Here is a 72089-nt window from a genome sequence, read left to right as displayed (position 1 = left end):
TTAAAACGTCATCATGCCTTTCATCTAAATAATGACCCTTTCCTGAAAACCTTGCGACCCTGTCTCCATTTGCGAAAGCATATAACACACGAAGCAGTCAGACATGGAAGATTCCTCACACCCGTACTAACTATGGCCGCCAAATGCTGATGTATACACTACCACACGCTCTTAACTCTTCTGATAACACGTCCAAGTGATCTATCAATCAGTGTATGTGTAATTACTCAAGACATTAACACTTGCAATTACGAACCAGCAATGTTAGCCCGATCACTTAATGTGTTTTATAATTATGTAAAGCCGTCGCCATATATATATTGCTTTTCTTTATATAGCTATCTTTTTTTGTCCACTGCTGTATTTCTCCGTGAACGGGGTGCTGGCCTTTGTTAAGCCGTTACAGGTTTTTTTCTAGCACCCCGTAGCATCACGAGTTTTGTAACATCATTGTTGATGCTAAAAAAATTTGAATTTCATGCATGTCACACATCACATATGATGATGCGAATGTACAGTGCTGCATTGTTGCCTACACTCATTACATATATTAAATACACTCATTGCTATCTTTATTCTAGCAACATTAACACTACTAACAACCTGTTGGTTACAATTTTCCATGATGTATTGTCACTAAGTTCTAAAATACCAAAACCAGATTACTGGCCACAATGATGGGTTAAGAATATAAACAGTGGAAAGGACTTGGACACAGTGAGGAGCACAGAAAGACGCTTGTTTTACACTAGCTTTGCCCATTATGATGGCGATAGCACATATGCATGTGGTGCCTTCATTTGTGGAAGGTTGCATATGAAGAAGGTTGCCCATGGAACAAGCATGATTCAGAACAATGGAGAGCATGCCCAGTTGGTACTATCTGGGATAAAAGCAGCTGAACTCCCTCCAAGTTCCGAACTGTCTAGCACTGCATGCGGGCATCACTTGACGCACCCCTAGTATCATGACCAGTGAGCTTGCGGTGCGGAATTTGAAGTGGAGATCAGTTACTTTTGTCCCAGATAGGACACGATATCAAGAATAAAACCGGCAGAAAGGACATAGACGCATTAAGCAAAGGCGTTTCTTATTGTGTGTCTTTTCTGTTAGTTTTATTCTTCCCAATATGTATCAACTGGCCCAATTCTCCACTTTGATATGAATGTTTTTAATGAGACTTTGACACCATCATCACGAATTGCTGAGTATTTAAGTGTGCTCTTCGAATTTTCAACGAGCCAAGTCGCTAAACTTCATTTTCTTTTCTTCCTGTCATCAGGCGGTACTGCAGGATTAGCCGGCCAAACATCAAGCACTGGTTCGACGAATGGCATGTTGCTAAAGGCAAGGAACCATATTTTCTCCCCACCTTTTTTCCTCATTCAATGTAGGTCTCAAGAAGAAGCTGCTTGCTACCAGCCGTAAGCATGCAGTTCTGACAGCATGGGTCCAGTTAATTATCAACCATCTTTACAGGGTAGCTGGAGCAGCAAAAGGTGATGATGAGCTTGTTGTTAGTATGTGGAGAAGCCTACTGAACCACATCTGCAACAACCACGACGGACACGATGGCCCTTACAAGCGTTGTCTACATGAACCGCTTGAGAACAGGAAATGGCTGATACCAAGTATGTAGCACCTGAAATGCTATATACAATGCTTATGTTGGGCCCCGTCAATATGATCCCCATTAATATGGACTACAAAAATTAGACAATATTTCTGGAGACCACACATGACAGTGTTGGTATTCAGGCCTTGTTAATGCGGAAACCCGCTGTCCAGACAATGAACATGGGAAAGTGCACAGTATCCATTATGGCCAATGTGTTCTTGAATTTAGGACGGAAGAGAGCAAAATTTCTACTGCCAACGCCCAACTGTTTCAATTTCAGCATTTTTCGTGCAGGATAACAGAGGAATGCCGTGAAAAGTGCAAATGGCCGAGAACTTGCCCTTTTCTTTTGTGGTTTAATGCTTTCCAGTGCAGAGCTATTTTTGTGTAATCGTCGCGGCTAGAGCGATATCGGCGGCGCGACTATCGCGAGAGCTGGCTATAAGATAAGCCGCGCTGCTCGGCCACCGGGATTCCACTACAAGCTGTGATGGAATAAACCACGTTCGGTTTTACACCCACCTGGCCTTCGTCTGCTGCCCCCGACAAAACACGACAGCTATTCTATCGAAGGGCCTCAATTTTCCAGCTTGAAGGAGGGACTGTTGAAAACTCCGACAGTAGCTTGTGCTATGTAAAAAGCCACGCTCAGTAGCTGCCAGCCTAATCACTGCTGACATGCAGCAGTGGTTCGAGAGATGTGAACAGTCACAATAGCAGTTAGGTCACTCAGCCATAAGATGCCATCAAACACATAGACCTTCAGGTGCATCAAGCAGCGCCACATTATTTTCAACCACAACGGCGACCACAATAATGGGCCACAATAATGATCCTGGGTCCATCCACAACGCAGCTTCATTAGATGGCAAAAACTGCATATCAACAATAATGTGCAACCAGCAGCACAAGCACCAACGTGGATACTACTTGTCGATGAAACAAAGTGGAAGCAGAAATTGAACACTTGCTCCTACATGATGCCATAAAACAAATTCAAGGATCAACACCTTGGGTGCCTCAACTATTGTAGACAAATTCAAGAGTAACAACATTTGGCCTCATGCGGACTTGAGACAAGCCAAGAAAGCCATCTAAAGACAGATACACAACGTCAATAGTTGAAGTAACCAAAGAGGCTACTCACAATGCAAATTGAGATACCAAACTAGACCTAACACTGCAGTAACATCAGCTGGAACTTGAATTGGCCTCCTAGTACACAACCTTCTGCAGACACAGTGAGCTATACAGGTTGAAAATCCAGTCAAACGCTCCTACACTGCGCAGAAACAAGCAAGGTCTAAGCAGACGCCACTGCATATGGCAAGGACATGGAACATAGAACAGTCAACAAACTCAAAGCTGTGGCAGAGTGCATCGTCATCGGCACGCGTCGCACAAGACGAGCACTGCGCATGTCTGAGCTGAGCAGCTGCTGGTATAAATACCGGAGCACTTCTTAATAAACAGGCATTCCTTGTTCCCACATGCTTGCGTGTTACATGGTGTCAGAAGTGGGCGGTGGTTTTTCGCCGTCGTTCGTGTCGTCAGAATAGCCCGGCTGTTTAAAGACACCCCAGCAGGAACCGCCGCGAAAGCTCGGCAAGCATGGCGTCGTCAGTAATTCCACCGCGAAACCGATGGACACAACGGGAGACGCCTTTCACAGCTGGACCATTTGGAAAAAGAAGTTAGACCTGTATGCAACGGCAATGAAGCTGAAAGAGCAAGCAAAGGAGGTTCAAGCTGCAACGTTCCTGATGGAAATCAGTGAAGAAGCAAGGCGAGCATTCTACACTTTCACGTTGGATAAGGAAGACGACAAACACGACATCGAGATACTGACCCAAAAGTTTGAAGCGCACTTCAAGCCAACAACCAACTTGACGTTCAATGAATTCCGCTTTGGCTCCAGGAACCAGCAAGAAGGTGAGTCGTTCAACGATTGGCTCACGGAGCTTCGGGCGCTAGCACAGCAGTGCGAGTTTGGCACATTGGAAGAACGAATGCTGCGCAGCAGAATTATTCTTGGAACCAGTGACAAAGTTCTGCAGCAGAGACTAGTTTTGGAAAATCCGTCATACACCAAAACTGTCGAAATCTGCCGTGCAAGCGAACAAGGCAAAGTACGGTTCAGTGAAATACAAGACGCATGTCTGCTAGGATTGATGCCGTGAAATCAAAAGCCAACACGTGCTTTAGATGTGGTTTCGACAGCCACAAGAATGGAAACTGTCCCGCCTTGGGTAAACAATGCAGGAAATGCGGAGGCCGCGAACATTTCGCACGTAGATGTCAACGGCCGCATCCACAACCGCGGAGCCAAGTAAGAAACGTACAAGCAGCTCAGATAACAAGAGACGAAGAAATTTTTCTTCAAACACTTGAAATCAATACTGTCGATCAGGTGGATCGTTGATCTTCGGGAGTCGTTATGGCAAGCATGTATGGAAGATGCAAGATTGACACAGGTGCAAACTGGTGTGTAATGCCCGAGGCGCTCTTACGTCGCATAACATCCCAGCCTGCGCAGCCATGCTCCGCTACACTGCGCACATTTTTCGGGCACAAAGAAATGGCATCGAAGAAGATTAAGCTCCCCCTTATCCACAAGGGACTGTGCACGGAAGCGGAATTTTTCATCGTTAAGCCGGAAGTACCAGTGACACTGAGTGGCTGCGTGGCTGAGCGTCCGGCTGCAAAGAATATCGTGGATTTGAAGATGTCTTTCAAGACCTAGGAGAACTAAAGGGCGTTGCCTACCACATACAACTAAAGCCCGATGCTCAAGCTACTGTCAAACCAGCAAGAAGAAGTTGCTGTTGCCCTTTCAAGACCGTGTGAAAGGAGAGCTCCAAAGAATGGAAAGTGACGGAGTTATCGCAGAGGTAACTGAACCAACTTCCTGGTCAAGCCATATGGTAGTGGTAGTTCAAAATGAAAAAGTGCGAATATGCATAGATCCGTAAGATTTGAACAAGGCTCTGCTGAGAGAGCACTACCACATGCCAACCTTAGAAGACGTAGTACCGAGACTGTCTGGAGCACAGTACTTTTCCACCTTTGACGCGTCATCGGGGTTCTGGCAGGTAAAGTTAGACGACCATAGCTCACGAATATGTACTATGAGCACCCCGTACGGCAGATATAGGTTTTTAGGTTTGCCGTTCGGCATAGCGTCGGCTCCAGAAGTTTTTCAACGAGCTATGCATGGAGTACTAGAAGGCCTTAGGGGTGTAGCCGTTGTTATGGACGACATTTTAGTCTGGGGAAACACTCGCGAGGAGCCCGACAGCAGCCTGTGTAATTTGCTGATGCGGTGCGGAGAACACAACTTGCAGCTGAACAGAAAAAAGTGCCATTTCTTGCAGTCCGAAGTGCGTTACATGGGCCATGTACTCACCAGAGATGGACTCTGCCTGGACCCTGGGAGGGTGGAAGACATCCTACAAGTGCCAGCGCCAAAAAATCGTAAGGAGCTTCAAGTTTTCCTGGGCATGGTCAACTTTGTGGCGCGCTTCGTGCCCAACATGTCCACTTTGTCTGCCCCACTTAGAGAGCTGTTAAATAAAGACATAGCGTGGATTTGGTCAGACGAACAGGAAAATTGTTTTAAACAGCTCCGGGCAAGTCTTATAAAGGCACCAGTCCTGGCATACTTTCAGCAGGACCAACCCGTGGTACTGTCGGTTGATGCCAGCCAGTACGGTGTTGGGGCCGTGCTCTTGAAAAACGGACGGCCGGTCGCGTACTCGTCCCGTTCGCTAACCGCAGCCCAACAGCGGTACGCGTAAATTGAAAGGGAGACTTTGGCAACAGTCCATGGCTGTACAAAGTTTCAGGATTACGTATTTGGTTAACCAGAAGTAACGGTTGAATCAGATCACAGGCCACTGGAAATGATATTCAAGAAGGCATTGTGCGAATGCCCGATACGCCTCCAGCGCATGAGGATAGTGCTCCAAAAGTACCCAATCACAGTCAAGTACAAGCCAGGAAAAGAACTGCTGTTTGCTGATGCCTTGTCGCGTTTTCCAAGTAAGGTGGAACTACAAGAAGAAACTGAGCAGTTTCAGTTCAATATTGTTTCTTCTCTGCCCATTGCAGACGACCGACTACGAAGCATCCGGGATGAAACAAAGAACGATCCACTGATGTCGCAGTTGCTTTGTTATTCGAGTACACAATGGCCAGAGGACAGGTTGCAAGTTCCGGATACCTTGCGCCCCTTTTGGGCCTACCGCGACGAACTGCATGTCTAGGACGGTCTGCTGCTTCGGGGCAACAAGTTGGTCATCCAGGCAGCCAAGCGCCCGGAGGTCCTCCGCTTACTACACGCAGCACACGGGAGAGAGGAGAAAATGAAGGCAAGGGCACGGCAGGTAATGGTCTGGCCTAATATGAATGCGGACATTCGGGCACTTGCGAAAGCTTGCCCAGTGTGTCAAAAACACAAACAGAAATGCAAAGCTTCCCATGATCAGTCATCCGGTGCCCAGTTTGCCTTGGCAGTCTGTTGGTACCGACTTGTTCTACTACGGCGGCGCCCAGTACCAGCTGATAGTGGATTTTTACTCCTTTTTTTCGAAATCCGAAAGCTCTCCCACACAACAGCGCAAGCGGTCATCCAAGCATGCATGGAAATTTTCGCAACACACGGGATCCCTGTAAACATCTGCAGTGATAACGGGCCCCCGTTCACCAGTGCAATGTTCCGGTCGTTCACGTCTTACTTTCACATCAACCATGTCACATCCAGCCCCTACTATCCACGTGAGAACGGCATGGCGGAGCGTGCCGTTCAAGAGGCAAAAAAAGCTTCTTAAAAAATGCTGTTTTGGCACCTTTGAATTTTGCAGCGACATGCTGGAATGGAGGAACTCGCCGAGGGACGACCTCCTGCAGTCCCTAGCCGAAAGATTGATGGGCCGCAGCACCAGAACGAGGCTGCCGGTACTGGACTCTCATCTCGAGCCAAAGATATATTCCTACTGCAGATGTCCGAGCTCGTCTGGAGGACATCAGGACAAGGCAGCAGAAGTACTAAAACAGGTCTGCTAGACATCTGCCAGAGCTTCACAGAGGGTCTACAGTGTCTGTCTATGACACCTTGCAGAGAACATGGGCTCCAGCAGTAGTTGTAGGCACGGCAGGCACGCCGCGATCCTACATAATGGATACCAGCGCAGGACATCTGCGTCGCACAAGAGAGCATGTAAGAACTACAAAAGAAGAAATGCAGGACCCTCCTTCCGATACGGTGCCACCACGCGACGCTTCGACTAGTCAGGCAACACCTGCAGACGGGCTTCGCAGAAGCAGTCAGCAGCGTAGGGAGCCTCAACGTCAGAACGGCGAACTTAATCGCCTGTTTAATTTTTTTCCTCTCTCCTTCCGTACTTTTTTTTTCGATGAAGAGAAGATGTGGCAGAGTGCATCGTCATCGGCACGCGTCGCACAAGACGAGCACTGCGCATGTCTGAGCTGAACAGCTGCCGGTATAAATACCGGAGCACTTCTTAATGAAGATTCATTCCTTGTTCCCACATGCTTGCGTGTTACAAAAGCTTTCGGGTTACATGCTTTATGAACAAGGCATGAAACCAGAAGACAGCCATTCTAAAAAGAACAGGCCCAGTAATGGTCAGCGAGCTGCAAAAATTCACGGGACTTGCCACTTTAATGCAGAACTCCTGGCACAGCTTGAAAGTCTAGCTAGCTTGTTGCAACAGCTCCTGCAAAAGACAAATGACTGTTACTGGGAGCCTGAGTACCAGGCTGTTTCCAAAAAGAATAGAAGAAAAGGTTGTGATTTCAAGGAGGCAAAAACAACACTGTGGATGCAAGTCCTGCATGGGTTGAAGCAGTTGGTCTCCTCGATTTGGCTACACTTCCTAGACTAGTGCAGGCAGTGCTGCACTCGCGCACTCCATTTGTTGGAGTAACCAAGGCCACCTCCACTCCGGCACTCGATCTGGCCAAGCGCTGCACGAGTTTTTCTACACTTCTGCACTACCATTTCGCCGAGTTCACTTCGGGCAAGCTCGTGTGTCAGCTCGTAACACCGGTATCTGCCGTTGTTGACGAGTAAGGCTCGCACATGCAGAGCGATGATCGGTTCCTTTACGAGACTGAAGGTGAGTACCGTTGTTGGTTAACTATATCGCCGTTTGTGATGTGCTGCAAGTTATTTCATTTGTCTAGGCGGCCTTCGCATCAGTGTGCTGTATGCGGCAGAGCCCAGCGCACCTCCACCCACAGTACCGGCTGTCGCTGAGGGTGCCAGTCAGCTCACTCCACCGCCTCTTCAGCAGCCCACGCCGTCACCTGTGCCTCCATGTCGTGGTTCGCCGCCACCACCTGGCGACGGTGAACGCGAATCATGGAGCGAGAGCAAGTCTGGATTCCTGATCACGAAGTACAAGGAAGCCAAAGGTAGCATTGGCAACAAGGGTGGCTTTAGGTAAGTGACAGTGGGTGAAATGCCGTAATGACGCGTAGCAGATTGGTGCACTTTGTGTCGTTAACCCCTCTGAATATTTTGCTGAAATTTAGATGCACGTTTTCTCAGTCGTAAGCTATGGCTTGGCGAATTGGCAACGGATAGTTTACTATCTACCTCTAGAAGCACATCATTCATTGTTTCTCAGTTTGATCTCTTCTTTGATGTTAAAAGTTACACAAAAGCACACAGGTCCATGTTATAAGCTTGGAACATGCTGTAACTTATGCTATCCATATGCAAGAACTTATGTAATAGTAAAGTACTAACGCTTGGCAAAATTTTTTTTTCTCAGGACAGAAAAGGTCATGCGGGAAAAACTGGCTCATCAAATAAACTGAACTTGGCAGCCACATCACACCACTGCGGTGGAAAATAAATGGACAACAATGGAAACAGCCCATAAAAAATCTAAAGCAAAGAACGATTCACCGCGCCATTCGCAAGCAACCTGCTTGTACGAACGGTATGGACAGCAGACATTTCACTTGTTTGTTCAAGTAGATATCCTCTGAAGATAATCTGACATTGTATTTTCTTGACAGAGAACTCTCCGAGGTGCTGGAGAAAGAGCACCATATTACCCCTATGGTATTGCTCGCATTAGTTGCGTAGGTTGACAATTTAACGTTTTTTTTCTTGGACGCAATTTTTTAAACTGTGCCATCTTATTATGTTCACATAATGTGAACTGGCATGTTTTAGATGTGGTTTTACTTTCCTTTCGCATGCTGACATGCATGTGTTTGTCGTGCGGGCCTGTACAGAGAAATCTTGACTAATTAACGAATTCTGATTATTGTAAAATTTAGATAAATATGACTTTCTTGAATCTGCAATTAATTTTTTACCTCGCTTTATAGTGACCTCTCCAGCTCTTAAATACGCTACGTACGCTGCTCTCCTTACAGGAATGGCAAGAAACCAAGCTACCTAAAGCATATTTCCCTGCCAATCCTCTTGTATAGCTATAGCATGGAACGAACAATTTTGTTATCTTGAAATTAATGAAACTTTAGTAATGAAAGCAATAGGGAAGGAGAGAACATGTTGCGCTACAATGGGCCTGCAGATGTTGAAGAGGAACCAGCTATGCCCTCCCGCAGCACCGAAGCAACACCAGCTAGAAGACGTCGGAAGGCCAGGATTGCAATCGGTAGCCTCGTAAAGGTGTTGCAAGAAGCCACGGCACAAAAGAAGCAGCAGCACGAGGGGAAGATGAGTCACTAGAACGCCTAGTGCAAGCTGCTGAGGCAAATAAATGAGCATCGAGTTCAAGTTCACATTGCTCCTGTGTGCATTCTTTTTCGGTCATCACTGGTGCTGGGCTACTAGCTTCCCTCGGCTTTCAGTGTCCTGCATTTGTGTCAGTCTCACTCGGCTCTTCATCATTACCAGCATCATCATAAGCAGGCAGATCTACAAGCTCTGCAGTGAAGTCCCTCTCAAAATTGCTCATTTTATGGAGTACACATGCTCCCATGACTATACGGCAGCACTTCATAATTGTGTTTGCATCGACAAGGTACAGTCATCTGAAGCGCTGCTTCAGAAAACCGAAGGTGTTCTCAATGGCAACTCTCTTTTGGTTATGAAACTTGTTAAATCGATTCTTCCATGCAGGAAAACTTGAGCCTTGTATGGTGTTAAAAGCCAAGGCAATCAGAGACCTGCGGAGTCTCCGAGTATATATGAGTCCCCGCATTTGGCTGCAGCTTCCTCAAAGAATGTGCTTTTTCTCAATAACCGGGGATCATGTGCAGGACTAAGAAAATCAATAAAGACATCGAAAAACCTGTTCTGATCATTGCAGACTGCTTGAAGGATTATTGAAGGCCACTTATTCCTGTTGATATATGAAGCAGTGGAGTCGTCTGGCTTCAGAATCTCAATGTGGCTGCCATCAATGCACCCCACGGCGTGGCGGGGCCCTTTCCCACCGCTTTTTCTCAGGTAGTCAATTTCGCTGCGGGCCATGTCGCAGCGCATATCATCTCAGCGCTAACTGCTGGCAGAAAGTTCAGTGCCCGCTGCATGCACAGTGCAACAGTCGATTCAGAAATATCCAATCTGTCAGCTGCTGAGTACCTGCTTGTTTGTGCTCCAAGGTAGCTCAAAGTTACAAGGCAACCCTTTTCAGCAGTGATTTGCAGAAGTGCAAGATGCCGGGCTAGTTGGTAATCCATGATGAAATAACAGCGCAAGGAACGGGACGAAAACACGAAGGAAGAAGACACAGACACGGGCGCTGACTAACTGAAATTTTATTTCGAAGCAGGACACATATATAAAGTACAAAGAGGGGGGTGTGTCCAAGGCGATCCTGCACAATCACCGAAACAGTGTAGTCACGTCCAAGGGTAAAAACGATAAAAAGGTGAAAAAGCCGAAAGAAAGACAAAAAGCGATAAAACCATGGTGTAAGAGGCCGGGACGGAAGTAAAAGCGATGAAAACGATGAAAACGGATATGCACATAGCCAAAAGGCAAAAAAACAGCGTTAAACTAACGGTGAAAAACGGGACTAAAATCGCGGCACAAGGTGATTAACAAAAAAGACAGAGAGGGGCATTTAAGAACAGGATTAAACATTTACCCTGCCCCTAAGAAAGTCCAATTCTTTTTGCGACAGGCACAGGGAGGGTGCACTCACACATTGTTCTTTTGCGTTGTAGATTTCGAATGCTTCTACGATTTCCGGATTTCCGGATCCGGATCCGGACGAAACCTGTTACCCAGATTTCAATCGCTGCACATTTCTTGCCAGAGGACGGGATAGGATATCCAGGGAAATCGTAGAAGCATTCGAAATCCACAATGAAAAAGAACAATGTGTGAGTGCACCCTCCCTGTGCCTGTCGCAAAAAGAATTGGACTTTCTTAGGGGCAGGGTAAATGTTTAATCCTGTTCTTAAATGCCCCTCTCTGTCTTTTTTGTTAATCACCTTGTGCCGCGATTTTAGTCCCGTTTTTCACCGTTAGTTTAACGCTGTTTTTTTGCCTTTTGGCTATGTGCATATCCGTTTTCATCGTTTTCATCGCTTTTACTTCCGTCCCGGCCTCTTACACCGTGGTTTTATCGCTTTTTGTCTTTCTTTCGGCTTTTTCACCTTTTTATCGTTTTTACCCTTGGACGTGACTACACTGTTTCGGTGATTGTGCAGGATCGCCTTGGACACACCCCCCTCTTTGTACTTTATATATGTGTCCTGCTTCGAAATAAAATTTCAGTTGTTAGTCAGCGCCCGTGTCTGTGTCTTCTTCCTTCGTGTTTTCGTCCCGTTCCTTGCGCTGTTATTTCATCAGTGATTTGCAGACGACCAGAGATACTTTTCGGGTAGAAGGGTGACTTCAGGAACCACTTGCACAAACTGTCAAATGCCTCGCGCGACAGCCTGAGCAGCCTCTTGAATTCAAGTTCGAAGTATTAAGGCGAAAGCCTTTAATGTCTCATTCCCGTGACCATGACTCTGTCCGTCCATCCATTACATCTGAAGTCAAAGTCCAGAAAAAAAATCCTAAAATATTGTGCACGGTGAGAATCGAACCACCATCCTTCCCTTCCATAGTCGAGCGTGGTAACCGCTATGCTACGCCGACTTCCTGCCAACGCATATGCAGTTCTTCTCTAGAGTAAGGAAGCTGGAAAGCGTTGCGGGAAAAGCTTTCGCCTCATCGCACTTTAGATCGCCAAAGTGCCCCCTCGAAACTTTTCAGTTCTCACCTGTTCAGAGTACCCATTGACTCAGCGACGGATGATCCGCGCCCCTTTGCACAACGCAACATAAAGCGCAAACTCAAATTCTTCATCGCTGTCCGAGTCAACAAGTTCAATAGCCGCTGCCAAATAATGCGTCATTTCGAACAACTGCACAGTGCTGAGCACTGAACAAGCACAATACCACGCGCATGCAAACTCACACGACAAATGCCTACATCGAAACATTTACCGCAGCAGACGAAGGTCGGCACGTTTGTGCACTTTTGCCCTTAATTTGGCCGCCGCATCAAAGGCTTTAGGGTCAAGTTACACTCTCACTGGAAGAACTGCCGCTGCACTGGCAGGGCACATTTGGGAACTAGGGCAGGAAGTGCAGCCAAATCGAGCAGACCTAGTATAAATCGAAGAGCAAAGCAATTGCGCCTACTATCCCAAACCCATACGCAAGCAGATCTGTCACATCTGTGGAGAGAAAATACTCCAAAAGAAAACAAGCGGCACTGGTTGTCGTCTGAAGCTACATTCAAATTAGCAGCAAGAACTGGTGACGGACAAGCTACTGGAAGCTTTGTATAAAAAGCAGCAAAACCATCTGCCAGAATGAAAAGATGAACCCTTTGCCTCAACATTGTGATGACTTTGAAATGATACATAAGCCTAGGAAAGGACACTTTGCAGACCCACAGTCATATGTACTGAGCAGGCACAAAGCATAAATGGATGCACTGAAGCCCCAGAATAATATGTTAGCATAGGCAGGCACCTCGAACAAACTGACAAGGGCCGACGAAAACAACGAGTCCAGACACTCGTTGCAGGCAATCAAAGGCTTTCTAGGACAACCAGTGGCAAAGGTGTACAACTGCACCACAAGCTGTGAAAGATGACCTGCTGTGACAAGTGGAGCAGTATTCAGAAGTCGCTGCAAAAAAAGAATGCTGACTGGTACATGCGGGCCACACTGGCTTTGGGTGAAGGAATGTGTTGAAGACAAAACGTGCTGGCCTCCAATCACTAGCGCCATAGAAAAATATAACTAAATCCCACGTCATCTTGTAAGCAGAGCTTCTAATGCCGAATAAGCTGCCATGACAGCCTTGAATGAAAGTGGCAGTAGAAATATGGTGCCCCTTTCCTGGGCAGACTTCCTGGCAGCCCTGGCTGAGTACTGCACCTGGTAGATGGGGTTAGATGGGGGCAGAAGTCAAGAGTGTGACGAAGAGTACCAGTTCAAAATGAGCTCTAAAGTGGATAAATGGCATATACAAAGGGGTTAGAAACCCAGAAGTTATGTCAGGCAACAAGCCCCTTTCACATCCAAGGAGCCCTTCCCAAAGCCTCACGAAACTCTAGTGAAACATGCAAAGCCATAGCCAGAGGCAGATGGATCAGTGGAGTGAATAAACCGAATGTTGCTGAAAATGATAACTCAGGCTGAGAAAGCAAGATGGAAAAATAAGCTTCCACTGATTTTGCAAAGAGCGACTATGATAAGGAGCCAGAAAGGGAGGCATATGAGGATTAGAAAGGGAATGTAAAAGCTACCAATGCACACATAGAAGAACCAAGAAAACAAACCTAGCTGTCAACAACATTCAGGCCCCAGGCTCTAAAAACTGCAGACCACAGTCAACAATGCAAACAATGAAAGGAACCCTTCTTTCTTCAAAAAGCTAGAGGGACAAATGCCAAAACATGCAATGACAAGCCCCCCCCCCCCCCCCCAACGCCAGCCGTAGCCAAGTGATCCCTTTGGGATAGGCCCCAAAAGAAGTAGTGGCTATCATAACTGAAAGACTTGCGTATATTCAGTGTCGAAAAGGACAGTGGCGGAGTACCCAGCAGGCGCAGCAAAACAGCTGATAATCAAGGAAGAGGGGGATGCTGGGGAGCAACAGCCAGTAAGGGTCAGTACATGAGTGGTGGCCGAGAAGTCTGCAGTAGTGCGCCTGCAGTAGCGTACCTACACTTTCAAAACGCAGCTGAAAGGGGCCAGCTGTTTCTGCCTCCAAGAAGAGTGACACACTGCAAGTATAATTGGATCAGGCTGCAAATAAAATTTAAATTAATTTTCCAGGTCAGCACGTACAGGAACAAGAGTTCCAATATGATTTGTGCTAGGCCTGCATTACCCCACTCCTGGAGTGCACTCGTGCTGTGTTATATTCTTTGAAAACAGAATATAACACAGCAGTGAATGCTGTCAACAAACAAACCTTTATGCACTAATTTAGTAGTGCCGATACTAAACAATCACATGGCAGCAATGGTGTCATAACGTCTACATCATTCCCACTAGAGTCCCCTTCTGGTCTCGCTGCCTTGTCAGTGGTGCTAAATGTTCCACGCCAGGCCCATCAAATGGGTACAAGAAATAGTGGAGGAGATGGCATAAGCACAATGGCATAAGCACAGGGATTCAAGGCACACACCAAAACAACAAAGCACGCAAACAAAGCTATTCTGCACGGAGAGAACAAATATGGTCACTACAAGCAGCAGATGCGAACGTAGAAAAGAGCACGTACTAGGGAGGCCACAAACTAGCAATAAAATGCATGGTGAGTTGCGTGTCCGTGCAATACCAGCATATTCATCAGGTGTAGGCCTCTACATACCGAACCATAAACTAGAACTCTTGGTACGATCGATCTCAGCAACTGAAACTGAGTCAAACTTCTCTGTTCAATTAACAAAAGAAGGGGACAGTGAAGCGTATTCCTTGTTACCGGACTGCACACCCTATGGAAAGCTTGCTTGGTGGACCAGCACTGTGACTATTGTTTTGACAAAATGGCATTTCAACCGAATAATTGTTCACCTCAGGGATGCATATGCCCATACAGCCCTTATGCCAAAGTGGCATTGTGATTTGCTCAGCATTGCCTCCATTCCAGTGCTTTGTTGCCTGGGTGTGCCTTTTTGAGATGGATTTAAATACCTTTTTTCTTGAATAGCGACACAGAAAAGAAGCCCGACGAAGTTAACTATTTCGCATTCGTCAAATTCCATTCCATGTTTGGCCACCAAAAATATAAAAGGGCACTGGCAAGCATCATTCTGTGCACGATGCCAGGAACGCGTGAGAATTGTCTGTTGAGACGCTATTGATGTTTTACACAAACACTAAATTGCCCGGACACTTGATCACACACCTGTACATGCACAGAACGTGACTTCAGTTTTTATCCAAATAAGCCATCATGCAGTGAAATACTGCACTACACGCCTCTTCAATGACCGCACTCTTTCTAGCACCCTTGTACCATCTTTACTCCCTCTTATGCCAGCAATTATTCAGGCAGGCTAAAATCTGTTTTTCATTAAAGAGCTCTCTCCTTTTGGAGGCAAGCATATAGCGCAGCGACAATCATCTGGGATTAAAGGGTAGGGTGCGTGAACCCCACGTAGCTTGCAGAGGGGAACTGGCGCCGAATCCGGGCTACGACGAAGGCGGGCAGCACCACCCTGTTCCCCCTTCCCAGCCTGCCCCAGATGCAATGGGTGAACAGGCGGTACGCTATGAAGCGGTCCTCCCTGAAAATGAGCGCTACAGAGGGTCACAAATCAGCGCATGTCACTCGACGCTTTCGCGCTACCTACTTGTTCGCATCGTCATCCCCTTCGACGTCGACCCCGTTCACATCGAGCACTATATGTATACAGCCCGTAATACTTGCGGGGTGCGACAGACACTCCGTAAAGCAGGGTGAGCAGTGATGCAGCCGTCACCCTGTTCATTCACAACCTCTGGCACGTTGCGGCAGCAAAGCTGCTCTTCAAGCGTCGCCATGCGCTCACAGTGGCTGCAACTGCACCTGTAAGAGAAGACGCCGAGGCAGACATGAAACGGGCTTTCGTGAAAGAAGAAAGTTGCGATAAAATTTGCGCCTAAGCGCGCGAAGTACGGAACGCACCAGGGAACGCCGTCGCCTCCGCTGCCGCCGGGTGAATCCGGTGAACACGCCGACGAGTCGCTGCTGTCTTCACTGTCGTCGTCCTGCGGATCTCTGTATAGGGTGTACAGATAAGGCTCGAAGCCCATCTCAGCGGTGGCTGCACGCAGCCGCACTTCGAGCTCCGGATCCATGCCGTTCGAGCAGCTAGGCTAAGGACAGGAGGCTATGCGATATCAGCTGATTGGCGAAACTCACGCTTGGGGAAAAGGCTGCGACCACTGGAAGTAAACAAGCCGAGCGCCATTGCGTGACGCATTCATTGGCGGTGCATCGCCCCGTCTTTTCTTTTTTTTTTCGGAACGAGCCTCCCGCGTATGAGTTGAAGGTAGTAGGTGGGGGAGGGGAGGAGCATCATTTTTAATCGGCGATATCTTCGGTGTTGATGAAGTTCGCTTAACAATTTTTGCGGTGTTGTGACAAGTGATGGAATGCCAATATCGCGTGCGCTTTTGCGAACCTTTGCAAAGAGCTTTTGGTTGGTTGGTTTATGGGGTTTAACGTCCCAAAGCGACTAAGGCTATGAGAGACGCCGTAGTGGAGGGCTCCGGAAATTTCGACCACCTGGGGTTCTTTAACGTGCACTGACATCGCACAGTACACGGGCCTCTAGAATTTCTCCTCCAAAGAAATTCCAGCCGCCGCGGCCGGGATCGAACCCACGTCTTTCGGGTCAGTAGCCGAGCACCATAGCCGCTGAGCCACCGCGGCGGCTGCAAAGAGCTTTTCAGGGTCCCTTTAAATGCAGTGCGACCAGTTAGTGGCATGGGTTGGAAAGGCAGTACCAGCAAAATTAAGTAACGGAAAAGTGACGCGCAGTAAAGTGTGGTAAGAATGAAATGTGTAGCAAAAAGTAAATAAAGATCATTACATTCATCTCGTTTGTGCGCAAGCTGGGGCACAGTCAAAGTTTGCGAGCACCCTTGCATCAGTGGCGGAAGCGAAGACCAAAATAATTTGTTATTGGCGTGCTAATCCTGTTAAGGTTAATCCTTCCTCACGCCTTACAGTGCAGCGAGGAGAAGTTTAATCTTTCGCTTGATGTCGCAATGTGGTAGAGTGAGGAACATGTCACCCGACAATTGAATCATGGTTATTTTACAGTAGGTACTCTGTACACATAGTTGTTGCACTTTTAGTTAGCATAAATTAAGGCAATGGGACTGCTAAAGCGCACCGTAAAACATATGCGTGCTTGAGTGCGCTATCGGGAGAAAGTAGAACAAAACACATCCAAATGAGGGGACAAATCAAGAGCAAGCAAACGAATGAATGGTATAATAAGCAAGCACATTGAAGTACGAACGAGCGGCGCGCGCGAAAGCTATAGCAAATTCTACAATGATTTAAGGAACGAACTAACTAGCAAAGGGACGAGCAGGCCGCGCAAGAGCATAAAAAAGACGAGCGATGGTTACATGCTCAGTTATCAGGGCGCCGGCACTTATTCGTGTAGCAGGTTAAAAAAAAACGCCAGAACTCATCGCCTTCTTCGCCTTCAACTAAACCAGCGCTAAGCCGCTCCTTCATAAAACTGCAGTTGGCAACGAAGCGGTAAAGAAACAAAGCGGCAGATGTGTTTTCTTCTTTTCATTAGCGACAGGTTTCGGGAAAATAGCGTTCACAAAGCGCGCATTCTCCATAGAAAAGCATTGCCTCTCACTACGGCCCCGGCCGCCAAGCGAACATCCATCTCGTGGCACTTCTGGAAACTAAGGGCCTTTATCTGAGAGCGGCGCGGGCCGCTCTTTACTCAGCTCTATATCTTCCACCAAGCCTGTGTTGCACACGCCGGTCGCAGAAGCCCGCTCCCCGGAAAATTTTTCTTCTCGATGGCTCGTCAGTCGACATCCAGCCTCCAGTGCAGCAGGACGCGTCAGCGGCCGGGCGCTCGCCCGCTGCTCTCAGTGTGCCCCCGCTGCTCGTGCAGCCATGGCGGCCACCCGCCTCACCTCCCACCGCAGCTCCAGCTTGGGCTGCGACCCGCAAATGTACCTGAGGCACCTGGAGGATTGTGTCCAGTACCTCCTTGCAGAACACCAGCGGAAACAGCGGCTGCTGGACGCGACCTCTTCCTTGAAGGTGTCCAGGCCCCGCAGCCCCTCCCCGCCCCAAGGATACCGAATTCTCTCCTGCCGTCACCCGGCTGCGTTTGACAGCAGCAGAATTCGTCAAGGCTCCCAAGCCGGCTGCCCATCCCCAACGCAAGAAGAAGGCCAAGGGGAAAAATGATCCCACCCCTCCCCCGGTGGGATCCCTGGCACTCAGCCAGCCTGCACTCAGTGAGCGGCCTCGAAGCCCTTGGATGAGCCACCCACCACCTCACCCCCCCCCCCATCTTCGGTGTCCCCCAAGGGCCTCTCGCCTCATCCTCGTCCCTCCCTCAGGGGACAAACTTGCTGGGAACCATGAAGCGTAGCCCTGGAGCCCTGAACCAGACTCCGAGCAGCCACCCAGCTGGGGAGAACCCCTCTCCTTCGGCACAGGAGGAGGGATGGATACTTAAGGAGGCCCGCAGGCTCCGACATCGGCCGCGCCGCCCCCCCCCCTCTCACCAGATACAGTGAACAACCTGGTGAGGACTGTCCTGTTTCGTCTAGGCAATAAGGGCAAGTCCTTCCTAAACTGCTGCAAGTACAGCATCGCTGTGCAGCTGGCCACCTCAGCAGGTGTTGCCTCCGTGAGAGTCAACCCCTCGCAGAACATCGTGGCAGTGGATGCTGTCACCCCTGAGGCCATGGCAGCTCTCCTAACCCTCCGCACCCTGGCTGGCATGGCTATATGACAAGGGCACCTCAACAGGCTTCATCCACGGCGTCCCTGCTGACCTAGAGGAGACCAAACTGCTAGCAGCCCTGGAGGCATCAGTAACCATCGTGGGGATTAGGCGTGGCCAGGGCAACACCCTGCAGTTACATTTGAGAGCACCACAGCCACCATCTCACGTGGCGCTCTACAAGCTCAGGCTTTCAGTGTGGCCAGCCCTCCCACGCCCCATCCAATGTGGTCGTTGCGGTCGCCTAGATCATGTGACAGCCAGCTGCACCCAGCCAACGCGCTGTCGCCGTTGTGGCCGCCACCACGGGACCGGTGCCTGTGACGCCCCAGCACCATGGTGCACGAACTGCGGCGGAGGCCATCACGCAGACACCCCTATATGCTCTCGCTGGCAGGAAAAAAGGCGTGTGACAGCAACGGTGGCAGCTGCCACTGAGCCTGTCGCCCGGAGAGCTGTCAGTACCAACCTCCCTACCCAGGAGCGGAACTATGCAGAGGTCGCCAAGCCATCCCCACAGGCACTTCAGCCTGTGGTAACGCCTACCGGTCCCGGTTCTCATCTCCAGAAGACTGCCCTACCTACCCCCTGGGCGGATAGCTGGAGCAGCTCACGGTGACCCTGGCTGCAACCCTCCAAGCCCTGACGCTGCTCCTCCCAGCAGCTACCCAGCCATCACCAAGTGGGGGGGGGGGGGGCAGGGACTGCAGCAGCACAACCAACATGGCTAGACCCCACCACCACCCCCCCCCAGGTGACCCCCCCCCGTCCACGGGTCCTGCAGTGGAACTGCCATGCCCTGCGGCCTCGTAGAGCAGAACTTATCAACCGCCTGGAGACTCACCCCCTTCCCCCAGACATCTTAGCTCTGCAGGAGGCCTACCTCTGCCCAGAAGATACTCGTCTTCCGGGCTACGTGGGCTACTACAGCAGGACCTAATGCCTTCTTACCACCTGCAATGCGGACCCTGCTTCCACCACCTCCATACACCTGGTAGATCTAGAGCCGTCTTCTTCGTCCGCTCGGCCCTCCCCCAGGCAGAAATTCCGGTGAATGATGCTGTGGTGGCCCCCATGGAGTGTGCCTGCGTTGGAGTCAGGCTAGGGCGGTTGACACGGCAGTCACAAGTGCTTATGTGCGTCCCGTAATCCCATGGGATACTCACTCCTTGCCACAGCTAGTCAGCCTTATAGGCGGCGACTGTCTGCTCGGCGGGGATTTCAACGCGGTACATCCCGGTGGGGTTCCCGCAGGGCGGATCGCCGAAGCCGAGATCTGATTGCTGCTCTGTGCGGTACATCTCTTCATGTGCTGAACACTGGGATTCACACGTTTGTCCAGAAGGGTGGTGTCCGCTCATGTATAGACCTTAGTGTTGTAACACAACATTTTGTCTATGAGTGGCGCCCCTCTCAGGACACGTGGAGTTCAGACCACTACCACATCACTCTCAACCCCAAGCCAGGCAGGAGGGTCGATCGGCGATTCTGCAAGGTCGTCCACTGGGACCGCTTCAGAGACCTCCTGGGCAGCCTCCCCCTCCAGGGTGATGTCCTGGCCCATGTCGAGAGATGCGCAGAGGCCGCCACTATCACCTGCGAGGTTCCTTTTTGCCAGCCCATCGCCGACCTCAGGCTGCTCCAGCTCAGGGCTCAGCGACTCCAGGCAGAGAGGAGAGCCCTGCGGACAGAGCGGCCAGTGAACTGGACCGCCTACAACCGGCTCGATGTCAACTGTAGACGCCACCACAACCGCTGCCGCAGCGAGTCCTGGGAGGGCATCTGTGCCTCACGGGTGGCCGCCCGCCGTCCGACCAGGGCATGGAGACTGTTCCGCTCCCTCCTAGCTCCACGGACACAGCTCAATCTACACCTGGCTATTGCCATCTCCGTGGACAGCACCTTCCAGGAGCTGGCGGACCGGCTGGCAGACGTCTTCTTTCATAGTGGGGACTGCAAGCCACCATGCCAGGGTCCTCCTCTAGGTCTGAGCCGAGGGGCAACCCCCCCTCCCAGATAGCGGCCATCGCTGCCACGTGCACAGCCCCCCTCATTCTGTGGGAGCTATCATCAGTCCTTGACCGCTCTAGGCCCGCACATCCCCAGGCATCGATGGTATCATGTACCAAATGCTCCGAAAGCTGGACGGGGACCTGCGGGCAAGCCTCCTGGCCGCATTCAATCTGGTGTGGCAGTCTGGGAACCTCCCAGAGTATGGAGGACCGCCCTGGTTGTCCAATCCGCCCAGTCGTGAAGCCAGGCCGACCCCTAGCGGCCATCAGCTCCTGCCGACCAGTCTTCCTCACGTCCGTCCCAGGAAAGGTCATGGAGGTCATGGCCCTGGAGCGGCTGTCCTGGGTTGGCCAAGTCACAGGCCACTTCCCAGAACAGCAGTCGGAATTCCGTCGCCACCGCTTCACAGCAGACGCCATTGCAGACCTTGTCTCGACCCTGGAGGATGACAATCACATCCGCCACATTGCCTGCCTGGCTCTCTTGGACATACGTGGCGCGTTTGACAACATCCTCCATGAGGCAATCGTGGAGGCCCTACCCATTATAGGCATCTCAGGCAACCTGCTGCAGTACATTCAAGAATTTCTGGCTGACCGCTGGATGCGCGTCCGCCTCGGCAAGACAACCTGCTCACCATGGTACATCTGGAAAGGCGTCCCCTAGGGCTTCGTCCTCAGACCGTCCGGTTCAATGCGGTCCTGGCCCTGCTGTCTGGACTCCTGCCTGACGACCCCCAGCTTCCCATCTACATGGCCATCTACGCGGATGATATCGCCATCTGGTGCAGGGGACCCCGCAGACAGAGGGTCCGGGCCATTAGGATGGTGCAACGGGCCATTGACGGTGCCGGCTCCTTCCTGGCACGGGCTGGACTTGGCCTATCGCCGACCAAGACAGAGGTCAGGCTCCTAAACACCACGGTGGGGGCACGCCCGGGCTCCACCTTCCTCACCGTATGGGGCCGCAGCCTACCCTGGAGCCGGGAGGTCAAGTACCTCTGGCTCCGCATGGACGCCCGGCTCACCTGGCGCCCATCAGCGACGCACTTCCTGGGCCAGGCCTCCAGAGTGCATGGAGCAGTTCGATCCCTCCTGGCCAAAGGGAAATCAATCATTCCAGAACTGGGCCTGCGGCTATACCGCACCGTGGCTGTCCTGCAGTTCAGCTACGTCCTCCCGTTGGTCCACCTCACGGTGGCCCTGCATCTTGCCATCGAGCGCAGACTGCGGGTGGCCACACGCCTATGCCTGGGCCTTCACCGCTCCTTCCCTGTGGCTGCCACTCTGCAGAGGCGGGCAGTTGGCCCATGGAGCTCCTGGCACGGCGCACCACCCTCCGTCACGTGGAGCGCATTCACAATGCCCCTGATGGTCGCCCCCACCTGGACCGCCTCCTCGACAGGCCGTACTCACGCATGGGCCAGGTGGCCCAGGACTTCGAGCAACTGGTTGGAGGGCAGCCTCAGGCCTTTCCCCTGCCTCCTTGCCCAGACCAGGGTCAGCAGTATGGGATACAGATATCCCTCCCTGGATGCCACACGGGGCGCAACACACCTGCTGTGAGCCCTCCGCAGGAGGTGGCCGCCGTGCTGATGGACGACCCCCCTGCAGTGGTCAAGTTCTACACGGATGGCTCCGTCATACCAGGGAGCTGTTCCTCCGTTGCTGATTCCTGCACCGTCTCATCCCTTCAGTTAGACAGGCAGGCAAGGCTACTATTTGTGGCCTCGTCCACAACGGCAGAATTTGATGCCATCCACCCCGCAGCTGAGATCCTGAAGGAGCGCCTAGATGTCTCCGATGCAGCTGCATACACAGACTCCAGAGCAGCCCTCCAGCTACTGTAGAGGCCCTTCAGAGGTGCACCCATGGTCCGCAGGCTCTCCACCAGATTGGACCGCATTTGCTCCAGGAGCACCCGCATCCGGCAGTCCTGGGTTCCTGGCCACATCGGTGTCCGTGGCAACGAAGCAGCCGACACACTTGCCAAGGCAGCTGTGCCCCTTGGCACTGTCACTACGGCGGCGCGCTCTCTCTCTTTTCCTATTTCTTTCTACCCTCCCCTTACCCCTTCTGTGACACGCAGGTAGTGGGCGTGGTGCCAACACACCGGTAAACAGGCCCATGTCACGCTCCTTTTTCATATTTCCCTTCACTCACAGAAGAAGAAATAACTTCCCGGTTGCAAGCTTGTAGCCGTACAATACGCCTTAGTAACAATCCTGGCATGCAGTAGATATCCTCACAGTATTCTGAGAAAACATGGTATCATTTCTACTAACAGGAATTTTATTGTGGACATACCTCGTAAGCTTTTCTTTGTCTATCGACATCCGAAATTCAAGGCATGCCTTTGGGAATGCATATAAGTCTCGATATGCCTATTTCTTACGTGGGTTCGTTTTATGTAATCAATGATAAGAAGAAGCTCATTTCTGCATGAAGTGCTAAAGATAATTGCTTCAGGTCCATAGACGTTAAGACACACATGAAAATATTCAGAGACACATCTCTCCGAAATCACATCGAGCATTCCGTCATCATAGTTATATTCTGCGAGGGCTGTATGGGAAGGTTTGTGCTATCTTCTTTTTTGTGATCTTTTTTCTCTAAGTGGAATTTCTGAAGTGAAGTTCACGACATGCAATGCGAGTTACTCAAACGCAACAGTGAACGTAAGTACGATATGCAAACAAAACGACAGCGGTCACAATTTTCTTGCTCTTAGGTGAGAACTGTTTACTGCATCCATTTGGGTACTCTATGAATATGCTCGCGTTCTTAAACAGCAACAACTCTTATTTTGTATACATTCACGCTGCAACTACATTTAGTGTAGCTAGGCATCACAATAAGCATGCAAACATGGCAGATGAGCTCCTGCCATTGCAACTCACTAATTACAAAAGGTAAAATATAAACGGACTGATAACAGCATAGCCTTCTTACGCAGAGTGATTCACGTTATCCAAGGCAGTTGCATTTTTGTGCACAATTTTAAAAATGTGGGCACACACAAAAGGAAAATATATGCTAGAAACATGCTTGCTTGGGATATAGAGATCACATGACAAAACTGAACCACCGAGCTTTGCCCAACGTGAGTATTGCTGAGAAATGTAAAAGCTGTGTCCCGTATACCTTGAGCGTGTGTAGAAGATGGCGGCAAAGCGTTACGGGACCGCATGAGATTAGGAAGTTCATGGGGAGGAGGTAAACCGTAACCACTGGAGTTCCATGACAGCGGCCATAGTCCTTCAGTGTACTTGGTTAGGCTGATGATGAATCGTGTTACCCCACGGAATTTGCGATGGTGTTGTATGGATATTATGTATATTTCAAAAGCAAGCCATACATTATCATATTCGCATTATGAAAAGCCCCAAAGACTAATTGTGTAAGGAAATACATGCAATCTCTATCAGCATTCTCAGTCTGCAGGAGTACAAGCAAGTATTTTCGTGCGCCTTACGAAACCGTTTAGTGCTGTATGAAGACTAATGAAATGAAAAAATGCGATCACATGACAAACAGCGCTAGAATATACCGAACCGTCGATGGAAACAACACTCCGACAGCGCAGTAATGATTTAAACTTAGTATTAAAATACTGTTAAAAAACACCTTTTAAAAAACTGAGAACAGAAATGCCCCCCGGAATCTGTACTCCACATACGTAGGGCAAGTCTTTTCGCACTACGGCAACTACTGCCTTCTGAAAATTCTGAATAACATACAATACGGCCACATTTTTTTGCGAACCATGTAAGAAAATAGAATTCGTGCAAGGAAACTGATAAACAAGATCATTGTATTAGACAGGCAGAGAAAGACTGTGGGTGTAAAAATTTTAATGCAGAAAACTAAAGTACTCTTGAACTGTCTCGGAAGAGAACAACAGCTTACATTTGGTAGCCAGCCATTGGAAGTGGTTCGAAAATACGTCTGCTTAGGGCAGGTAGTGACCGCTGATGCAGACCACGAGAGTGAAATAACTAAAAGAATAAGAATAGGGTGGAGCGAATTTGGTAGTTTCTCTCAGATTATGAATGGCAGTTTACCAATACCCATCAAAACAAAAGTATACAACAGCTGTATCTTACCGGTCCTCACCTGTGGGGCAGAAACGGTGAGGCTAAAGAAGGGGGTTAAGCTTAATGACAACGCAGTGAGCTATGCAAAGAAAAATTATAGGTGTAACGTCGTAATATCGAAAGCCGCGCATAAATGTTATCAACTAAGAACGAGCTGGGATTATTTGTGAGTTTGCAACCCACACAAACTTCCAGTTCTTATCTTTGTGGTGTTTTTCCATGACGAGCGCTATTTTCTATCCAGGGCAGGGGTGTTCGTTCAGGTACAGAAGGGTAGTGTGGAAATCGGTTGTCATTCCAAGATAGGCTTTTTTTTTCTTTGCAGCTTGCAGGAATTTGTTCCGAACTGCACATGACGCAATTTTGATTAGTTCTCTTTAGAGGGCACGCGTTGTCCTGTTTCAGGCCAGTCAACTACGGATAACCGTGTAATATCCAATTAAGGTCCGAATCTCCACTGCCAGGAGGGGACGTTCGTGAGGCATCCCTGTGAGATCCATACCTAGCTATCCGCGTCAAAGATTCGGTGTATGCCTGAGGGACATCTATTTGCTGATGGACGAGGAATAGCGGTGCATATCCGTTCGGCGATGCTTTGATGTTAACAGCAAATGTATTTGATTCGCATTGCAAACTTCAGCATGCAGGTATTAATTTATACAGTGCCACGTTCACGTGAAAATGCATAAAACAACTGACGCAAACCTTAACTGTTATAGAATGGACAATTTTGCTGCTGCATGCAGTGTCGGCAGAGCAGTCTAAGCCGCTAATATATTTCCTTTAAATTCCCCGCAGGGAGGCGTCTGCAGCATGCAGACGTTGGTGAGTGGCGACACCACGGGGTTAACCCGAGCATCCGCAGGGACATCCCCGCAGGGGGATGATGGTGAACAATGCGTCACCACGGACCCGAGCATCCGCGCTTAGCCGTGCGTGGCATCGCCGTGTCAAGGGGATCCTGGTGGTTGAGCCGATGCCGAGCGTTTGGACCCTTAAGGCCCCTCGGCGGAGGCAACACACCACTTTGGCCCCAGCTTCCTGTAGACTGCACCTCCGGCCTGACCCGACCGGGGGAAATCGGCAGTCGCCTTTTCCTATCCTCCCCTCTATCTTTCACTTTCCTACTTCTTTCTTACAACTCTCCTGTCTCCTCCTCTCTTCTTCGTTTTTTCCTCTTTTTTCTGGCGGCGAGGGTTAACTGTGTGTGACCAACTACCCTGAGTTTAGTCATATTAGGTTATAGTTAAGGTGTACAGCTGGCGTGGGCAGGACTTGCTCGCAAGTTCCTGTCCCGTCCCCTTGTTGGGCTCCATGGTGGGTGGCTAGCACCATGACCGAAAAACAAGAATTTTTATGGCTCCCCCTTTATCCAAACCAGATCGCTCTCTCAAGAGAGGGCGGAACGAAGCAGATGTTTTTTTCCAAAAAAGAAAAGTCAGTTTTCCTAAATACCATGTCATCCATTGTGAAGTACAAGATAAGCAAGCTAGAATCCTGTCCCGCTTCCTAGTGTCAAAGTGTTTGGCATTGGCTACAAGGTATCTAAAATGGCCAGCGGTGACTTACTGCTCGAACTGCGTGCCAACGTCCAACACTCAAAACTTGTAAACATTGTATCTGTTGAGGATATTCCTGTCTCCGTGACGTCACACCGATCTCTGAACACCGTCCGAGGCGTTATATCCGAAAATGACTTTGTCCACATCACTGAAAAAGAGATGCTCGAAGGTCTGAGTGACCAAGACGTGACAGATGTTCACAGAATCAAAATCCGGAAGGATAATAAGGAAATAGACACAAAACACATAATCCTGACGTTCAACACCAGCATTCTGCCCGAAGCAGTCGAAGTAGGATTTCTGAAAGTTAACGTAAGACCATACATTCCCAACCCTCGCCGATGTTTCAACTGCCAAAGGTTCGGTCACGGCTCACAAAGTTGCCGCGGCCGGAAAACGTGCGCGAAATGCGCCTCGAAGGATCATTCTGATCAATGTGACGCAGCCCCGCACTGCGCAAACTGTGATGGAGACCATGCAGCGTACTCCAGGGTGTGTCCGTCCTGGAAAAAAGAAAAGGAAATAATCATCATAAAGACAAGGAAAAACATTTCATTTAAAGAAGCGAGAAGGCGTTTTGCACTCACAAACTCATTCTCCTTCACAACAAAACAAAACTTCGCCGATGTGGTGCGTGGGCGCGGCGCACCACACCAGGCTTCGGCACCCGTCCAGGTCACACGCAGTGAGCCTGTGGCGGTGCCATCCGCGCCCCAAGGCAGAACAGCTAACGCTGCTCCGCCAACTGCAAGTCAGGCTGCGCAGACCCCCGGGTCGGCGGGCCTCAAGACCTCTTCCCACAGGTCGAGGTCAAACTCGAACGCGAACGTGCCTTCTGCACGGTCGTCCAGCGCCTCCGCAGAGGCGATGGACACGGCCCCGGGCAGCCCCGCGCCGTCCACGTCGGACGGTCGGCGGAGCTCTCTGGATCGATCAAAAAAAGACAGGCCCCGAGTCACGGGGCCATCAACAACTTGATCTACCTTTCCACCCTATAGAAACACAAAATTAGGATGGCTTTCACAATACAATGGAATTGTAGAGGACTTTTAAACAATTACAGGGACATAAAAGACATACTAGGAGCACACGCTCCTGTCGCCTTATGTCTACAAGCAACAAATTTAGGTCCCCAAAACAATAACTTTCTTAAGTTTTCCGCCGCGATCGGGAACAGGCGAGTCGACTATCGGGAGGCGTAGCCATCATAGTGAAAAACGGTGTCCCAGCTCGAGAAATCACACTCAAAACAAAGCTTGAAGCTGTTGTGGTCAGTGTCGTCAGCCATAAAACAATTTCTCTCTGTTCTGTATATATTCCTCCACACTTTACATTAACAGTCCATGATTTACAAGAACTTGTCAATGAATTTCCAGAACCGTATCTACTAGTTGGGGACTTTAACGCTCACTCCCCTTTTTGGGGAAGCGAGCACTGTGATTCTAGGGGTCAAATAATCGAAGATTTTATCCTCACAAACAATGTATGTCTTTTAAATACAGGAAAAGCCACCTACTGCTCCCCTGCCTCGGGGAAAATGACCTTTTTAGATTTGTCATTTAGCTCACCTTCTGTTTTTAATGATTTTAAATGGGATGTCATTGACAACCCATATGGCAGTGACCATCTTCCTATACTAATCACTTCAACTTCCTCACCAGAAATAATCCCAACAAAACCGCGGCGCTGGAAACTTCACCTCGCCGACTGGTCACTTTTTAAAGCAAAGGCAACTTTCGACGATATAGTTTTAGAAAATCTCACCAGCGACCAGATAAACGAAGAGTTCACTAATTGTATCATAACTGCCGCACTCACAGCTATTCCTAAGTCGTCGGGAGTGGCGCGACAAAACCATGAAGTATGGTGGACAAAGGACTGTAAGGAAGCCAAAAAACAACAAAACAGAGCTTGGGGTAAATTCCGCAGGTATCCGACACATGAAAATCTCGTTCATTTTAAGAAGGCAAGAGCCAAAGCTCGGTACGTCCGTCGGTGTGCCGAGAAAGCATCATGGCAGAGTTATGTTTCATCCATTAAAAGTCAGATAACATCTAAAAAAATGTGGGAGCAGGTTCGCAAATTAAATGGAAACTTTTCACCCTTCACAATTCCTTTTTTAGCAACACCTAGCACACAAACAAGCATAGGGGAACAGGCAGACATACTGGGAGAATATTTCGCTGCAGTTTCAAGTTCATCACACTATACACAGTCTTTTTTAAAACACAAAAACACAGCGGAAAGACAAAGACTTCCAACTAGTGGAGGTGCAAACCAACAGTGTGATTACCCTCCAAGAAATAAATACAGTACTGTCTGCTGGTAAAAAAACTGCTCCAGGACCCGACCAAATCCACTACGAAATGCTGGCACATCTATCTCAACCTGCCATAGAGGCACTTTTAAGGTTCTTCAACATAGTTTGGATGTCAGGCAAAATACCTGAGGCCTGGAAAAAAGCTCTTATTGTACCGTTTCTTAAACCTAGTAAACCCCCAACCTCTCCTAGCAGTTATAGACCCATAGCCCTGACCAGTTGCCTCGCCAAAACCTTCGAAAGTGTCCTAAATATAAGACTAACATTTGTTCTTCAATCCTGTGAACTTCTTGATATCCACCAGTGTGGTTTTAAAAAGGGATGCTCCACTACAGATCACCTAGTCCGTCTCGAAAATACAGTCAGACAAGCTTTTATACACAAACAACACTGTCTTGCAGTCTTTTTTGATTTAGAAAAAGCATATGATACTACCTGGAGGTTCGGAATTCTTCAGGACTTAGCTGAACTTGCCATCCATGGCAGAATGCTGAACTCCATTAAAGACTTTTTATCTAACCGCTCATTTAATGTCCGTCTAGGCTCGACCCTTTCGAGGGATTTTATTCAGGAAAATGGAGTGCCTCAAGGGTGTATTTTAAGCACAACTCTTTTTATTGTAAAAATGAATTCTCTTAACAAAATAATACCAAGGTCTGTTATGTATTCACTTTATGTAAACGACCTCCAGATAGCTTACACATCCTCCAGCATATCAACATGTGAAAGACAAATACAGCTAACAATAAATAAACTGACAACATGGGCAGACAGAAATGGTTTCAGATTTTCCCCACAGAAAACAGTGGCCATTCTGTTTTCACTCAAACGAGGCTTACAGGCAGACCCCACCCTACACCTTAACGAAATAGATTTACCCGTAGAAAATAAACATAAATTTCTAGGCATAACATTTGACAAAAAACTCACTTTACTGCCTCATATTAACACATTAAAAAAGAAAACTTCCCGATCACTGAACATACTCAAAGTCCTTTCACATAAACACTGGGGTTCTGACAGGGCAGGGCTTCTAAAAATTTATCGCTCTGTGGTACGATCCTCATTAGACTATGGTAGTATAGTATATGGTTCAGCAAGGCCATCGTACTTGAAACGACTGGACCCAGTGCACAATTTAGGTTTACGTCTTGCAATTGGCGCTTACAGGACGTCACCCATTAATAGCCTCTACGTTGAAACAAATGAACCATCTCTTACAGACAGAAGAAGCATACTTACATGCTCATACGTCCTAAAAATCCGTTCCCTACCAAAACATATCTGTTATGAAATAGTTACAAAGTGTCCATCCAGAGCACTTTTTAATAATAAACCACAAACTACCAGACTACTCCTCTTGCGTTTTGAAGAGATGTGCGAGAGTCTCGGTGTACTGAACACATTACCTAACATTGCGCTCAGACGAGAGCCACTACCTCCATGGTACAACTTCCCTGCAATATGCGATTTCACTCTCACACAGTTTCACAAAAAGCAAACCCCGCAACAACATATAGTAAAAGAATTTCTTGCACGGGAGGAAAAATACAATGGTTTTGCGGATTTTTATACGGACGGTTCAAAAACAGCCACCTACGTAGGAAGTGCGGTAGTACGAGGGCATGAGAATGAAATAATCAGACTTCCACAGTGTGCATCAATTTTCGCAGCCGAATGTTACGCTGTATGCTTGGCCGTAAAAAAATAGTAAATGAAAACCTCAGAAACAGTATTATTTACACGGACTCCCTTAGTTTACTTACAGCGCTCCACTCTAGAAATACAATTACTCCGATGCTCGGTGACATAATACACAACATAACAAAAGCCATAGCTCAAGGAAAAAACTTAAAACTTTGCTGGGTGCCGAGTCACGTCGGAATTAAAGGGAACGAGAGAGCAGACCTCTGCGCTGCGCAGGCTCGTAGCAAACAAAGAAAGTAGACATTCCCTTTAAAGATTGCATGAACTCGGTACTTCGTGAAATAAGGAAAAAATGGCAGTCCGCTTGGGACAATGAATCAAACAACAAACTACACTTTGTAAAACCAGTTTTAGGCGAATGGAAATCTTGCACCCACCAATAACGCTTCAAAGAAGTCATTATTTGTCGTCTTCGTATAGCACACACGCATCTGACACACAATTTCCTACTGTCAAAAAAAGAGCAACCTTTTTGCGAAGAATGCGGAGTTGAAGTTACGATTAACCATATTTTATTCACTTGTATGAAATTGGAAAAACTAAGGAAAAAGTACTTTGCTCAATTTTATAACGAATACATCCCTTTTCATCCCGCACTGCTTTTAGGAGATGATGCAATTGTTGATATATCATGTGTTTTCAGCTTTCTTAAAGAAACTGGATTTTTTAAGTGTCTCTAAATTTTTACCCACAGGTCTGTTTTAATTCTAATACACCTCAGCCACTTTCTCACGCCTGAGAAGAAGGTTGAGGTTTTTAATTTTGGTTGGTTGGGAGTCTCAGTGTCCTTGTCCAGCCAAGGATAGCTACTGAGGTTTCCCAGCCCCGTTTAAAGCTTTTACTAGTAGCCATTTTTAAAATTTGTGTACATGTTCAAAAGGTAATATTAATGTCTGAAGGCCTTTACACCAAGGATGACTTTTTACATGTCTCTAATATTCAAAAATAAACTTTTACAATACCTTGTGTTTGGGGCATGATGGCCTCAGTTGCCTATGTGCCATAAAACCCAACACAACAAAAACATATTTCCTTTAAATAATTTTTCAGTTAAAATTGCATGTAGTATGAATTATTCCTTTCAAACTTCAGCATGACCAAGGGCTCTTTTATGCATACACTGAATTTCGCACACAGTCATATTTTATATATGCGTGTAATACCAAGGTAGAGCATCTGTGGGCCGCACAGTATGCAAATGCATTTTTAACAAATTGGAACCCAGTGGTAGCTTTTCGATACACTGCTCTCCGCAAAACTTTATTGAAGTTCAACACAATCTTCACTTCCTGAACATATTAAACCATTAATAAGCGTTATTCAGCAGTAAATTGCTACATGCGACTCAAATTTCAATTTGAACTTGTATCTTGCAACTCCTAGTGAGCTGTCAAGAATGTTTGCAAGGCATCTGTATATCTCAGAAATTTCATTCATGCTAGCAGGAATACATGGGTGAGACAATGATTGCGTTGTCCTTAGTGTGACGAATGTATCAATTTCAAGTGTGACGAATGTATCCGCAGACAAAATGTTTTGCAGCTCGGCTCTTTTCCTCGCGGCAGCCACTCCTCGATCGAGTAATGCGCATCTTCATGTGTCAGTTCTTTCTGATGACGCATCCTTTTGACGGCATCTGAAAGCATACGCAGTTTGAAAATGGCCGCTTGTGTGCACTACTGGTCCAAAAGCTGCCCGACAGCCACAGAGCCAGCACAACAAACAGCTGCCTGCTGCTCTCCCTAGAAGTTTTGTACTGTGTGCGTCTGAGTATGCAATCATGAAGCATAGAAGCATTGGACTAGAAAATGTCTACTGACCATATATCAGTGTTTAAAGCTTCAAAGCGTCAAATATCTCTTTGCCTTAACGCCGATGCGTGGAGGAATGGAAGAAATCCGTCATCAGGTAAGCCATCATTCTGTACACACGAAAAAATTTTTGCGCACAGGAAATTTCCTACACAAAAAAATTCGCACTGCAGTGCAACTAGTCATAATTATCATCGGCTGCAAAGGTGAATAACAAAAAGGAGCTCAGTATTGTTCGTTAACTCTTCCTAACATGGTCCCTAGAGCAGGGAGTAATACAGGCATCAGCATGACTCAACCAGTAATTAACAATGCATGGACTTGATAATGTTGACAGTCTTTAGTCTGAGTGACTGCTAGGCTACACGGAACCATTATTACCATAACACGTCACTAACTACTCCAAGAAATATGAAAAATGTAAATCTTTTTCTGAACTGTTGCGGCTGTTGTAGCTAATATCAGTGCACAAATCTGCCGACAGTAAAAACAACAAAACATGAATCCAAGTCATCTAGCTGTAATGGCCGTTTCCGATACAGCCGAGCACAGTAACAGTAAATGCAAGGAAGCCCCAATTCTTTAAACTTATAGCACGGGCCATGCTATAGTCAACACTCACCAGGGCACTGCTGCTTTTATTTTAAAGGCCTGATTCGAACTCCTTATGCACAGTGTCAGCATTGTCTGCCACTTGATTTTTGGCGCCATCATGGCAGAGATCGCTTCCGGGATTTCGGATTGAGCATGCTTGATTATGACGAAATTTCTGAGGACTCGCCGTTGAAAATCTGCAAGCTTAAAGAAACAGCTTATAATGCTGTCCAAATTTTGTAATGCATGGAAGATACAGCCCACGAGCATAACTAAGACGTTTAGCACAGTTGTGTGCATCGCCTGAATGCAAGTAAAAAATGGCATTAGCTTAAGAGTTCTACGATCTTAAACAAGTGCAGTTACGGAGGGCAAACAAAAAAGATTACGGCAGCTGTTGGCAATGTACACAACTGGCTTCATGCGGCAAAGCTCTGAAAGAATCAAATGCTAAATAGTTCAGTGCATTAAACAAGATAGAACTTCACGTAGAAAGACAATTGTTAAAAAGCCAGACAGTGGATGAACGACTGAGTTGAGTTGAGATGCTGTAAGCTACAGGTGGGGTTAGCCTTGAGGTTTCGGCCGGCAGTAGCTCCACCGTAGCGACACCTACAATAACTAAATCACATAATCCGGCACCGAACTCACAAACACAAATAATAGTCATTCATGCTGTCACCATGTGGAGACTAGGTCCGTGCCCAGTAAGTACTTTTAAAGAAGACGAAGCCTCCTTTCTACAGAATTGGTTCCCGCGCGGGAAAACAATGTCCTCAAGGGAGCTGTGAGGGAGTCCTGCCTTCTTGAGGAGACCGATTAACACACACCTTTCCGCGTTGGAAAAAGTACAGGCATTCAGTAATGTACTATATCACAGCACACACCACACGTTGAACATGATGGAGACGACGCCAAGCCCGCCTTACGCACCCACGCAGGAGTACGAGCAGAACCCGTGCGTATGCGGTACGCTAAAATTGCTTGGGATCTTTGGAGACCCTTGGTCACACATGGCTTGGTGGGTGAGCTCCATAAAGAAGTGGAGTGACTCAACACTGCCTCTCTGAAGATTCTGTTGTCATCTTCAACTGAACTTTTCTCGAAGGGTTCCCAGACAGCGCTATATGGGCGGGGCTGTCCGCCATCTCGTTGCCTATGAAACCTATATGCGAGGGCACCTGTTGGGAGCGTATAGAGAAGCCTCTGCTACTCAGATTATGCAACAAGCGTAGAGAGCTAAGACACAAAGCATCAGTAGAGAACCCACGCTCTAACCTTTGAAGGGCAGATTTTGAATCCGAAAGCATAACAATAGGTTGAGCCGTACAAGACCCTAGCTTCTTCAGAGCCGCCTGAATGGCAACCCTTTCGGCCGTTGTGGAGGACACGACTTCCGTAAAGCGAACAGACCAGGTACACTTGAAAGAGGGAATGTGAAAAGCAGCAGCACTAGCGCCTCTGGCCTTGTCCACAGAGCCATCAGCAAAAATTTCAAGATCACGAGCACATTCGGACTCAACGCGTTCCAATACGAACGATCGTGTTGCCACCAAAGGAGAACTCCGCTTAGCGCGGAGATGAGGAATTGTCAACGAACAGTCGAGGCTCGCAAATGTCTAAGATGGTTCCAACCTCTTGCTCCGACGTCGAACGTCAACACCCAGGGAACCAAGGGTATTAAGTGTCATGTACACTCGAGACTCGGATATCTTTTGAAGGCGCTATAGAAGGGATTGCCAGGCTGCCGTCTCTTCGAGGCGGCCAAGTAGCACTAATAACCTTTGTGAAGCGACATGGCTAAGAGGTTTCCTTAGAGACTCAAAGAACTGCATTGTTAGGAGCAGTCTGAGGAACCCCGACAGCTCTACTGAGGTCCATTCTGTGAAAAACTTCAAATTGTCCAAGCTGTGATACTGATGGGGAAAGGGAGCTGATACATTATGCGACTCGTTACCAGTTCGTCGTGGAGCCTGATGATTTCCCCATTGCTCACTGGCGATTCTACGGAGCATATTGAGACGCGAAGCTAATGATGCCATAATGGAGTCCACAGCCCATCGCCACTCTAGACGGTAGTCCAGAATAACGCCCAAAAAGCGGATGTCAGTGCATTGACGAATGCAAGAGTAATCGAGGTCTATCTTCAGCCGCGCTTACCGTCTTCCTACACCTGGAAACAGGACGAAGCCAGATTTTCCCACTGATAGAGACAATCGAACGCCTTGAAGGTTATTTTGAACTGATACAGTGCCTGGCGAGCTATCAGAGGGCTATCAGAGCTAGCCGCTTGTGTTGGTATCCGGTATACCAAAGACAAATGTCGTCTGCATATATCGACATATGGACGTGCCTGCAATTTACTTCTAGAGCAGCGGGAAGGCCAGCCATTACAACATTGAAGAGCATTGGGGAAAGAACACTTCCCTGAGGTACGCCTCGTGGCACCGCTTTTCAGTGCTTATGGTACCTAATAACGGTGCTATAACTTTGAGATCACTGACAAAACAGTGAATGAATCACAAAAGATGTCCCTGAACGCCTATATTCTGCAAACTATGCAGTATTGGGCTCTGAAAGACGTTATCATAAGCCTTTGGTGCGTTTAAGAAAATAGCTAGTGTTGAAAGGCCGTAAGCTCTTTGATGTTCAATGTGGCTTATCAAGTCCAAGACGCTATCTTGCCCGCTTAAACCTGGGCGCAATCCAGTCATACGTCGGCAGAGCCTTTCTGTCCTCTAATCACTAAGATATGCGCTTAATTGCCAGCTTCTCCGTTAGTTCAGCCACCCACGACATAAGTGATACAGGACGATAGGAGGCCAAGTCCGTCACCTCTTTGCCAGTCTTTAGCACTGGGACAACACAAGCCACCTTCCATGAGGAGGAACGACGCCAGTCTCCCACACTCGATTGAGATAGCTAAGGCGAATCTTCCTTTGTTCCAGAGGCAGGTTCTGCAGCATCTGGTTGGTGATGCAATCGGGACCTGGTGCACATCGACGCCGCTAGCCGTTGAGCGCTGTCTGAAGCTCTCGAAGAGTGTACGGGGCATCCATAGCAGACGTCGACGTAGCAGACGGAGTGAAGTCCTGAACTTGCACGAACAAACGCATCAGCAAATTCCTCTGCCACGCATGCGAGAGGTTTCAGCTTGCGCAATACAAGGGCTTCGAAAGACTTCGTAGGGCGAGAGACGTCAGCAAAACTACCAATAACTCACCATATTTTCGTCATCGGTAAGAAAACAGTCAAGGTAGCGCAGAAGGATGCCCATTGCAACCTGTACAGTTTGTTCGTATATCGTCGAATGGCAGAGTAATTCCTACTGAAAGTCGTCTTCAAGGCTTTGTCGTCATCCTTGCGTATCGGTTGTAGTTCCGCTCTTCGACGCGCTGCGCAAAGGTTACTGAGTTTAAATCCGGAGTCAAGAAATGAGCAGGCGACTTGACCGCCGTAGTAGCTGTCATCTTACTGGAAATCATTTTGTCTATAACATCACCAGAAGTATTTGCTGGATGCTCCCTGTATTTGTCCCAATTAATAACATGACTGATTTTAGAACCATGCATTCGGAATTCTGCAGTAAACGCAAAGATTGGATAATGGTCACTTTCCATGCGGTGAGGCGACGTGGACCACTTCACAGGGACATCAGGTGAATACACAGTTATGTCCATAGCTGTGGCTGAGGCTGGGGGTCGTAAGTAAGTGGGACTTCCGTCATTGGCTGCGCACAGGTCATTGGCTGCGCACTGTCGATAACTTCAACAATTTTGCGTCAACGGTAATCTGTGTTTTTATCACCCCCGACGGAGTGATGGGCGTTGAAGTCACCGCAGATAATTCGGGGCACTGGACAGCGGTCACAAAGCTGCTGTACAAACAAATCCAATGATACCTTCTTCCGCGGAGACACACACTGGTGCAACAAAGAGAGTTCAGGAGCCGAGGCGTATTCTCACAGCCGCTACTTCAATATTATCCGTGCAAAGATCAGTGGCGTTCAAAGCAACAAGAGGAATCTCTCGGCGCGTGTACAGCGCCGCACTTCCTGCAGGACAAGACTTGATGCTGCAATTTTTATGGGAGACATATCCAGTCAAAGATCACCCACTTTGCAGGCCAGCCTCCGAGAGCGCCAAAATGGAAACGCATGTGTGTTCCCATTTGTGTTCCCATGTGTGTTCTCAATAATTTCAGCTCCGCTAAACGACCTATAATCCCAGCGCAGTTCCACTACATAATAAACGACACTTTTTGGTGGTTTTTAGAAGCACGAGGATGAGTACCAGCCATATTAGAGGCTAAAGTTCGCTGCGAAGGCGATAATCATGGGCTCGAACGAAATCATCCACTGGAGAAAATTCTTCAGGGTGACAGGCTGTATCGCTCGGGCACATGTGACTGCACCGATTGAAATAAAACACGCAGAATGTTGGACAGATCTCGACTTTTGAACTCCTTATTTTGCGCGACACACTGGCTCACAACTTCGACAAAAGATGCGGACTGCGACGCGCTCTTGGCCACTGCAGCTGTTTTCCTCGTCTCTTTTGAGGCCAGGCAATGACCTCCAAGTCATAGAGTCTGGCTGTGATCTGATAGCTGACAAACGTGGACTCTTTTTGCTGGAGCAGATCGAGCAACCGACTCACACGCAGAGGTTTGTGCTGCCTTGTTCAGGTCAAGGCACTCGGTGACATTTCTAGTTGCCACACCATGAAGTTGTGACTCCAACGCAGAGTTTGCAGGAACTTCAGCATGAAGCGTCACCTCAGATGAGTATGAATGCATAAGAAACAAATTGATATTAACAATACAAAACCAGAAACACTGAATGTAAATTACAGATGATTAGCTGTTACTTCCTCGGAACTGCTGCTGAGTGCTGCCACGCTGCCGTCCTGGCTACGGGATGAGTAAATTTAATTAACAATAAATTGCTAACTGAAAAGGCGGTAACATTGCAGCATTATGGCTAACTAGAATGTGCTGCTTAGGAGCATATATGCTGCCATGCTGTTTTCAACACTCAGATATTTGGGTACAAGAGATCAGCGATAAACAGCTTTTATTTTCAGCAATTTATGGTGAGAAAATAAGAATGCATTAGAGAGTTCACAAAAGTAGGTCCGGCAGATCCGTCCGTCAGCCGTGCCTTATAGTGCCCGTGAATCTCACGTTAACGAAGTGTACTGTGCGAGGATGACCTTTCGAAGTCAACAGAAGACATAGCATGGTCTAGAGGCCTGTCTTCTGTCTCTGGCGGTTTCTGCCAACGACGCCTAGATGTTTATTGTGATAGTCGAAGCGTAGTGGGTCCCTCCAGCAGCGCTGCCGAGCGAACCTACAGACTGCTCTGCGAGTCGTACACGGACCCTTCGTAAGTACGCCTATCGTCATCCCTATCCCGGTGCAGTATCCAAAGTTTTCTTCATGAGGGCCTTCTTGTTTTGTACGTGTACCATTTCTGTGCACTGAACGCCTACGCAAGACGATCACGAGTTTGCTTGGTTTCCGCGTCACTGCCGCTCTCCTCAGCCTAGGCGCGGCCAGACTATCTGAGGCGTGCTCAGCAAGGCTCGGTAAGCAAGCAAGCAAGCAAGCAAAGCAAAGCAAAGCAAGCATCGAAGCTACTCATATGCGGCATCTCGTTTAATCTTAGCTAAGCGATCAAAAAAAAAGCGTTCGACAGAGGTCTGTCTGATTTCGGATGCAAATTTAAGAGAAAAATGAACGCCAACCAAGCTTTTGCAAAAGAAAAAGATAACGTAGTTTCGCAGCCTTGCTCGGTTTCTTCATCAAGGTGTGGTAACGGGCGAGGTGCAGCTAGCTTGGCTTTTTAACACACATATAGTTGACCGCCAGTTCAATGAACCTAAACTGCAGATCTAGGAAGGGCGAACGTTTCCGAAAGAGCAATTAATATTTCCCGGCATCTGCTAAACGCACCACGACTCTAGCAGCAGCCTTATCCGCCTATTTGTCTTGGTTTCCAGCACACACTGATTGAGTCACTACCCTGTTCTAACTAGGAGCGGTTGTATGTGAGTTGACAGTATGACAGTGGAAGAAGAGTCTGTAAACGATGAAGCTGAAGCGACATCTTGCATGCGCTGTTTGCCTCACGCTTGTGGATGATTTTACTTAATGTATTATGTGGAGCATACTCTTGCAGAATGGCTATGGGTGTGATACGAGGAAGATAGCTGTGGCGCGCATAACCTCCCGATTGGCTGATTCAAGGGAGTCCCACTGTCGGCGGGTGGGGCGATGAAACTTGGCCTGGTACGCTATCCGCGGCTGGTGGATGGAGCGCACGAGCTGACGGGCGGTATCAAAACGCGCTCCTCCAGAGTGCATACCTATGCGTCGAATCAGACCGAGAGTAGCGTGAGCCGATTTACGGGTCATGTTCAGTCACGGAGTCCCAGTCCCAGATGTATGAAGCAGAAGACCTAGAACACGCACACTTTCTACTTGAGTAATTTGAGAATTATCTACCATGAAGGTAAAAGGGGCTGCTTTCCGTAAGCCACATTTGTTTCCAATGCGAATGAAACATGATTTATTACACGATAGGGTCAGACCCAACAAGGGTAGTCGTGATGTTAAGGCATCCAGCGCTTCCTGGAGCGCCGACTGTTGCACAGACGCATCTGGTTGACAGGATCACAAGGTTATGTCGTCGGCATACGCAAGGACGCGTACAGAAGGAATTTTCTCTAGAACTCGTTCAAGAGGTGTAAAAGTTACGTTAATAATGTGGGGGTGAGGACGGGGCCCTGGGGTACACCGCGTTTGGAATTAAAGTGATCAAAAGGCTTCCCATGGACTGAAGGTTCTTTTTGTTCAAAATGAGTTAATTGAAAGGAGAAACCGATGCTGGAGCCCGAGATCTTGAACTGCGCCAAAAATTGTAGAGTGAAGGACGTTGTCATATGCCTTTGTGATGCCAGTAGCGATCACCGTACGAACTATAGAGAGAATAGTTAAGTACGACAGCAGCCAAAAACAGCAGGATCGTCTTCTGTTCCAATCTGAGGGCGGAACCCAGTTTGAGATTCTGGATAAAAATCATCCGATTCCAGCCACCATGGCAAGTGAGCTGCTAGAATGTGTTCATAAAGCTTGCAGATAGTACTCGTAAGTGAAATAGGGCGGAGGCCCGAAAGAGAAACCGGCGGCTGACCTGATTTCGATAATGCGACAACGATAGAATGCTTCCACTCTGGAGGAATAACTGCAGAATGCTACACCTCACTGAATTATCAAGGAGGGACTGTAGAGCAAGTCCTTCCAAATTGCGAAACAACCAGTTAGGTACAACATCATGTCCAGGAGCAGTGCTCGTTTTGAGACGATTTATGGAAGCCAAAAATTCTGCCATGGTAAAATCTGTAGTAACTTCATCAGGGTGCTCAGAAATCGGTAATATAGGAAAAGGGCTAGGAAGGCAGACACGATGTGAGAAAAACTGACGGGCTGCTTGTTGTGCAAATGAAGCTTCATCCACATTCAGAGCCAATCGAATGCTTTAGGTATAATCAGCTTCTTGAGAAGTGCGTTCCATAGTGTGAAATACCCGCCAAAGATGTCGATTACCCTGTGTAGACGAGAGGCGGGCACACCATGCAGTCCAGCGTTCTCTGCTAAGTCGCTTTGAGTAGCGCCGCGCACGTGCAGTAGCGCGATGAAGAGCTGAAGGGTCATCAGGATTACGAGAAGCATAATGATCGGCCCAGCGACGAAGGTGCATGTCCGGGTTCGGGTCATCCTCATTTACAGTAGTGGAGAATGTGTGGGTCGACAAAATAGCTGAAAATGTGACAGTAGATGTTTTCAATGTAGATAACCGATTATCTGCGCGTACGGAATCCCAAGTTGTGGTGGAGACTAAAATAGCTTGGTAAAAAAATTAAAAGAGATTGAAATAGATTGGTTGCGCAGGTTTCGTTAAAACATACATTAGTTCATTTTCATTAATACATAAGCACATTATTCAAGCTCCTAATTCAAACAGACGTATATACCGCTTATTACTGTCTTTTATCAGCATATCTTGAGTCCGAAGGTATAGAGTGCGGTTAGACGAGTACAAACCCTAGGCGATGAGTTGCCGCTTTTGCTTAAGGCTCTCACGTTGATATGCTGTACAATACTCAGCAAGGTTCTGGCATTATCATTCTGCTGCAAGAGAATGCTTGGATCGAGTGCTGTAGCTGCGGCCCCATTTACAGAAAACTGCAGCATCATCTCCAGGGATTGCCTTCTGTGCTTGTAAATGATTACCGAGTGGTTCGTAACACGCACACGGCAAACACCATTTCTGGAGCCCTGAACTTTTTCTTCCTATCGCGCCTCCCATCTCAAAATAACTTTCCTGTCTCTCGGCAGTCTGTCTTTTTCTCAAAAAAAATATTTGTTATACTTACAGCTAACACAATATTTAACAGCGATCAGAGTGCCACAAAGCATTTACTGAACCTGTGGCATAGTTAAATTCCTCGTACCAGTTTTCGCTACATTATTTACTCCGATTATTTCTGTAATCAACTCCGATAGATCGTTGTTGTTGTTGTTGTTAGCCTTTGAAAAGATGGCACATAGCCACACTGGGGGATCGGCCAAGAATAGGGAGGTAAAAATTGCTATTCACCTGTACATACTAAAGGCAAAAGAACAGCACACGATAGATCCTTGTACTGCCCTCAAGTGAATCTTCAACCTTTTCGTTGGCCACCAACCGAAGATTTTGCCTTCCTTTTATTTCGCATAAAATGCGCCTTTTTTTTCATTAAAGTTAAAGCAGTGAGCAAGGATGGTGTAATGTTATTACTGGGCAGCTTTCATGTCTTTCAATAAAAAAGGGAATTTTAAAGTCCAGAGGGACACAACTTCTGTTTTTCCGGGAGGCGCATTGCCAGTGTGGCGCAATCGGTAGTGTTCGTAGCCTTGCGTCGTAACATTGTGCTGAAACAGTGAAATAACTTAATCATTTCCTTTTGGCCCCGCCGCAGTGGCTCAGTGGTTACTGCGCTCTGCTGCTGACCCGAAAGACGCGGGTTCGATCCCGGCCGCGGCGGCCTAATTTCTATGGAGGCGAAATTCTAGAGGCCCGTGTGCTGTGCGATGTCAGTGCATGTTAAAGAACCCCAGGTGGTCGAAATTTCGGGAGACCTTCACTGCGGCGTCCCTTATAGCCTTAGTTGCTTCGGGACGTTAAACCCTAATAAACCAAACCAAACCATTTCCTTTTGAAGCGCCCCTTTTTGAGGTGAGCCTGACATCCAGTACTTAATTTATTATAGCGGCAAACACATTATAATAATTTTACATTTTGGCTCCTTCGGCAAGTGCTTCAAAAATAAGGTGTTCGAGGAATAACCTGTGCAGATAATTTTTAGACGCGAAATTGTGCTGTTGTGACCCAATAACTGCTATTTCTCTTGCATCAATGACTAGTCCGTAGTCCGTCAACAGCACGTGATGCTAGCGCCAGCAGAAATTTATTGCTTGGTAAGGAGGCAGTTATCTGAAGATATAACTGTCTAACTAAAAGCTAAAAGTAACCACTAACTAAAAGCATCCCGCGTGTTTTTTCTTTGTTTCGCGATGTTACTGCAAACAAATATAAGAGACAAAATAGGGGACGCTGTCGAGGTGCATCGACAAAACGGCACAAAGCGACTATGGCAATGCCACCGATTTTCTGTATTAGCTTTTTGTACTTACTGTTACTATGACAGTGTGATGCCACCAGCGCCCCTGCAGCACTAGCGGCGGCCTGACGCTCGCTCGGCAAAGAGAAGAAAAAAGAAGAGAGACACGGGGCGTAGCTCGAACGGCGCGAGGAGACGAGCTCGAGCGACGAACAGGTGAAGCTGTGGCTGAACGAGTCCTGTGAACCCGGGTGATCAGGCCTGGGGGAGCCGTCTTGGCCCGATTCGGTGCAACCAGGTGCCTACGGTCTCCTATCTCCCGCCTGCCTCTTGCTGCCTGGGAGAGTGGCCGCCTTGCTGGGCACAGGTAGGTGCTGCCAGCCCGGGGATCCTGCCGGCACTGCAGACGGTTCGTGCCTGCCCTCACGTGGTCGGGGCCTGTTAACGTGAGAAGGTACCTCTTTTGCCGCGCCCGGGTGTCCGGACCTGCAGCGTTGCAGGGCGCTGGTGGCATCACAAATACCTGGGCACAGCAAGAGAGGCACCTTCTCACGGCAGCAGGCCCCGACCACGAGACGGCAGGCACGAACCCTCTGCAGAGTTCGGCAGGCAGGACCTTCCTGATTTGTGGGCGTTTATTGCACTCTTCATTGCAGAAAATTGTTTTGCACTAACACACTGAGTACTTCTTCGGTACACCTTCTTATTGCCTTGCAGAGCCATCCGTCGCTATGTTCGAAGGTCAGAAATCGATCGACCTAACCTACCTGGATGGAGTGTTTCAATCGGATGAGCTGGACGCACTCTCCTCCAGACTCTTCGAAGTCCTCAGGAATGCAGGCCTCGCTCCAGACGATGCGGTTCCCGGCGGCCGCCGTTCCCAGGAAGAAGTCGACGACGCGTGCAACGCCTTACTCGACCCCATCGGCCTGGAACTACGCGAACTCGAACCACGCCGCTATGGCCTCGTTTACAGGCGCCAAGCGTTTGACGTCTTCAACAAAGTACACTTGAGCCCTGAGAGTGATGCGAGCCTGGACGCCGTCCTCCTCGCTTCGTGGCTCTTGCTCAACGGCCGAGTGAACTCGCTCGACCTGGGCTCCATGGAAATGGCTACGCAACCGCTTTCCGCCGTGATCAAGGCCACCCTTCCCCTCTGCACGGGAACACTACACATTCTGAAATTCGGGTGGTTCCCATCTTCACAAGTTCATGCCGAAAACGTCCTTTACGGCGCTGCCTCTCTGGAAGGGCTCGAGTCACTTCACTTGATGTACCTCTCACTGACAGCCGCAGCTGCGTTCTCGCTTGGCCGGTTGCTTCTTGGAAGTGCCAAATCTTTGAAAGTGCTTGCCGTAGCTTCCGACAAGATCGAAGGAGCGCAGGAAATTGTACCGTACATTTGTCAGTGCCTAAATTTGACGTCACTGCACTTGCGCTACCTTCCTTTCGACGAGGAAGGCCTCAAACTCTTCCAGGACTTCCTTATAACGACCGAAAGTCTGCAAATCTTGATGTTTGACACCGATGGCCATCGGGAATCTAGGCTGATCCTGCATGCACTGCGCAGTAACCGCAGCTTGAAGAAGGCTGAATTATCCTTCAAGCACGAAGATGCAGAAGACGTGGCGAGTGTACTTAGTGATAACACGACTCTAGAGTCTCTGAGCCTGAAGCGTCTATCTCTGACGTCACCGCAGAGTATCGCGTGTGTCTTTGCAGCGCTGAAAGAAAACGAGACGCTGAAGCGCTTTGGGGTAGGACTTGTCGATCTTCTCAGCGGTGACCGTGACGAAGGAGAAACCGGTTCCCCCATTGTGGCGGTCGTTCAGGAGAACAGGACGTTAGAGAGCTTGCACATCGAATGGTGTAAGATGACCAACAAGACTATGAAAGCGCTAGCGCAAGCACTGGGTGTCAATCCTGTGCTGAGGATCCTTCGAATCGGTACCAATAAACTGCAAGAAGAAGACAGCAGCTTCCGCGAAGCCGTCAGGGCCAGTTGCGACAGGATCGAGACCGCATGGAACAGCGCTGGCTTGGAAGAGCTGGCACTTGCCCTTCCACATAGCCGCGTGGAAAGGTTATGTCTCTCACGGCAGATGGGAACCGAAGGTCTTCCTCTTTTGCAAGTGCTTAGAGCACTTCCTGAGAACCAAACTATCACACGTCTGCATATACAACACATCGACTCTTTTGGCGATGCCGAAATAGCCGCCCTCGCCGACTACCTGCGAAGCACCGCTGTACTGAAGTGGATCAGCATGGTGTATCAGATCTTACGCCCGCCCTACGGAATACCGCTGATCGACGCACTATCTGAGAACACCAGTGTGTGCCGGGTGGACTTTGGCCGTTTCGACATGGATCGCGAAGCTTGCGAGCACTTCGGCGCCATGCTGGCAAACAATCGCACCCTGCAGTGGGTGACGCAGGAAGAGCGTTACGCGGGGCCGAAGGAGCTGGAGTTGATTGCGCTAGGCATGGAAAGCAATTACACGCTCCTAGGCCTGACGCTTGGCACCAAGCCACCGTGTCCTGCTTGGTCTAGGATTGGACGTGCGCTAGCTGCCAATGGTCGCCGACTCAACAGGGCCGTCGATTTTGTCCTGGAAACAATGATCGAGGGCGAGAATAGTCGTTGCGAGGAAGCCTTTCGCCTCCTCTCTCGGTTGGAGTCTCTTCGGAAGCAGCTTGCGAAAGAGACATCATCGTCAGAAGCTCGGGTGCAGGAGCTCCTAGAGGCCGCCAGAAAGCGTCTTCCAGAATCGGTGGGTGCGTGAAGAAGGTGTACAAAAAATTTCCGTCTTGCAGCTTCTACCGATCCTATGTCTTCCAGCTGGTCCCGCTTATGTACGGAACATTTTTCATGTAACATGGAAAATAGTGACAATACACCATTTATATTTTCTGCGTATTTAGAGGGCTTGAATCAAGTCCATCTTTTTGTCCGCACTGTCCATTCTTCGTTGGCCACCACGGTGGCTCAATTTTTACGACGCTCGGCTGCTGACCCGAAAGTCGGGGTTTCGATCCCGGTTGCGGCTGTCGCATTTCGATGGAGGCGAAATTCTAGAGGCCAGTGTACTGTGCGATGTCAGTAAAGAACCCCAGGTGGTCGAAATTTCAGGAGCCCTTCGGCGTTCCTCATAACCTGAGTCGCTTTGGGACGTTAAACCACCATAAACCAAACAATCCTTCCTTGCAATAGTCGTGGGCTGCGACCGGCAACTTATGGCGGCGAAGAAGATTTGCTCTCTGTGATGACAGATCGTGGGCACTAAAAATCATTTCGGCCGCTATCTCGCTTTCCATCGTTACTACGCACGCGCGAGAGAGAAGCATAAGCTTCTGTTTTTGCTGCGTGTAACTGATTAAGAAGAGAGAGCTTTGTCAGATTTCTGAAGCAGTGAGAAACCCAGTGCCTAAACTCTTTGTCCCCGAAATTTTTATTAGCGGCCCAAGTTGGATTTGTAACCATCCCCTCGCCTATCACCCGTGGTTAGTCCTTAAGGAAAAGTGGTGAGATCTTAACTGGTTTTGAGTTGTTCAACTTATTCAAGTTTCCTGTAAATAATTCGAAGGGATGTATGCCCCTAATTTACATAACAGCTTTAAACAATGTAATTCCTGAGGGTTCCTTTCATTCCAAAGACCAGCTATCGCTGGTGAACCGGGAAAGGGCAGCGGCAAAAGCCAATGGGCTCCAGGAACGAGGGCCCACTCAACCATTGCATGCTTTAAACGTTTCTCTCTCTCTCTCTCTCTCTCCCGTGAGTTTCAGCGGGACAGAATACTACTTAAAAACAAGCTTTGCTTCGGGAGATATTTTGTAAGCGCTATAACGTGCAGTGTGAGTTCGTTTTTCTTCTGTAATCCACGAGTATGAGCTTCATTTTTACGGCGTTCAAGCTGTCAGCTTATTTTTGTAACCTCCGGACACGTAGCGATGATGCAGACTGTGATAGTCCCCTTGTTAAAGCCCGCAAAAGTGGTCAATTCTGTGGCCGAGTCAATATCCTCCTGACTTAAATAAATGCACACGTCGCATCCTACCCTTTTCTTTCTCTTCACTGGCTAATATTCTCGCATGATTGCACAAACACCAGTCATTTTCGTGCGACCACACCCAATGAGGAGGAAGAAGAAGAGTCCAACGGTGAGTGCTTATACCTGTCTGCTTATGCCGCACTTATCAATGGCATAAACTAACACGATCTAAGTTGCATACCTTTGGCTTTAACCCTACATGTGAATGTAGTCCCGAGCGGTTCTTGAGTCGAAACAGGGCCTGCTGTGATATCAATTTTAGAAGCTCCGGTCTCCGTTTCAGCTGTGCATGTACTGCTTTCTAGCTTCACGTCCTTAGGCATTGCATACAGGCTGTAATGTAGGCTATAATTAATATACAGCCTATAATTAGCAAAGTCCTCATCGCATTTCCTCTAAGTTTTAAACAAATTTCTCTGGTGCCAAGCAGCTGCTCTTTCCGGTCGGAGGCAGCAAACTGTGAACGGTTCGGCTCTGTTAAACAGACTCCTATTACACCTTAACAAGGTGGAAGCATACGGTCGACATTCAGGCAATTCTTTATGGCAACAGCTGCATGTGTACCACGTAGGGAAAGGTAATTTCACGTGGTAACTATGATGACGTCCTTCTTTCACTGTTCAGCGGTTTCCTTTCTACGCGGCTGATTAAGCTCAGAGGTTAGAGCTCTCGGCTGCTGAGCCGGAAGAACCGGGTCCAGTACCGGCCACCCGTGTGCTGTGCGATGTCAGCGTGCGTAAAAGAATCCCAGGTGGTCGAAATAATCCGGAGCCCTCCACTAAGGCGTCCCTCAGAGCCTAAGTCACTTCGGAACGTCAAACCCCGCATACTGCTTACGATAAAACGGCCCTCCTGCATGTGGAGGTTTTCAATGGATAAGTGAGGAGAGCATAGAAAGGGAACAGCTAAAGAGTAAGGAAAGCGCGATCTGTTCTCTGAAAGAACGTGGTTTGTGGGAAAGGGGTTGATGACAATGCGCGTGTGTTCAGTCAAATGTATCGCATTCCAGATTCGGGTTCGTTTTGCAGCGCCATACATCCACTTTTTCTGGTGAGCGCTACCGTTAAGAAGCCGACGCGACCGTTAATAAGAATCCGGTAAATGGCGACAAGGTCCACCTGGGTTCCCCCCCGCCAAGAGTCGTAAGCGTTTCCTTTCGTGATTATTAGCCTCGAATAACTTCAGAAATCATGCACCTCTATAACGGATACCTGACAGAGACAGGCGAGCACTTCACTGATCTGCAAGATGTGATAAGATGCTCTGTGTCGTTCAAATAATAGGGCCATTTTTTTACCTACACTGGCTACACTGGTGTAGCAAGTGTATAATGAAATCATAATACCCTGGCTACACTAGTGTAGCCAGTGTAGGTAAAAAAAAATGGTCCCAGTGTTGGTCGCAGCCGGGTGGACAATGTGCCGTCCACAGATTTATTAAACTTACTATAGAACGATAGCAGCGGCCTCACTCGCGCGTCCACCCTGGCCACAGTACTGCTAATCATGATGGCAGCCATTTTGGTAACGCCTCACGATAGCGTGCCGTTACTTTGCGGTCCTAATACATGGCTTGCTCATCTTAAATCAATAATCGTTTCATATCACGCGGTCATGCACGCTGCATCATCATAACTGCAAAGCTTTTTAGAATCAAAGTGCTCATACGAAATGAGATGCCCTGATTAAACAAATTTCACCATCTCTTTAAAAAAGTGTGATGTTGACTTAGCGTTTCTCTCCATGCTCGCACTCTTGGCATAACACGATGGCGACAGCACTGTGGTTTGGGCGAGTTGGCTCCGATCCATTGTGTCGAAAAACTGCGGCACATATAAGACGAGCACTCACCGAAGGAATAAACTAAGCAGAACAGGTGCCCCACTTCTTTTGTCTATTGATACACAGCATAATAGCATCGTAAGGACGCTGTACAAAGACGTGCAAGAATTTGAGTTACATAAATGCCCTTCTTCTTCGCATGATCAGCAAAAACATCTCATGTCCAACTCAGCCCGTAAGGGGCCGACGACACCGCACTGGTATGGGAGTAAGGGTACGCTGCAGATGTTTTCTGCTCTGCTGCAGAATTAGGCGCGGCTTTGCTATGCATTAGATTGGACGAAGGGCTATGTGTTTATTTGACAGGTGACGACAACGGGTATATTTTAAGGCGGAAGCCTTTAATGTCTCATCGCTGTAAGCAGCAGTTGTCGACAGAAATGTCACGCTTTTCAATTGGTCGAAACGGTCGTGACGATACAGTGCGCGAATTTCAAACGGGGCCATTGTACTTTGGCTAGTAACAGTGCAACCAATTGAAGGGATCGTATATTGATGCTCCAAGTAAGTGGGACTGACCTTAGTTAATTGATTAATTACCCAATTAGCCTAAATAACTTTTCTAGTCAGGCCATATAAATAAAATCAAATAGCAAATTGGTCGAGCCCGGGAATCGAACCCCGGTCTTCGGCGTGCGAGACGAGCATGCTATCCACTCCGCCATTCCAGCTGGATGGTTTGGAATGAACAAAGGCGCGTCTACTGAATACGGTGTCTTCGCTCACTCTCATTCTTCTCCCTTCCCTTCCGGCAAGGCTTAGGTGTCCACCGAGATATGAGAGACAGATACATTTCCTTTCCTCAAAAACCAATTTACCGACGAGCGAGCCGTAGAACCGAATGGGCGATAGCGTTCTATGGACTCCCTGGCGGCGTTGCAAGACGCTGTCGCGTTCAACTCTTAGAGGCGAAGCTTGACATCTTAACCAGACATCAGTCACCACACTTTAGGTCAAAAAAGTACCTCCTGAATTTTGAGCAAGAGGGATGAGCGTGATGTTGAACAAAAATGGTGAGAGAACTGCACCTTGTGGCGTACCACGGCTGCCTAGTGCTCATCCCTCTTGCTCAAATCTTGTCTAAAATTCCCCACCTCTATCACTCCATCTATGCGGATGATATCACCGTCTGGACGAGCGCAGGAAACTGCGGTGAAATAGAGGAAACATTACAAAATGCAACAACGCGTCCAGAATACGACTGCGATCATTCGTAGAATTAATAATAAACACCGAGGCATGAGGGAGGCAGACACGCGACGTCTCGTTCAAGCCTTCTGTATCAGCAAACTCATTTATACTCTCCCCTATCTGTATCTCACTCGGACAGAGCAGGAGCAGATAGATAGAATGATCAGGGGTATATATAAGGCTGCCCTTCACCTCCCGAATTCAACCCCCACGAGCAAATTCCTCAAACTAGGCGTGCATAACACCCTGGCAGAACTAATTGAAGCCCACCTCACGGGGCAATACTATCGCCTATCTCGAACACCTGCCGGACAGAATCATCTGAAAAGACTCAAAATCACCCTCGACGACCAAATTTCGGATCAGCATAACATTTCTCTAGACCTTGCAAAAAATCTTTATATTCTACCTCTGCCTAGAAACACTCATCCTGAGCATGACAAAGATCGTCGCACAGCTCGGGCAACAGCCCTACATAAGCACTACGCTAGGGATGATCGAGCAGTCACATACGTAGATGCTGCAGAATATTCTACCACCTCAGACTATGCAATCACGGTACTTAACTGCAATCATAATCCTTGCTCATCCCTTACTCTCAATCGCGTTCAACATCCCGTCGAGGCTGAAGAAGCAGCTATAGCCCTGGCCATTACTCAAACAAATGCCAAATACATATTCTCGGATTCTAAATCAGCCATACGAAATTTCGCCAAACAACGGGTTCACACGCCAGCACATCGCATTCTGAACAGTGTTGTACCACCCAGTCGGCTCATCACACTCATCTGGGTTCCTGCGCATTGCGGACACCCGGGGAATACGGCTGCACACAATCACGCCCGAGGACTCGTCAACCGGGCGGTGGACGGCCTCCCCTCCTTCCGCAGTGCTAGGGAACGCATGATGACGTACCATGAAGTCACGCTTCACTACCGGGGTTCCCGACTAGTTTACTCCCCTCCCCATAAATCGCTAAATAAGGCCGAGCAAGTCGTTTGGCGACGGATTCAGACAGACACTTTTCCGAACCCTTACCTGTATTCCCTCATGCACCCAGGGGACTACCATCCGTCCTGCAAATTATGCCAACACCCTAAGGCGGATGTTCATCACATACTTAGGGCTTGCCCTAATACTCCAACTCCCCCTTTTCTGAGACTCGACGACCAGGAGAGATGGGAGGCCGTGCTGCACAGCTCACAGCCGGAGGTTCAGCTCCGGATGGTGACCTGGGCCACAGAGGTCGCCAGGGCCCATGGGCTCCTGGCCACCTAGCGCGACCGCGAGGGCCCACCTGTTCCTGCAACCCCCTTATCCTTATCCCCACCCTCACTGGCTTCCTTTTAAGGGTTGCTTAATAAAAGTTTTTTCCTCCTCCTCCTCCTGAATTTTGACGGGTGTCCACCGAGATATGTGAGACAGTTACTGCGTAATTCCCTTTCCTAAAATACAATTTTCATTTTCTTCATTACGGGGCCTCTTTGTCTTCTTTCACTCCCACTTCCTTCCTTCCTCTACGGTGCGGTTAAGGTGTCCACCGAGATGACAAAGAATTACTGCCCCATTTCCTTTCCTCAAAAAGCGTTGCGTTCAAAGGTCAAGGCATCGCGCCGAACGGGTGGTGGCTTTCCGTGGACTGCCTGGCAGCGCTACCACACGCTGTCGCGTTCCACTCCTAAAGGCGAAGCTTAAGCGTCATTAATTAGCAGTTAATTAGGATTCAGGCAGTAATCTGTAATTAACCATTAATTAGTGATTTGTCATCACTTAGAAGTTATTACTCAATTATATGTGACGCCACCAGTGCCACAGAAGCAACGAAAGTGGTACGGAGAACGCTTCCGCCTCTACGCACTTTAGACAGTCGAAGTGCCCCCTGAATTTTCTCGATCTTCGTAGCGCGGCCACAAATTAACAAAAACTGCTGGTTGCTCAAAAACCTTCTCAAGTATTCTCTGCGGAGCAGATGAAAATGATAGTCAGTATTGGGATGCGGTGTCCTTCGTTAACAGTGCGTCCTTTCGAGTGGTGTTCTAGGCATTGTTGGGACTGAAAACTCCACTGGTACTGCGGTGCAGAATAGGTTGTGATGACAGCACCTGATAGACAAATGCGAGTGGGTTGAAAATTCAGGGGGCACTTTGACTGTCTAAAGTGGGTAGAGGCGGAAGCGTTTTCCGCAACACCTTCGCTGTTTCTGTGGCACTAGTGGCGTCACATATAATTGAGTACTAATTACTAAGTGATGACAAATCACTAATTAATGGTTAATTACTGACTAATGCCTGAATACTAATTAACTGCTAATTAATGATGCTTAAGCTTCGCCTTTAGGAGTGGAACGCGACAGCGCGTTGTAGCGCTGCCAGGGAGTCCACGGAACGCCACCACCCGTTCGGCGCGATGCCTTGCCCTTTGAACGCAACGCTTTTTGAGGAAAGGAAATGGCGCAGTAATTCTCTGTCACCTCGGTGGACACCTGAACCGCACCGTAGAGGAAGGGAGGAAGTGGGAGTGAAAGAAGATAGATAAAGAGGAGCCGTAATGAAGAAAATGAAAATTGTATTTGAGGAAAGGAAATTACGCAGTAACTGTCTCACAAAATTCAGGGGGGCACTTTTATGACCTAAAGTGTGGTCACTGATGTGTGGTTAAGATGTTAAGCTTCGCCCCTAAGAGTGGAACGCGACAGCGTCTTGCAACGCTGCCAAGGAGTCCATAGAACGCCATCGCCCATTCGGTTCTACGCCTCGCTCGTCGGTAAATTGGTTTTTGAGGAAAGGAAATGTATCTGTCTCTCATTTGTCGGTGGACACCTAAACCTCGCCGGAAGGGAATGGAGGAGGATGAGAGTGAGTGAAGACACCGTATTCACAGACGCGCCTTTGTTCATTCCAAACCATCGAACTGGCATGACGGAGTGGATAGCGTGCTCGTCTCTCACGCCGAAGACCGGGGTTCGATTCCTGAGCTCGACCAATTTCTTAATCGGTTTTATTTATTTATATGGCCTGACTAGTAAAGCTAATTAGGCTAATTAAGTAATTAAGCAATTAACTAAGCTCAGTCCCACTTGGAGCATCACTATACGATCCCTTCAATTGGTTGCATGGTTACTAGCCAAAGTATAATTGGCCCCGTTTGAAATTCGCGCACTGTGACGTCACGACCGTTTCCACCAACTGAAAAGCGTGACATTTTCTGTCGACAACTGCTGCTTACAACGATGAGACATTAAAGGCTTCCGCCTTAAAAGTGCAATGATCTATGTGCTTTAACAGCTGACGAGGCGAAAAAACCTGCGCTGATTTTGTTCTGGCTCGTTTCTATTCTTCATTAGATTTTTCGCTTTTTTTAATTGTCAACCATAGACTTGCGTTATATGTTTTTTTTATCGCAATCATTCATTAAAACGGGTTGTCGCATCGCCTTATCCGATACAAAAGATACTGGGTCATACAACAGTTTGTCTCGTACTACATCGCACCATCTTGTTCGGTTTACTGAGGATGTGCAACGTAAAATTACGAGGTTCCTCTACATCCACTCACGTAACTAATCACGTTGAACGGTGCCGTCAAGTTGGTTTCCTCACTAGTTTTGCACCAACAACACGCATGTAAACTTTCCATTTTTTTAACTGGAGCCCATAGACTTAAGACAAGCCATTTTTTTATATCTATCCCCTTTAAACAATGCCAGAAATAAATATGCCAATAATTTATATCAACACAATTGTGACTGATTCTTTCAGGTGTCCTTTTTTTCCAGTAATGGTTCGGGAGTAAACCCCGTCTGTTAGTTTGTTTGGTTAACCATTTTTTTTTTCGAGCATTTCTTTCCAAGTTGTCAGACCGTTCTTGACGCTGTTATTGACAATAAGCGCTTGTGCAATGAATGCTTATTAATCGTTCCAGTCGAGAAACTAAGATTGGTTGCGCTTCTTTCCTTTATACCTGTCAATTGTTCCGTTTTTATAATAAAAAAGGAGGCCGAATAGCCAAGGACGAACACAAGACAACAGGACTGCCGCTGGACTACCAACCTTTCACTGAAAGCAGGGAGCAGCTTTTATAAGCAGCCACAATGTCGCGTGGGTTGTGCCGTGGTGTTGTCTTGTGTTCATCCTTGTCTATTAGCGCTGCTTCTTTGTATTGTGCATTCAGACCAACAAGGCCGAACAGGATTCTAGTTCTGTTTTCATTGTCTGATGGATAATTGCGATTCCTCATGTGTAGCTGTTTCCTCTGTGCTGTATTCTGTTCCGGCCGGGATGTAGCTTCGGCTGAAGTCAGCAATACTGTATGAAACAAACAACGGCCATTTCCTGGGGCTAAGCAACAGTTCATAGAAGCTGAACGGGCGTCACTCTCGCCAAATTTTTCCACCTCTTTTGCTTTGTTTCAGCAGAAAACGAATCGAGGACGACATCGGTGCGTCCAAGGTTAGTCCCGTTTTTCTATGCTCTCATTCCTTTAACTGTTATGGAATATTAACCCATACAAGCAGATATAGGTATCGTGAGCATTGATTTGCTACTGAGCTTTTATAGCGGTCTGTTAAACGAGATGGGTAGTATCTCCTTCCATGAAACCCGAACGACAAGTACTTGAATTCCTATCTTTTTGGCGGTGTCTGTATATGATACGTATTTATTGTCCGTAGTGAATAGAGGGCAGGAAGATGATTTCTTGACACTCACAAAGTGAACAAAGTAGGTGAAAGCCTCAGGGTGCCAGCCAACGTTTCGACAAGAGGACTTACTTCTCTTCGTCAGGGCAAATCGTTCATCACTGGCGGCGTTTAAAGGGGGTTTAAATATGAATATCCTATTTAAACCCTTTTTAAAACCCGCCAGTGATGAACGCTTTGCGCTGACGAAGAGAAGTAAGTCCTCTTGTCGAAACACTGGCGAGAACCCTGAGTATTTACCTTCCCTTGATCACTTTGCGAGTATGTATTATGCGTGTGAGTATGTGGGAACAAACTGGGAGAGATCTGCAAGCGAGTCAACCAAGGAAAAAGGAAGAAAGCATGTGAAACAAAAGCGCCGGAAATGTTAAGTGTTGCTGTGGTGTTGTTTACGAGATACCTTCTCATGTGGCCGATTCTTATCGGAGAGACAGGCCGCTTTATCAATGACCGTCTACGCAAGCATGCGAAAGATACAGAAAACCTATCACGAAAAAATAACATGGTCATGCATTGTACGGACTTCAAATACTGTGAACAATCATTGCGAAATATAAAGACCAGACCTCACGACTGATCTGCGACACAGACAATAATAGACAAGTGCCTTAGCCAGACGTCGGATGTGCCGATTCCACAAGAGCTTGCTTGTCTTAGTGAGTGGCACCATTTGATAGTAGCGAAGTGTGAACTTTCCCCGATATGTTTGCGTTTTCCTTTTCATGTTTCCTTTATATGGCTGTCTTTCATGTCGAAATAAATCACTTGGTTTCTAGTCAGCGCTTGCGTCTGTGTTCGTTTCCTATGTCCTGTCTGTTAGCGCTGTTCAATCGGTTTCCGTCAACCGTATATGCATAATGAGTACTTCTCTAATTTAAATTCACACATCGCGGTGAGCCCTCATACCACTCTTTTCGCAGTGGTGCAGCGCTTAAGCGACGCCCAGCTTAATAGGCAGGTGGCTGCTTCAGACACAGGTTGCTCTTCCCGAGCAAACCACTGAACCTCTCGCGGCCAATCATTGACTGCCACCTGCCACAGTGGGCAGGTTGTGATAACGCAATAAGGTCACGTGACCTAGGTTGCAGGTGGGCCATCTTGCTAACCGCTGAAAACGCAGCCGACGACGCCGTTTTTTTTTTCCTGCTGAACGTGAGCCTTAACGCTATGGCGTTAATATCAGCTCTTCTTCGGTGTTCGTTCACGGCACCGCACGCAGTGCGCGCACAGTGCACGCTATAGAGTGGATGCGTGCCTCACCCCACGTAGGGTACGCGCCTCCTGGTGTGTGTGCTGAGCCTCAGCGCAGTGCTCGGCGTCTCGTGTGCCCTGCTCCTGGCAACCTCCTCGCAGGACGCCGGCGTAGACTGTGGCGAGCAGCCGGACTGGGGCGCGCACGTCGAGCCATCCAGTGAGTGCAGACGGCGGACCCGCTTCTCCCTTCTTCTGTATTAAGGCGAAAGCCTTTAGTGCCTCATCGTTGTCGACAGAAGGTTGTCAGCAGAGGTGTCACGCTTTTCGGTTGGTCGAAATGGTTATGACGTCAGAGCACGCGGAATCGATATAATGAGGTCACCCACGGTTGCCTGACGCCCCCTTTGGAGCAGACGACAACTCATAAAAAATAATTGTCGTCCGCTCCGACAGGTGGCGTAAGGCGTCCGTGGGTGATCGCATTACATACCTCAATACTGCAAGCACGAACAGTGTGTCAGGAAAGGCATTCGCCTTGCAGCACTTTAGGGAGCCAAAGTGCCCCCTGAATTTTTTTTTTTGTACCAGCTTAGAGCGAGCTGCGCAGGAAGCGTGAGGATTTATTATTTGTTTGTTTTTTTTCTTGTTTATTTATACTGCCAGCCCAAAAAAGGGCCTTTGCAGAAGTGGATAAAAAAGAAACGACACAAGATTTTGCGACATGTCGAGCAAGAAAGGACAAAACAATGCGATGGCAGTATCTATAAAAAGTGACATGAGGCGAACAGAGACAAAATGCACTCATATCAAGCTCGTCAGAAACAGAGAGAGAGAAAACATTTCATTAGCTTGGATTAATTCGCAGGAGCCGGTGGTCGGGGCCCCTATAGTCCAGGGCGCCGCTGGCGACACATGACTTGCTGACTAGCTGAATGATCCACGCTTGCTGATACAGGTTGTCTCTGGTCAGGACCTCCTCCCACTGTTCGTGTGTCGGGTTTGCCACTATTAACTTTCTGCCCGGTTTGTCGTATTATTCCCAAGAAAAATACATGTTAAAAGGCATTCATATCAGTGAAGATCAGAGCCTCTAAGCCAGCAGCAGAATCACTGCCCGAGGAAGATAAGACAACTGGATCTGGCAGCTCATTTCATTTTTTAATCCCCTTGGAAAAAAACTGTACTGGAAGGTATCATTCTGCAAGCTGTATGTAAACACTGTGCCTGTGTCTAGGGCGTTGGCCTGTTGCAGTTGCACAGAAATCAGATATGTTATTCTGGCCGACATGTGAATAATTAGAAATAAATATTTTAATCCGTCGAACTCGGTTCTTGGTTCTAAAGCGGGAGGGTTTGCACGCGAGCATAGTTCGATAGGAGAGTGCACGCTCTGGTATTTATTAAATATGAATCGAGAAGCGACTCGCTAAACCCTGTCCAATTTATGATGGTTAGTGTATGGGTCCCATGCTACCTCAGCATATTCAATATTAGCCTTTTTAGTATCTTCTACGCCAGGTTTCACTTAAGCAGTTGCGCTATGCAGTCTTTGCCTGATGCACCGCATAACTTTATTTGCCCTTCTACATACTTCCTTGATATGAGTGTTTCACCTCAAGTGGACCGATGTTGTACGAGGTCTGTTAGAAAAGTATCCGACCTTTGGCCGAAGAAAAAAAACTGGCATAACTGGAGCGTTAGAAACCTAATAACCTTCAAAGTAGTCTCCTTGGGGCCCCATATACATCTCCCAGCGGTGCTGCCAATGTTGGAAGTATTCCGAAAAAGCCCTTTTTGGAATGGAATTTAGCTCTGCTGTCGTTGCAGCCATAATGTCATTTCTTTTCTGAAATCGCGCTCCTTTCAATGACCTCTTGATTTTAGGAAACAGCCAGAAGTCGTAGGGGGACATATCAGGAGAGTAAGGAGCCTGTTGAACTACAGGAGTCTGGTTTTTCGCCAAAAAAGTCTGAATCAAATGCGAGGAATGTGCAGGAGCAATGCCGCGAGGGAGGCGCCTATTTCTTCTTGACCTCAATTCCGGTCTCTTGCGCCGCACAGCACCGCGTAGGCGATAGGACATCCCTGTAGTACTGTTTAGTCATTCTTTGACCCTGTGGGGTGCGTACTCGTGGTGTGCCACACAGAGGGAGTCAAAAAAGCAGTCAGCATCACCTTGACATTGCTGCGCACTTGGCGGGCCTTCTTTGGTCTTGGTGACGTGGAATGCGTCCTCTGTGACGACTGGGATTTGGTTTCCGGGTCGTACCCGTACACCCCAGACTCGTCACTAGTGATTACGGCGTCGGTGAAGTCAGGGTAACTGTTTGTGGAATCCAGCATCTCCTGTGAGACTTCAACACGAAGCTGCTTTTTCTCCACCGTCAGCAGCTTCGGCACGAATTTCGCCGCAACTCTCTCCATGGCCAAATCTTCGGTGATAATGGAATGTGCAGAAAAATTGCTGATGTCCACCTCTTCCGCAATTTCTCGGATAGTCACACAACAGTCCCGCATCACCACAACGTTCACTTCGGCAATTACCTGGTCATTTCGGCATGTTGATGGCCGACCGGAGCGTGGCTCTCTCTCCACGGATGTGCGGCCGTCTTTAAACCAGTTGCACCACTGCTTAATCTGTGTGCTGCTCATAGCATCATCACCGAAAGCCGTCTGAACATTTCGAATAATTTCCACTTGGCTATCACCAAGTTTCTGGCAAAATTTGAGGTAGTAGCGCTGCTCCTCTCGCTCCGCCATTTTCCTTGCAACAAAAAACCGACGAGAGCACTGCGCACTCCCTCACTCAAACGCTGCTTCCCAGCGACTGACGCTATCGGCAGGCGGGAAAAAATTCGTGCATGCGCACGAGGGTTCAAGGTCGGCCGCTGTAAACGCGCTTGTTTATATCCATCAGGTGTTCGCAAAAAAAAAAATAAAGTCGGATACTTTTCTAACAGACCTCGTATTTTTACCTCAAGGACGCCTTCTTCTTTGTTATAGCCATTCAAACTGATCTCAGTGTGTTCAGTGACATTTGCCGCTCATTGCACCATTTTAGAATGTTTTGTAAATTGCTAACTGTTAAGGTCTAACCGGTCACTCAAAGATTAGATCCTATTATGTATGAAGCAGTTGTCTACAAACAGCGCTAGAGGCACGGTCACATGAGAAAGTAAATCATTAGTATAGGTAACAAATAAAAGAGGCTCCAAAACACTGCCTTGGGGTACTCCAGACAAAACCGGTTTGAACCTGGATTTAATTTTTTTTTATTTCGACATACTGCTCACGAGAGTGAAGGTAGGATGTAATTCACGTAGTAATATTTGAATTCCTAAATACTTCATTCATTTATAGCAAGAATTGAGAATGCGATACTTTATAAGACGCTTTGATGAAGTCTAAAAGAATTGGGTCAATCGGTCGTCGGCTAGTTATTGTTTGTTAATGATCTTTAACTTTCTGAACAAGCTGAGTTATTGTAGACAACTTCTTACCAGTTGTTGTTATATTGGTTGGTATAATGTTGCTTTGAGCAGTTCAGTTTCCGTTTTCTCAGCATCGTCGCAGGTTCAAACCCTTTGGCACTGCGTTTGGTGGGCCTCTCGGTATCTACGTTTTGCTGATTTCACAGGGCCAAGTAGCGGGAAACTAATGCGTAAAGAAGCGTATTCTGTTCACCAGAATACGGCCATCGTCAAAGCCTTCTGTCTGGTGTGTGAATTCTCCCGCGTACTCGTGAGCTGTGCGCCGAAGCCAACCTAAACACTTGCTCGCGGCAATATTGCTCGTTCGCGCCCTTCCACCAGCCAGTATGGCCTTCAGCCACAAGAAATCGTAGCTAACCTTTTCCTCTACGGCAGTATTCCTCCAAGGTCCATATTCTTTGCTTTGAAGCCCATGCGGACTACGGAAGACGCGCGCGCGTTGTCAAGGCTGACGTATGCATTCGGTTGGTATGACGTTTAACATTTGGTCACGTGGTGGCCGCTCGGTGCGCATTTGGGAGGGCTTCCGCAACGCATATCGACGGCGCAGTGAAGCCGACTTTCCTGTCTGTCCTTGTTATACACAGTGACAGACAAGCCCGCTGGCATGCGGCAGTTTCAGTTAAGGAGCGTACCACTACAACGAAGCAGCGGCTATAACACAGAAGTCGTGGGTCACCTTACGACCCGCCGCGGTGACTCAGTTATGGTTCTCGGCTGCTGACCCGAAAGACTCTGGTTCGATCCCGGCCAGAGCGGTAGAATTTCGATGGAGGTGAGATTCTAGAGGCCCGTGTGCTGTCCGATGTCAGTGCACGTTAAAGAACCCCAGGTGGTCGAAATTTTCGTAGCGGCGTCCCTCATAGCCTGAGTCGCTTTAGGACACTAAATTCCCATAAACCATATGTCATCTTACCGTGTAAAATGTGGCTAACTCTTCATTTTCATATCTGCGCATTCTTCAATTAAGCAATAAGTTTCTAATTTGATGCTCTTGATCAACTGCTAGCGTTTTGGCCATCTAATTTCGTGTTAATTTGTGTGGTACTCCTCTCCCTTTGGGCAGTGCGCCACCCGGGGCCTCTAAGGGTAAATAAAAAATTATGTTTACGGTAACAGAGAATTTCAATTCGGTATGTATTTTTCATGGTATGTGAGGAAATAGAAAAGGCAGTCTTCCTTGTGTCTGCCACCATCTCCGTCCGTTGGATGGATGCGATGCCGTGCATATGAAGGTCTCGTATGCACAGACACCTCGTTTGCAGTTTTCATATTTGCTTGAATTTTGGCCCAAATATAATAGTCCCTGCGTCTGGGGGTGTTGATTGTTTTTTATTGTTTGTTTGTTTTAAGGCGAGTAGCTTGATTTGGTGATTTCATCCATTGTATACGGCATCACTGACACTGCTGTAATGAAGCCGTAACTTCTTGACAGTCGTTGTGTTTAAGGAATTGCTTGAACTTTTCTGCCACAAAACTAATTCCGTGCTCTACAGCAACCTTCAACTTTAAAACGCAAATTGTTTTCATGTAGAAGGCGTGTGCATCAGGTGTCTGATTTTTCAGTGCCACAAAATTTTTGTGTGCTGACAGTGAATGGCCTTCCCTGAATATAGCATTGCCATGTGTCCGCACAGTCGTCGATGGCGAGGCCTTCCAGTTCATTTACTGCGCAGAACATTTCGTCTTTCAGTGATTTTTCGACGGGATTTGCGACAGAGAGTACGTTGCAATCATTTTAAGGTTGTTTTTCTCTCATTACAGCTGCAGCAAGATGCGTACGTCTTGATAGCGTAGATTACGTTGGAGAGATAAAATGAGGGAGTTCTATTTTTATCTCTAGAACACTAAATCAATAAACACAACTAATCTTTGGCGGGTCGTTTCAATACGTCAGCAGCTAAACATTTTTTACTTCGAGGTTGACAAACTAAAGTTTGGTATATTTGATGTGATACACATAGGTTCGCTATATCCGAGCTTAGCACGCAAAGTTCGTTAGATTCGATGTCCAGACATGAAAATTCGTTATATCCGAGGTGGTATACTAGGCTCGATATATCCGAGGTCACCACACGAAAGGTCCTGGGCGGCACACTGCCCCCTCAGTATGCCCTCGCTGTGGCTTACTGCTGCCTGCCACGGTAGGCAGATGGCATTCTGCCCGCCGGATTGTGGGCAACATGTTTCCTTCTGTCTACTGACAGACGGCGCTCGTCATTTCCGCTTGCGCAGATGTTCTAATGCTGACGCATTTAAAATGTCCCTTCCTCCGGCAAAACTTAAGGAGCAGTGAGGTGCTGCTTGTAGTACTTGCTAGAGGGCTCAATGTTAAAATGTAAGGCTTTAGGTACTTCCAGCGCAAAACGAAGCGATAACGAGGGACAGCACAAGAGACACACGAGCTCTCCTGTCCGTAGCATGTTCCTTCCCTATGTACGTGATTGTTCTCCGCCGTAACAGAGAGAGACAACTTTATTAAGACGCAGCATTAAGCGTCGAGAATATCCGGCGCAGGGTCACCAAATCCAACTTGTGTGCTGGGGGGTGCGAGGCAGCCAACGCCCGCCAATTTGAGGAAAAGGAGCATAGGCAACCTCTCCCCTCCCCCCACGCACCCCACAATACACAGCCGCCGCGGTGGCTCAGCGGTTATGGTGCTCGGCTGCTGACCCAAAGGACGCAAGTTCGATCCCGGCCGCGGCGGCTAGAATTTCTTTGGAGGAGAAATTCTAGAGGCCCGTGTACAGTACGATGTCAGTGCACGTTAAAGAACCCCAGGTGGTCAAAATTCCCGGAGCCCTCCACTACGGCGTCTCTCATAGCCTTTGTCGCTTTGGGACGTTAAACCCCATAAACCAACCAACCCACAATACACTCCTCACCCGTTGCCCGTTCTTTCCTCTAACCCCTCCAACTCTTCCCTGCATGCCCGAATTGCCTAGAAGCCTATGCTAATCTGCAACATTCCCTTTTACCTTACGAGGCCGCCGCGATGGCTCAGTGATTATGGCGCTCGGCGGCTGACCCGAAAGACGCGGGTTCGATCCCGGCCGCGGCGGTCGAATTTCGATGGAGGCGAAATTCTAGAGGCCCGTGTACTGTGCGATGTCAGTGCACGTTAAAGAACCCCAGTTGGTCGAAATTTCCGGAGCCCTTCACTATGGCGTCTCTCATAGCCTGAGTCGCTTTGTGACATTAAACCCTATAAACCAACCAAATTTCTAACCAACCCTTTTACCTTGTACCCGTTGCAATTGCTTTGGAAACTAAATTTTCAAGCCTTAGAAGTTATCTAATCTCTTACTTGAACCATCACTTTGGCAGCTAATGTTGGTGTGTACTCCTAGTGTGTTTCGCTTGTCTTGTGCACAGAGCGCATGGACCTGTGTACGGGCAAACCCTGTCAGAAGACGCGGTGTGGCCGCGTCGCGGTGAACAACGACAGCTGCCAGGGAGTGGTGCGACCGTACGCCGACAGTTGCCGCTGCTGCGAGGCCTGCGTCCTGCAGCTCGGTAAGCCGACCTCTGAGTGAGCCCTGAGCTACTCTGCGGATGTCGCAGAATGCCACCAGAAAGAACGCGGTAGCACATGTGGAACGAGCTGGGTATTAAGGCGAAAGCCTGTAATGCCTCATCATTGTAGACAGAAGGTTGTCGACAGAACGTTGTCAGCAGAGGTGTCACGCTTTTCGGTTGGTCGAAATGGTTATGACGTCGGTGAGCGCGGATTCGCAGTATTGAGGTCACCCACGGATGCCTGACGCCCCCTTTTGGAGCAGACAACAACTATCGTTCGCTCCGACAGGGGACGTAAGGCGTCCCTGGGTGACCACACTACATACCTCATTATTGCGAACATAGCCATGGATACAACCGAACTCGTCGAAGCAGAGAGAGAGTCGTGCTAAAGAAGCAGTCAAAGTCGGCAGTCAGAGTGTGTAGTCAAAAAAGCACTAGTACAGCACAAACAGTCTCGCAGTCAATGCCAAACAGTGCGCCAGGAAAGGCTTTCGCCTTGCAGCACTTTAGAGAGCCGAAGTGCACCCTGAATTTTTTTTTTAAGTCGCGAAGATTTTTTTTCACCGGCATCCATTCAAAACCGAAGGTATCAGAATGAGCACTATTTTCGCGTAGACGAAGACAAAATGGCAAACAGTAGAATGACATGAAAATAACCGCTAAAATTATAAATGTTGCAGTTTTGAGGGGCAGCAGTCTCAGTTCGAGAATAGCTTACCAGCGTTCCCAAGGGGAAAAGTATACCTGTAATGGTTGTATCCCTCTAGTGCTCACGTATGCGACAGAATCTCGTAAACTAAATAAAAGGCTTGTAATTACACTGACTACCACTTAGTGAGATTTAGAAAGTAGAATGATGGGAGAAACGTTACGAGGAAGACAGAGAGAGAGAGAGAGAAGTGTAGGATTGAGAACAAGCTTCAGGCTCTTTCAGCCTAAACCAAGGGGATGAAAAAGGGCTTTGAAAGGGAATGACATTGCGTAGAGAGAGTAATCGATGGACTGGTCAGCCGTCAGGATTGGGCACTAGGGGGTGCAAAAGGTAGGCCGGGGGAAAAAATCAGCCGGGTAGGCGAGGAGATCAGGAACGCATGGGATGGTCCGGGCACTACCTGCACAGGACAGGATTATTGGAGACTGTTGGGAGAGGCCTTTGTCCGGCGCTGCATATACCGGGGCGGCGAGTTATGCGTAATGCTTCCGCCGGTTACGTGGTCGGCGCCCTGAGGTGAACAGCGCCACCCAGTACTATTGTGACGCCCTGGTTACCAGTCCAAATGATGTGGTTTGGCTTAGTTTATGGGGTTTAACGTCCCAAAGCGACTCGGGCAATGAGGGTCGCCATAGTGAAGGGCTCCGGAAATTTCGACAACCTGGGGTTCTTTAGCATGCACTGAGATGGCACAGTACACGGGCCACTAGAATTCCGCCTCCATCGAAATTCGACCGCCGCGGCCAGGATCGAAGCCGCGTCTTTTGGGTTAGCAGCCGAGCGCCATACCCACTGAGCCACCGCGGAGGACAGTCCATATCATGTGAATGGTTTTAATGCCTTTTATGCGTTATTATTCGAATCCATATCATGTGATGGCTCGAATAATAACGCATAACAGGCGTTAAAAAATATTCCCTCCGACTGGCATGTCAGTTTACCTCCACATTGCAGTGATGTATTAACAACTCACGCAACAAACAACTTATTGCGGGAGTGTGGCTTAGAGAAAATAGACACGCATATTGCTGCGCGACAAGGGGTACTTATGTATTTTTAACTAACCTACCACACAGGTGCCACTGCGACTAAACAGGTGCGAGTAACTGTACTCAGTTACTGATGATCGACAGCAGTTTTAATTGCACTTCGCATACATCCTTATCTAAAATCACAGCCCGCACACCGCTTTATTCTCATGTTTTAAGGAGTGCAAGAGCACCGCTCAGATTTATCGTGACAAATTAAAGGTGCGCCTAAGTAAGTCCCCTTAAGCGCGGAAATGTGAAAGCATTTCGATTTCCGTTGTCTCTTGTTTCTTAGTAATGCAATGCTCACTGATGGTAATTATTTAAGGAAACAATTGATTAGTTTATTAAATTGAATAATCAGTTATCGCTTATTTATATATCAAGGAATCATTAAGTCTTAGTCGTTATTAATTTGTTTATAATTATTTTTTGTTATTTCTTAATAAAATCAGTTCATTTTTATGTTAATTAGTTCAGTTCTGGAGGAATGACTAGCTATTCGCTAAATTAATTGTCTTGCTATTTAATTCATTATTTTACAGTAGTAATTCGGTCATGTACACTTTCAATCCAATCATTATTAATCAATACAAACCATAATTACAATATCACTGCATGAAACTTAGTACAGCAGAACATTGGGCCATTGGTGTAGCGACATATTCAAGAAAACTTTGCGGCTCGAGAATGGCGGCTCGAACCTGTCCTTGCATAGCCTTAAATGCAAACACTACATCGACAGGAATAATAAGAAGAAACAGCAGTCCCGCCCTCTCCTCCGTTCTACGGTTGTTATCGGGAGAGCTTACGATAGGCTGGCCCGGGAAATTGTGAAGGCCCTCGAGACTTCTACTACGGAAGGCTGCGTGAGTAAGGCATCGGTAGCCCTTCTCAAAAAAGAACTTGATTTTCTTCGCGACCGATAACCCACTTTCTTGTTCCTGCTGTCTGGGCATTTCCACTGACTTCCGGTATGAATTGTCTTGTGCCTATCACTGATGCTATATTTGCTGTACACATGCGCTCCCACACGTTGTCACTGGATATTGTGCGTTTGCGCCCTTTCTGCTTCTTAACGCGATGCATCGTTTCCCAGAATACACTTGCAAGTTTGCGCTCGAGTGTGTGTACGTGTTTCTCCCTCCGTCTTGTGTTAATCTGCGCATAGTTTTCTTGAATATTCCTGGATTATCGACAGTTGATGAGGACAAGCTCAGTCCACACTTCCTGTCCACGCCACTCATGAGGCAAGATATGCTTTCGCATTAACACTCCTTCACAGTCGACCTTCCGCCCTCTGTTCCAGAAAAGGACGCCGACTGCTCCAACAGGCCCTCCGACTTGCACGACGTGCGAGAGTGCGGACCCGGGCTCTACTGCAACCAGATGCTCTGCCGCTGCATGCAGTACACGGAGACGCCGTGAAGGACCGAATACTCGCCCTCCAGCTTCAATTGCCGCCACTCTTCCCGTTACTTAGAACTCTCCCACTGAGAACCCGTTAACGTGCTTTGTTTTTAAATATTCTTACATACAAAATAAGGTAACTATGACTGTTAGTCAAGTGAAATAAATAAATCAAGGCCTCCGTTTCATATTCCTGCACTGCCCGCAATTGCGCAGGGGCCAGGCCTTGCCAAGCCGGAGGGCCGTAAATCCTATCGTTGCGTGTAATTCAGCAACTTCTGTTTAGTGGTAATCGGGCGACGAAGAAAGACGAGAGTACAAATGTTCGCTTACCTAGCGAAGCACCCTAAAGGATCACTAAGAACAACTCCATATAATTTTTGCCCCCCAGTAAATGCACCTTCTGTGGCTATCTTGGTTACGCTGATGTTTTCCCGCTTGCAAAAGCTCCTTTCTTCCAGAGAACAAAAAACTAAAAACGGAGCTTTTTTTCACCACCACCCCGTTCAAACATGTGGGGTTGTAATGAACTGAAGAATAATCAGTATTATTTATTTATTTCAAAATACTGCAGGCCAGTATTTTGCCCCTAGCAGGAGCGGCAAACATGAAATCGTACAAGCAAGATGAAAATGAGGTCACCCGCAAAACTGACAAACAGAGGCAATAGAATGGCATAAAATTCAGTCGCTCAAGTGGCGGTAAAGGACAAATTAGAAGTTGGAAGTGATCTATACACCAAGGTAGTAAAAACGTCACCAATACAGCATGAAATAAAACTGTAAACACACGAAATCAATGGATCATACCATCAACCAAATAGATATTGCTGCAGTGCCTGGTCAAGGTTTGAGGAGGCAACTAAGCTTTCTGGAAGCCAATTCCAGTCAGAAATTGTCCGAGGATAAAAACTGTGCATTAAAGATTTTGTTCTTGCAAAAACTGGCTGCTGAGAGTGGCTGCGGTAATCACGTGTTCGTCAAGTGCTGATTTGTTTTACACATGGCGGAGGACTGAGGTTAAGTTGGTTTTTCAAGATTTTGTATAGGAACAGCAGACGAGTCATCTTCCTTATAGTTTCTAGGGGTTGAATGTTGTTGGCAATCGGAATCTGTTTTTTATATTTACCAAAGATGAACTTCGCAGCTTTTCTCTGTATTTGCTCAAGGCGATCAATATCTTTTTTGGTGCGAGGGACTGGAGCTCCTCCACGACTGGCAGTCAAGCCGTCACCCCGCTGTCGCGAGTGCAATAGCGCGTAAAACCATGGCGGGCCCTACTCTTGGGAACAAAGCAAAACAACAACGTAGTGACAGAAGCGCCATTTATGGCTACTCTAGAGCGACAAGAACATCTGGCTGACCAGCGAAGTTACGGCAAATGTTCGCTAGGACCAAAGCCGGGCGACGCCGATGCTCTGACGCCGGACGCTGCCAGCTGTTTCGATTCGTTCCCGCGAAACTATACCCCTCTGGAGAAGAGCGCAGCCGGGCGCGATCGCCCCCGCGCTTCGCAGTACACGATACCGAGACCATAGCTATCTAGCCGCTGTGCCGGCGTGGCGTTCGCACCGTATAGGTCGCTTTCTACGCCGGCGCCTTGAGTTAGCGTAGCTATGCAAACTAACGGCGGCTACTTAGAAATGATGTGCGGGAAAGCTCAACTCCACGGGACGGTCGCCTGGCCAGTTCCCGCTCTGTCGTTACGTCATGACTAAGATTGTCTCTATGGTCACCGTTTGTAGGTGAATGGCGGCCCAAAAGATCCGCGCGGAAATAACCAGGGGGGTGGAACTTCCTATACTCCAAGGGGCCACGAATTCAGTTACGTTTCTAGCGATTGGTGTACGAGTTTACCTCCGCGGCAACGGACTACCGAAACATGCGGGAGGGGGGTTTTCGCATGGTATCTGCTTCACGTGCGTACTAGTCCAAAAATGGATGGGGTTTAACTAAGTTATGCCTATTGAGACGAACGAAAGACGTGCTTCCATCGCTCCGTAGAGTCGAGCCCCCCAACGGCTCCGACTGAAGCGAACGCGTGGTCACGTCAAGTAGGCGATGAAAACTTATATTTCGTGGAATAGAGTTTGGGAGCCACAGAGTGGCCCCGCTACATGGTCGACGTCCCTAGTCCGGGACACCGCATGACGAGGCCCTGTCTCTCGCTCGTTTCACCAGAGCCCTTTGGGACTCAAGCGAGGAGCAGTTGAGGAGGGCAGTCTCCCACGCCTCTCGGGAAGTGGTTGGGTAAGGGGGCAGGCGGGAATTTTGAGTACATGCCCACATCACGTGGAAGATATCACAGGTCTCCCATCCGTATTAGGATCGTAATGTTTGATGATTGCAGGGCAGAGTAGAGTAGCTGTCTGCAGGCGTCTTAAAGTTTGCTCCTCCGTCTTACTCAGCTCCTTTGCAGGGGCCTGGAAAAGGCGGAGGTTGTCATTATGTGTTATGATTTCCCTGAACCGCAGCAGCGGCTGGTTGGTCTCCGAGCCAGAAGAGCTGGGATGAGAAGCCCGGTGAGTAAGCGCTCGGGCAGCCGCTTCAGCGGCCTCATTACCTCGTAAGCCCTGGTGGCTAGGAGCCCAAATGATTCTTTTCGGTGTTGGATCAGTGGCAGTCCGTCTTAGAGTACAAGCGGCTAAGGGGGAGATCTCCCCTGCCAAGTAATGATCACATGTTTTTCGGGAGTCCGTGATTCTCGAATTGGCGTGGGTGGAAGCAAGTGCTATCGCTACTTCCTCGGCTCGCATTTCCGTGTAAAACCCCGTGGGCGATGGCCCTGGTACGTCGACATAGTATACACCGGGTCAGGAGCCGTGTTGTCTTTCAAGAGCCCGAGCCTGCGCTTATCGTCTGTTTTCGTGCATGTCGGTGTCCATGTTACGGGGGAGCGGGGAGACCCAGAGCATATAGCGCCACAGTTCAGGAATACGCTCCGCCTTCTCTGGAGTGCAATCGTGTTGTATGTGTAAGCTGTCTAGCATGGCAGCGCCCGGGGGCCGTCTGCATGAGCCGCGTGTATTGGTTCACGAGGTGGGCCTCCCGCAACTGTGGTAGGAGTTTAGTGCACCCAATGCCTTGAGTTGGGGATTGGAGGCAGCCGCAGGGAGATGCAGGGCTCGGTTAGTTGCCTTGCGGATGATGGCATCTATTCGCGCGTCGTCTTGATTAGTAGTACGAAAGGGCTTTCAACCCGACATTTTGCTTTCCGACAGCGACGGAGTCATAATTAAACAGTCTGAATGTGCTCAGGTTTTCAACGACGCCGTCTCATTAGTATTCACCAAAGAAGACATTAGCTCTTTCCCTGACTTAGATATAATCCATGATGTTTGCATGCCTGAAATAGTTATTAATGAAACGGGTATTTTAGCTTTATTAAACCATCTTAAAATAATTAATAGTTCGGATCACCTCGACTTCAACAATAAGTTGCTAAAGAATACATCCCAAAGCATTGGCGCTGTGTTGTCCTGTTTGTTTTCGCAATCATTATCACACTGATTAATTCCTAATGACTGGCGGATAGCCAAAGTAATACCTATATTGAAATCAGGTGAGCGTTCCTCTCCATTAAACCATAGGCCCATTTCGTTAACCAGCACCGTTTGGAAACTCCTTGAACATATCAATCACAGCCAAGCAATCAGCTATCTCGAAGTTCATAACATTATTTTCAATTATCACCACGGTTTCCGCAAGAGATTTTCTTGTGATACTCAACTAGCTGGCTTTGTTAATGACTTACAATTATCACTTGACACGGGCTTTCAGGTCGACGCAGTGTTCCTGGATTACTCAAAACCTTTCGATCGGGTTCCTCATCCAAGACTTCTACTGAAACTAGCACAGCTTAATATACACCCCAACGTGCTCGCTTGGATTAAGGACTTTCTATCATCTAGAACTCAGTTCACCTCAGCTAATAATTCTAACTCTTCCTCTGCTAATGTGACTTCTGGGGTACCACAAGGAAGCGTGCTAGGACCTTTGCTTTTTTTAATCTATATTAATGATTTACCTGCCTGTATAACATCTATAGTTCGCCTTTTCGCTGATGACTGCGTAATTTACCGTAGTATTACAGTGACCGCTAATCCCTACAATCTGACCTGAACGCAGTAAGCTCTTGGTGCTCATCATGGTTAATGACATTAAACGTTTTCTAAAACTTAACTTATATCTTTCGAACCACTTATTTATTTATTTATTTATTTATTTGTTTATTTATTTTGTAGGATGGGGGTTTGTTAAAGGCACTGGGACCTCAGGAGCAGGGCGGCAACAGTCCGAGGTCGGCGAAGGCGAGAACACAGCACGCGCAGCGATGGCAGCGCCGCCGCTAAGCAGAACGGTCGTCTTCGTCTTCACAATTTATTTATTTATTTATTTATTGTACCCTCAGGGCCCGAAGGCATTACAGAGGGGAGTGGGAATACATAAAAAATTCAGCCTAAACAGCAACAACAAGGAGAGAAAACCAAAATTAACCAAAAATACATGACAAAGTGAAAACACAGGAAGGCAATGAGATTAGAATGCAGTGGGGATATATTAAAACAGAGTGTAGACAGTGAAAGGCAATTTTTATACAGTAATAAACGACACATACTCAGGAAGAAACATTAAGGACTTTACGAAATGCATTGTTATCAGAAATACCTGCGATGTCGTGGGGAAGGTGATTCCAGCTGACACAAGTTCGGGGTATGAATGAGTCATGAAAACATTTGGTGTGACAAGATGGGATTCCAACTTTATGACGGTGATCAACGCGTGCTGATATGTAACATGGTCTTGACAGTAACTTAGGATTGAGAAAGCTGTTGTGGTAAATTTTATGAAAAAGACAAAATGAAGCTATTGATCTGCGGTGGGAAAGAAGTGGTAGGGACCAACTAGATTTCATGGTAGTTACACTGCTTGTTCGGTGATAATTAGAAAGAATGAAACGGCATGCGCGGTTCTGCACCACTTCCAAATCTGAAACGAGTGAATCGATGCCAGGGCTCCAGACAGATGCAGCATATTCTAGCTTGGACCGTACCAATGTTTTATAAAGTAATAATTTTATTGAACTAGATGAACGTGAGAAATTTCTGCGAAGGTACCCAAGCATGCGATCAGCGTTATTTAATATGTATTCAACGTGAGTTTTCCCAGACAGGTTACAAGAAACGTAAACACCCAGATATTTATAACACGACACGGTTTCGAGAGACACGTTGTTAATGTGATAGGAAGAAAGGGCATTAGAGAGACGAGAAATGCGTACTTGTTTACACTTATTAACGTTTAGTTGCATGTTCCAAATAAAACACCAGTCAAGAACCTTGTTAATATCGAATTGAAGACAAGAGACATCATTACCATCTTTATTCTCGCGTTAAATAACACAATCATCGGCAAAAAGATTAATTGAAGAAGAAATGTTAGCCGGTAAGTCATTTATATAGATGAGAAAGAGGAGGGGCCCAAGAACTGACCTCTGAGGCACGCCGGAACGGACAGGCAAAGAATGCGAGTTTATATTGTTCGCTGTTACGAATTGTGAGCGGTTAGAAAGAAAGCATTGTAGCCATGCAAGGACATTAGGGTCTATGTTAAGAGTGCTTAATTTAAGAAAGAGAAGCTCATGCGAAACAGTGTCAAACGCTTTCGAGAAGTCCAAAAATATGCAGTCTGCCTCAGACCCGTGGTCAAGGATGCAATGAAGGTCATGTGTGAAACATATTAGCTGAGTTTCGCATAAAAAAGACTTACGAAAACCATGCTGGGCAATGCTGAAAAAGGAGTTAGATTCTAAATGACAATACTGTGGTACTAACATCAACATACAAGTACCTTGGCGTGCACCTTCAGTTTGACCTAACATGGCATCACCATATCGACCTCACCCTAGCATCTACTAACCGCTCACTTGGTTTTCTTAAACGTAACCTCAGATACGCCCCTATACAGGTTAAAAAACTTGCTTATATAACTCTAATACGCCCTAAAATCGGATATGCTGCGGCCATTTGGGACCCTGTTCAAGCCTACGTTATCACTAACATTGAATCCTTGCAGAACCGTGCTGTTCGTTTCACATTTTCAGACTACTCACCCTTCACAAGCATTTCAGCATTAAAAAAACGTGCCGAACTGGAAGATTTGTCATATCGCCGTAAACTTGCTCGCTTAACCCTTTTCCATAAGCTTTATTACCACCCACCCCTTTGCAGTGATTTGTTTCAGTCACTTCATGCCATCTTTCCACGCCGTGATCATTCTTTCAAAGCTAAACGCGTAAACTGTCATTCATCGTCTTATGCCAATTCATTCATTCCCCGTACTATCACTGAATGGAATAGTTTGCCATCAGTCATCGCCACAGAAACTGACAATAAAAAATTCCAAGAGCTTCTCCGCTGTGACGGAAATGTGTAAAAGTTTGCTGTTTTTGTTAGTGTCAATTTTTCCTTTGTGTGATGCCTTATGTTTTAATTAACGTTTTTTGCTACACTTACTTGTTAAAATGTATCGCAATTACTTACATGATTGTACCCCCCCCCCCCCCCTATGTAATACCCTCTTCTGCAGGGCCTTTAGGGTAACTGGAATAAA

At 47.8% G+C, this 72089-nt stretch overlaps 1 protein-coding gene across 1 annotated transcript; it reads left to right on the top strand.

Moving 5' to 3' along the window:
- Positions 1-43075: 43075 nt before the first annotated feature.
- LOC149334176 (uncharacterized) lies at positions 43076-65496 on the top strand. The gene is made up of 4 exons (XM_089557879.1): positions 43076-45115; positions 55391-55532; positions 62182-62322; positions 65378-65496. Exons 1-4 carry the CDS (start codon positions 43076-43078, stop codon positions 65494-65496), a joined length of 2442 nt encoding a protein of 813 aa, XP_089414005.1.
- Positions 65497-72089: the final 6593 nt, after the last annotated feature.

The sequence above is a fragment of the Amblyomma mixtum genome, chromosome 8 (assembly GCF_055824585.1).
Source record: "Amblyomma mixtum isolate Tamu chromosome 8, ASM5582458v1, whole genome shotgun sequence".
Lineage (NCBI taxonomy): Eukaryota > Metazoa > Arthropoda > Arachnida > Ixodida > Ixodidae > Amblyomma > Amblyomma mixtum.
The sequence above is the reverse complement of the archived record's forward strand: the minus strand, read 5'-3'. Positions and strand labels throughout refer to the sequence as shown.

Coding starts and splice junctions, on each gene's coding strand:
- LOC149334176 (XM_089557879.1), top strand. CDS start 43,076: ATGTTCGAAGGTCAGAAATCGATCGACCTAACCTACCTGGATGGAGTG. Junction 45,116..55,390: donor GAAAGCGTCTTCCAGAATCG/GTGGGTGCGTGA, acceptor CACCCCACGTAG/GGTACGCGCCTCCTGGTGTG. Junction 62,323..65,377: donor GGCCTGCGTCCTGCAGCTCG/GTAAGCCGACCT, acceptor CCTCTGTTCCAG/AAAAGGACGCCGACTGCTCC.